Source organism: Camellia sinensis, chromosome 15 (genome assembly GCF_055761805.1).
Source record: "Camellia sinensis isolate YWXY chromosome 15, ASM5576180v1, whole genome shotgun sequence".
Classification (NCBI taxonomy): Eukaryota; Viridiplantae; Streptophyta; class Magnoliopsida; order Ericales; family Theaceae; genus Camellia; species Camellia sinensis.
In genome coordinates this window covers 30,957,936-31,030,024 of record NC_138975.1, presented here as the reverse complement: position 1 = coordinate 31,030,024, position 72,089 = coordinate 30,957,936, and the positions used below count along the sequence as shown (strand labels likewise).

At 38.5% G+C, this 72,089-nt stretch overlaps 4 protein-coding genes and 1 pseudogene across 5 annotated transcripts; 3 read left to right on the top strand and 2 right to left on the bottom strand.

Moving 5' to 3' along the window:
- Positions 1-35,801: 35,801 nt before the first annotated feature.
- Positions 35,802-36,578, bottom strand: LOC145812898 (protein FAR1-RELATED SEQUENCE 5-like). The gene is made up of 2 exons (XM_082908129.1): positions 36,432-36,578; positions 35,802-36,236 (listed from the first exon to the last, which is right to left on the bottom strand). Exons 1-2 carry the CDS (start codon positions 36,576-36,578, stop codon positions 35,802-35,804), a joined length of 582 nt encoding a protein of 193 aa, XP_082764255.1.
- Positions 36,579-37,280: 702 nt separating this feature from the next.
- On the top strand, positions 37,281-47,834 carry LOC114255768 (Phox (PX) domain-containing protein). The gene is made up of 10 exons (XM_028195291.2): positions 37,281-37,798; positions 41,519-41,629; positions 42,212-42,310; positions 42,540-42,626; positions 44,189-44,297; positions 44,466-45,136; positions 45,919-46,083; positions 46,164-46,406; positions 46,742-46,960; positions 47,464-47,834. Exons 1-10 carry the CDS (start codon positions 37,556-37,558, stop codon positions 47,725-47,727), a joined length of 2,211 nt encoding a protein of 736 aa, XP_028051092.2. The 5' UTR covers positions 37,281-37,555; the 3' UTR covers positions 47,728-47,834.
- A 543-nt stretch (positions 47,835-48,377) lies between these two features.
- LOC114255769 (signal recognition particle subunit SRP54 2-like) lies at positions 48,378-60,165 on the bottom strand (annotated as a pseudogene). Its single transcript, XR_014357038.1, has 9 exons — positions 59,798-60,165; positions 53,082-53,181; positions 52,610-52,763; positions 50,979-51,129; positions 50,751-50,898; positions 49,847-49,948; positions 49,553-49,710; positions 49,043-49,157; positions 48,378-48,848 (listed from the first exon to the last, which is right to left on the bottom strand). The product of XR_014357038.1 is annotated as a signal recognition particle subunit SRP54 2-like (transcript).
- A 1,997-nt stretch (positions 60,166-62,162) lies between these two features.
- On the top strand, positions 62,163-65,278 carry LOC145812897 (uncharacterized). Its single transcript, XM_082908128.1, has 3 exons — positions 62,163-62,203; positions 62,342-62,489; positions 65,000-65,278. The coding sequence occupies exons 1-3, from the start codon at positions 62,163-62,165 to the stop codon at positions 65,276-65,278; spliced, it is 468 nt and encodes a 155-aa protein (XP_082764254.1).
- Positions 65,279-65,517: 239 nt separating this feature from the next.
- Positions 65,518-67,614, top strand: LOC114255783 (uncharacterized). The gene is made up of 5 exons (XM_082908127.1): positions 65,518-65,526; positions 66,568-66,799; positions 66,892-67,113; positions 67,180-67,333; positions 67,515-67,614. Exons 1-5 carry the CDS (start codon positions 65,518-65,520, stop codon positions 67,612-67,614), a joined length of 717 nt encoding a protein of 238 aa, XP_082764253.1.
- Positions 67,615-72,089: the final 4,475 nt, after the last annotated feature.

Genomic DNA, 72,089 nt, shown 5'->3' with positions numbered 1-72,089 from the left:
CTTGTTTGTACGCCCGGAAAAGTATTCTTCTCTGATCTGCCCACTGTCTGAGCACCCGAAGGTAATGGAGCATGGGCCAGGATGCAGCCACCTCGATTCTCTACAACCAAGTTGCTCAGTAGGAAATTGAAGCCCTCAACTTGATGGCTGGCCTTGCCAACAACTTAAGCGGCCGGAGACGATGGCTGAAAACCAATACCTTCTCCCCACCTGACTCGGACAAGCCTAACAGATTAAGGAAGAAGTTTGCCTTCAGTCCTTCTCTAATATCCAACTTTTCTAAGATGTGGTCCATCCGGGCATCGTCAGTGCCCTCTGTTTTTGTGGTTGACGTGTCTGTAGGTGAACTCTTTAGGAGGGATCTCAACTGTGCGTGCACATACAGTGTGCTCCCATCCCAGGTGATGTTCAACTTCTTAACTACGTTGTTCAGTTCTTCAACTTCACGAACTGTCGTAAGGGTGAGGTGAAGAAATTCAGAAAAGTCAACAAGCCCAGGCAATTCACGAAGAAAATATCATTCATAGAAATGGACAACATTTCCTGCCATTGCACGCAACTTTTGAATGACGGTTACCTTTCTCTTGAAGTTATCATCTTGCATATATATACAGCAGTTACATTTGAAGAGGAAGGTAGCTGTCATTCATGAGTTGCGGGCTGTCTGGACTTGATTGAGTGTAGAAATGAAATGCGTACTCTCATTTGTCTTTTTTATGACCTTCGTGCAGAATGAGAATGGATGGGTACGTTAGTAATATTTGTTCGCAGACAGTGGCAAACTTCTTCCTTAATCTGTTAGGCTTGTCCGAGTCAGGTGGGGAGAAGGTATTGGTTTTCAGCCATCGTCTCCAGCTGCTTAAGTTGTTGAAAAGGCCAGCCATCAAGTTGAGTGCTTCAATTTCCTACTGAGCAACTTGGTTGCAGAGAATCGAGGTGGTTGCATCCTGGCCCATGCTCCATTACCTTCGGGTGCTCAGACAGTGGGCAGATCAGAGAAGAATACTTTTCCGGGCATACAAGCAAGTTTCATCAATTGTATGTGACAATGAAACAAGCAAGACTGCCACTGTCTGCCAACAAATATTACTAATGTACCCATCCATTCTCATTCTGCACAAAGGTCATAAAAAGGACAAATGAGAGTACGCATTTCATGAACTCGCTCAATAAAGTCCAGACAGCCCGCAACTCATGAATGACAGCTACCTTCCTCTTCAAATGTAACTGCTGTATATATATTCAAGATGATAACTTCAAGAGAAAGGTAACCGTCATTCAAAAGTTGCGTGCAATGGCAGGCAAGGTTGTCCATTTCTACGAATGAGATTTTCTTCGTGAATTGCCTGGGCTTGTTGACTTTTCTGAATTTCTTCACCTCACCCTTACGATAGTTCGTGAAGTTGAAGAACTGAACAACGTAGTTAAGAAGTTGAACACCACATAGGATGGGAGCACACTGTATATGCACGCACAGTTGAGATCCCTCCTAAAGAGTTCACCTACAGACACGTCAACCACAGAAATAGAGGGCATTGACGATGCCCAGATGGACCACATCTTAGAAAAGTTGGATATTAGAGAAGGACTGAAGGCAAACTTCTTCCTTAATCTGTTAGGCTTGTCCGAGTCAGGAGGGGAGAAGGTATTGGTTTTCAGCCATCGTCTCCGGCCACTTATGTTGTTGGAAAGGCCAGCCATCAAGTTGAGGGCTTCAATTTCCTTGCTTGTTTCATTGTGACATACAATTGATGAAACTTGCTTGTACGCCCGGAAAAGTATTCTTCTCTGATCTGCCCACTGTCTGACCACCCGAAGGTAATGGAGCATGGGCTAGGATGCAGCCACCTCGATTCTCTGCAACCAAGTTGCTCAGTAGGAAATTGAAGCCCTCAACTTGATGGATGGGGTTTCATCTGGTTTTTGTGCCTGGGATGAGCACCAATTTCTCTGACAGCAGAATCGTGTCCTGATTGTTTAACCCCGTCATGAAATAGTTTAGTTGCTTCTTTGTCCTTTGTAGCCGGGCCTTCCTAAAAGTATGTGCGTGTAGTCCTTCAGCCCTAAATGAAAAACATAATGTAGTCCTTCCTCTTCAATATTTGGGAAATTATGCATTTATCGCTTGTACACATAATTATTTTAATTGTAAGCTGTGTGAACGAAATGCAAAATTTTGATGTGTGTCCTTTCTTTTGTCTGTTTCAAAATCTGTATATGTGTTGGGAAATTCTGCATGTTGTTGTCTGTGTTTATGCAAAATTTTGAGGTTAACAGCCACATGTTGCAGCCGTTTGTTTGTGTTCTTGTAAATATTGATTGGAATACTTTGCAGGAGTTGTCGTCATTGCATCTGATGGATATTGGTCACCTCGCACCAACAACGTTAGTTTTCTCCTTAAAGACTTGCTACCAGTTGGTTTCGTACATATGTTTGTAAACAAACGAAATCCATCACCAAGGAATACGCTGATTTTTTTCCGGATCAATTCTTACAGTAGCCCGTGTACTTTTGTGTTTGTGTTATTTGTTTTGCACAAATTTTGAATAGCCTCGCTTTGCAGCATCAATTTTGAACTTTTGTTTCAATTACGTCCATTTGATTACAACTCTTCACTGTTTTGTATTAGAAAATATGCATATATGTGGCAACTGTACTTTTTGTTGTAGTCAACTTATAACTTTACTGAACTTACATAATCTCAATCAATTGACATTACAATCTTTGTTTTAAAAATCACAAACGGCATTAGCAATTTGACCGAAAATGTCCACGAAATTTGAAATGGACTGTCACAATTTAGGTAGTTTAAAGTGCATCGATCCAAATTAGACAACGGACAAAATGTGTACACCACCCCTGTAATTTTTCCTTCAATCTAATTTGTATGATTTGCTCTTTCATAAGGGGAAGGAAAAGATTGAAGACAATTGCCGAACAACATATCCAAATGTCTGACACTATCGCTGGCTCTTGTCGAAAGCGACCAGTTGCACCATTCATTTGTTACAGGTACTAGTTGTTTATTTTGACAATCTGGAATTACATTTTTCGTACTGAAATTACGCGCCTTGTCGAAGTTCAGTTTGTGATGTTTCAAATTGGTTTTGTTCCGTATGTCTGAAAATGTTTAAATTGGTGTCGATTCAGTCCCGGATGTACGAAAGCTGTCTTATTCCGATTTCGGAGCCAGCTTGACATAAAAACTTGCATATATATATATATATATATATGTATTCATATTTAACATTTAGTGATGATAAGCTTCACGATGCTTGCATGTAGCCAGCAACAATTCAAGGAAATGCAAGGGCCAGACAACACTCGACGAAAAATGGTGAGTGTCGAAATCTGTATTCTCTATAATACACTATGATGGAAACACATCGCTGGGTTGCTATCCACACGTTGTATTGAATGGTCGTAGTGGGCTTCTGATTGTTTCGCGTTTGTAGGATTGTAGCATGTAATAATGTCACCTTCCTATTGTTTTTGTAAATTTCAATTCGTTGTAAAAGTCCAGCTACGTTTTGTCGCTAACTTTTTGCTGCAACTGTTATTTGTATTTGCAATCTTATTTAATTACCAACAATGCACACGGATTGTGTTTGGCATAAAGTTGTAGTTATAGTAATTTTGGACTCATAGTTGTTACTTGTCTTGCACGTCTGTCATTTTCTTGGTTAAAGACTAGAAAAGAGATTAGGGAAAGGTGGAAGGCACTCCCCTCTGATGAGAAAAAGAGGTTTGCGGAAATGGCTAAGGCGAGCGCTGAGGAACATGCCAAAGTAGTACCATGTGCACCGAAGTCTGAAAAGGTCATTACGTACTTCATGTTTTTGTAAATGCATTTGGCTAGGTCCTGCTTTGCTGACATTGTTGGTTGTATTTTTGTATTAATTTAAGAGTAAAAAATGTGCAGGGTAAAAAGCAACTCCGCATATCATTAAAGTCAATTGTTGAGCTAGTTAACCGGTTCAACGAAGCACAAAAGCAGGCAGTCATTGACATTGGGTTTGCTGGCCTCTTGGGGATGAAGTGTACACGTATAGATCACGACTTGTACGCATGGTTGGTACAGAACTTCGATCCTGACAGTAGTTCATTGAATGCTCATGGTTGTCAAGTCAGGCTCACATGTAAGGCAGTTAATGTTTTATTGGGAATACGGTGTGAAGGCGATGACGTGCAGTTGGCTGGATCATTAGAAGCATATCCCAATATCTACGATGAGGTTGGAGTTGTTAACGGAGTCATTCCTTTGAACAAGTTGAGACTTTATCTGACCGAGACTGCTGGTGCGGAGGACGAGTTTCGGCGAAAATTTGCGTTGTACGTGTTGGGGGCCATGTTGTGTCCTACCACAATGACCGAGTTGAAGCCATCGGTCATTCATGCCGTGAAGGACGTGAATCGTATGCGAGCTTGTAATTGGGCAAAGTTGACACTGTAATTCCTTCACAACGGTGTTCGTAAGTATAAAGGTCATCGTGGTGTAACTGGATGTGTTTTCCTGCTAATGGTATGCCAATAACTTGATTTTTTTTTCCATTCCCCCTTCATATGTTTCATGCATTGTTCTGTCATGGTTCAACAAATTGGCCTTGATTGGGACATACAATGGTACCTGCTTTGTGAGTACGACAAACAATACTCTTCCTGACCAAGTATGGTACTTGCAGAAATATATTTTGTGTGACTACTGTCATGAATTTAAGAACAAAGAGTACAGGGCAAAAAGTATGCCGAACCTCAATGGAGGAACCAATTAAAACTACGTTGCGAAGAGGGGAACATGTACATAAATTTTTTTTCTTGGTTTCATCAATAAAGTCCTTGGTGTGTTGTACATTTTTTTCTCCAAAAAACATTGCATGATATGTGCCTATAAAGTTGACAGCATCCTCAACAAAATCGGTATGCTATGTACGTTCCACTGCAAAATTGAGAATAATGAATGTCAATGTTACTGAATATAGTTCATTTTTGTGGGAAGAACAACTTAATTATGGTGTGCCCCTTAATGTCCACAGCTGTTGTACCTTGATTGTGTTTGTCTGAGCTCGACTACGACGCGGTCCACACCTCGGCTTCATGATTGGGGTGATACCCAAATACGGGAGACGTTGCGACGTATCAGAAGGAAGCAAAATTTTCCAACAATTGCGGTAAGCACTCCTACCACTGTGCACATTTCACACCATCGACCCACTTGTCTTCAACATACAATGTCAGACTTCATTTATGCGTTTCTATGATTAGGTGGAGTTTGATTACAGTAACGCCGATGATGCTGACATGAATGCATGCCATGTCGAGAACCAACAAACAGGACAGTACAATGAAGTCCGTATGAGCAATTTGGAGTCCGACATTCACGAACTGAAGGAAATGATGAAGCAAGTTCTCCACAACCAAACAGATTTAATGGAGATGTTGCGACATTTCGAAGGCAAGCAAGTTGTTGGCAATGACAAGGTAATCCATCTAAGCATTACGCAATTTTCACACAGTTGAGCCACATCATTTGAAGATGATTTGTAAGACTAAGTTCACGAATGTGTATGTATGATTAGGTGGAAGGCAATGATGTGTGTATCATTAACCTCTCCTCCAATGTTGCTCAACTGAAGGAAATGCTGAAGCAACTGCTTCAACGTTTCAGTTTGGGCTGCAACGAACCGTTCACTGAACAAACCAATTTACGTGAACTGAAGCAAATGCTACACCACCTCATCGAAGGTATATTCTCTACACCGCAACCGACAGGCGTGGCCAAACAGGGTGTGGACCCTGCTGTTGGAGTCGAGGCGCATGACGATGGCGTGGTCAAACCATCTGACGAAGTTAACCCAATGGAGTGTAATATTTCAGATATACAAGGGGTGGATCACCAACAACAGATTTTGAAGGGAACCTTGGCAAGGGACAAAAGTCATTTGCATGATGGGCACAAGCTGAACATCGAAGAAGGTGGGGACAACAACAAGAAGGAAGGCCTTTAGTCAGGGGAAACATATGAAACTGAAGATAAATACAGTCCTGACCTTCAGTCAGTGGGCGTGAAGAACGTGGCGTGCGATGTGCATACTTCTCCTACTAAGCTTGGCAAACCATTGGGAGCAACTGGAATCATTAAAGGAAGTGCAAAGGGAAGACGAAAAGGAAAAGGAAAAGGAAAAATGCACAGAAGTGGAGTTCAAGCCACTGAGGTCGGGGATATGCAATTGTGCATCGATAACAAAACAAATAGTGGAGTTGACGACAGCAGTTCACCTGTGGATGTTGATGGTGTGGACAACGTGAACAAGGTACAAATACTGCCTTTAATGCCCCCACAAGTTCTGAATACCCAATTCATGCCCACATCAATAATGTGAATCAGTAATTTTACAATCATCTGTGTTGTATTGTACTAGTTGTCAAAAAATTGCATGTTTGCAGTTATGACTGCTGCCATATGTTAGTACACATTTCTAACAAACTCCGCACCAAACATCACAAGTTGGAAAAACTCTGAGGCTCACAGTTTTTACATAATTTCACGTTCTTTTTTATGACTACCGACCTTGTAATGTAAGCTTCAATATTTTTATGAAATGTGTACTGTTAGTTGGCTGTTTATTTTTGTAGGACTCGTTGACGATGTTGGACAGCGAAGGGTTGTTATCGGCGGAGGAACAAAAACTTCTTTACTATGTATTTGACGATAGCAAAAATGAAATGTATTGTTTCATTTACTACTTGCAAATTTTAAATGACAATCCATTGTGAAATAACTATCGTTCTAAGGATCATTTATTGCTTGTAGGGACATTGTTGTTTCCATGAATCTTCATGGATGGGCATGTGAAGTTGGCACCCGGCGTGACATGCGCACGCTCAAACCAGGGTCGTGGCTATCCGACACTATAAGTGTTGGCTGCACAAATATGAATCTGCGTTTTTCAGTACCCCTGAACTCAGAAACCTTTCTAATCAACTTGCCTTGTGTCTTGCATACAATGTTCCAGCCAATCAACTTGGTGGTGGTGCAATTGACTAATCGACAGAGGGATTTACACAATGACGGGAGGCACACTGATTGGTTCTTTCCCGTATATCTGTCGGTAAGTAAGTGTTTAAAGCTACGTTGTGTATTGTGTATGACATATTTTGACAAATGTTTCCGTCAATGACCTTTATGCATTACACGTGCAGACTTTGATTCTAAATAAAGATATGCAACCTCTGCACCATGAACATATCGTCACATCATTTTTCGAACATGACAGATACACTGGTGCGATTGATGCATGCCAGAGGGTAATATCAATGTTCGTCCCGTTATATTAAAACGAAAATATGAAAGCCATTACATGTTTGCATGGCCTCTAAACAAGGTCTGCCATTGTGTTTACGTGTAGATTTACATGCCTTTCAATTACAGAGAAGTGCATTGGTTGTGCGTTAAAATTGATATGGTGGACCGTGTAGCCTACCTATTCGACTCAGTCCCATCCAACCGACCGAACAAAAGGAAGCTAAATGCAGCTAAAATTTTGGTATGTCCTTCTGGTACATTTCTGAACGCTACAAAAAACTTGAACATCCTTTACGTAAACCAACTTCAACCTTGTGGAATAGGTTCAAACTATGCACGACTTGTTGCAATTACACTTTGGAAATGATTATGTTACAGACGTGCGTAGCTTCCACCGCTGCATGTTAGATGAGAGGCCAGTACAACAACTGGACGAGTAATCCAGAATCCCTCCCTCACATTAATGTCTATGCTGCATGACTGACTTAACGAACCTATTAAGTATTGATGACAACTTTAATGTGAAATTATTTTTGTAGCACGTTTGACTGTGGGATGTTCGTCATCAAATTCATGAAGCAACCTGATTTAAGCCCCGATCCACACAAGGTACATTCTACCGCTTAATTTCCATTTGTCAATCAAATCCTTCCTTGTATGTCCTGCAATTTTAACTGATTTGTCTTATGATCTTTCTGTACAAAGTTCGCTCCCTCTGTGCGTCATAAGTTGTTGGTTGACATCGTTATGGATGTCAATAATGCAAAGATCGCAGAGTACCGGGAGTGCCTTCATATGAGCAATGCCACAAGCTAGGCCAGTGATGGGAATGGGCTTCCAGTACGCCAGTAATTTGGGTGGCAATAGGACTTAACTAATTTTTTATTCTTTGATTTCAATATGGATGTTAATTATGGCTCCCCAGTATTGTTTTTGCTGGACGATGTAAATATGAACCAACTGCAAAGTGCAAGTCAAATGTAAACATGGATCAAACATGTCGATGTGGCTGCTGACTTAGTACTATTTTATTTACGCATGTTTCTTGTTCGGATGAATGCGACTGTAACTATATATAATTTACGACTGCTTTTGTTACCGAAGTTAATTTATAATTTAATTACAAAAAAGGGAAAATTAATTTTCAAAAATGAAAGAAACCACATTATGAATGAAAACTCGATACTCTTCGTAGGTAAGTTATATATTAGCCCATTAGCACATATGACTCCAGCCAAAACAAAACTTTCATAGCTTACGGGGAAGGTTAAAAAAAAAATAAATCAAATCTACATATCTGCTGCATCATCAGCAGCGTCTTCTGAAGAGTTGTCCGTACTGTCTGATTGACTGTCCTCATCCATTGTCTTATCAGATTTCGCTTCGTCCGCCTCCAATTTGTCATCGGTCAGCCAATCAACGTTCTGCTTGATAGCGCCGACTTGCCGCTCCAAACTTGACAACCGTGTGTCCACTTCATTTAGCCTTTCGTAGATAGCTTGCAACTACTGGAATACAGGAGCAACATGAGCTTCAACAATAGCTTCAATCTTGTTCGAATCGGACATTTTGTAGGAATATGTGTATGGTTTATTTTACTGACTACTTTTTTAAAGGAATGTACAGATTCATAATATTACACAACACTATGCTGTAAGTATTTGTAATATATGGTACATGACTTGTATGTTTGCAGAAGACCTCATGCATTGTGACATACATCGTATTAATTTCTCAAACTGGCCGAATTCATCTTGCAAAAATTCGTTCCTTCTTGCATGCACCAAGTCATCCGTTCAGTACCCCTGATCGTCCATTATTTGGCATTTCCAACACACGTGCATTGTACCTTCCATCAGTACTATCCCACTATCATTGATTTCCACACCCACAGTTCATCATACATTCACATTCGTCATTTGTATTTGTGCCCCAACCCAATTACATGTCTACTCATCCATAAAGGTTAGCAAAATTGCTCTTATCAGATACATATACCGTTCTAATTGCACCGAACCTATTAAATGAAATACCCGCAGTCATTAAGTTGCTTTTATGCAGTTTGGGTAGGTGTTGCCACCAAACAACAATAAGTGTGTTCACATCTTTAAACCTACCACCAACGTATTAATGACTACGGGTTTAAGGTAATTTAACATTTACAACCAACCACAAAAAAGTTTGCAACCAGTGTTGTTTCCTTTGCATTTGGGTTTGTTTTTGCGTCCATATATTCTTCGTGAACCTGCGAAAACAAAGTTGGACTCAATCAAAAACCTTTACACCTATGGATGCACATGACGGTAAACGTGGTCGTGGACAATCACTTGCAACGGCTGCCAGCTCCCGACCGAAGTCACCAGAATTTGATTATGCAAGTAGGTATATCGATTCCTTCGGTGATCGACGTTTCTTTGAAACAGGGTTCCCACTGTGGAGTTTTGAACCTCTACGGGATTACAACTGCACCCCAATACAAGATGCTTGCCTGGGGAAGTATTTTAGAATTCCAGTTTCACTGTTTGCCAAACGAGTTCAGTGTGAACACCACTGTCGATGTGCTTTTCTGAAGGTCACAAAAGCCCAATCGGTTGAAATGCAGCGGCAATTCCCTCATGTCAGCGACTCCCAACTTAGGCATCGTTTGCAAAGTGAGGTTGATCAAATGACTCGTCGACTCATTAGGAACTCACGGATAGAGGACGCAAAGGCAAAGTTGAAGATACATGGATCGAACCCGGCATCTACGATCAAGGCTATAATGGAGGATCCTGCACTGGTGTCGGACCTTGACCTTTCAGATTACTCAGACTCCGAGGTTGTTGATTTGAGCGAGGATTAGCAGACCTGGACATGTGTATGACATAGTAAGCGTAGTCTTGTAAGATGGCATCGTCGCGCGAAAATAAACAACTTAGAAACTAACAGACCGTCATACTCTGCTAACCATTGCAACGGTGCATGCGTTAATGTCTTCATCATGTCCACTTTGTTGAAGGTATTTTTTTGGGTCACCGTCCTCGACTAAAAGTTGTCTTATGATTTTTGTTGGTACGATGACAAGGTAATTTTTTTGTAATGTCAATGACCGATATCAGAAACTATCATTAACCTATGTTTTGTTGATTACTTCATGTTTGTGAATCGTTCAATATGGACAATAAGGTTTAAGTGTCGAAATCATTGACTGGAATCACAAGCTGTAATTGCAAACAAAAATTGTGCACAACCAGCCAACGGTCTCATACACTCTTAACATCAATATGGGCACAAAATGTTTTGTTTTTTCAAACACAACGGTTGTGTGGAAGCATACCCCATGGGGTCAACCTGTGCATTAGCAATTTTTCTCCCATTGTGCATTGTTATGAACTAATCAGCTCCCCTTCAAACAAAAAAATATACAATAGACCATGCAGAAACAGAGTATTGATATTCATTAATGAAGAAGTCAGCACGATGGTAAAGAAATGTACCACACATTCTATATCTGCTTTCAACTTGCTAACAGATAATAGTTGAGGCTACAGATAAGTGACAAACAGATACTAGTTGGCAGATAACAGATTTGCCAAATCTGTTAATTACAAACAAACCTGCAACACATAACAGAAGTTGTTCATTACAACCAAAATTCATGCACCCAGATAAGAGAACCTGCAACAGATAACAGGCCACAGATAAGTGACAATGCACCGACAAAATTCAGTCATCCACAAAGCATCCACAAAATTCATCCACATAGCATCCACAAAAATGAATCCACATACCATCCACAAAATTCGTCCACAGATCTGCCAAATAACATCCACAAAGCTCTTACAATGACACCAGCGTTTCCCAAAATTCATTACAGACTAACATTATAAGTTACATCATAATAACTTATAAAATTCATTCCGTACATTCATTCCATAATAAAATTCATTCCATAAAGCTATTAAGTAAGTTACATAAGTTACATCATAATAAAATTTATTCCATAAACATTACTTACATCATGAAGTACAATACAACAAAAACTGGTACAAACTTCCATTCAATTTCCCAAAATACAAAGAAGTACGAAAGTTACATGATCAAGTACAAAATGATAGAAGGGCTGTGCTACATCCCCCGAATTTGGGGGCCCCTAATCCCCCGAAAAATCAGAACAAGGCAAAAAAAAAAAAAACATGCCCAAAACGACGTCGTTTTGGGCATTAGGGGGATTAGGGGGACAAATCATTTCTCAATGATAGAAAATAGGAAAATGATTTGTCCCCCTAAAAATGCCCCCCTAATCCCCCTAATGCCCAAAACGACGTCGTTTTGGGCATTTTTTTTTTTTTTTTTTTTGCCTTGGTTTGAAATTTAGGGAGATTAGGGGGCCAAAAATTAGGGGGATGTAGCAAGGCCCTAGAAAATATAATGAAATACACCATCGCTTTGATAATATTTTCTATCCTTTCAAGCCTTCGACCATGGTCATTTCCCAAGTCATGAAGCCTCGTCCTTACATCGTTGAAGTGTTCTACTGTTAAAGCATCACCAGCTCTAGTGTTGGAAGGGATTGTGGACATAACGCCTTCATCATCTTTAGCCACGAACTTGAAGTAATTGCAATGGGGAGTGGGAGTGGTACTCTACAATGCATGACAATCAGTTAGTTGAATACGACAAATATTACTGTGACTACTAAATGATTAAAATTTCTAATACATACTTACATATTTTGATGGGCAAACAAAGCACAAACACCTTTCATTTCCATTCTTATTGTTCTGACAATACGTATGGCAGCGGTTCTTCCACAATTGCACAGCCTCGTTTGTAATCTTATGTTGCTAATGTTAGAAGAAGAAGTCATTTTTTAAATCTGCATACATGAGAAATTTGTAGTGCTCTGCTATGCTTCTGTTTGATGGGGTTAATAGCAGGTCTAGTTTAATTTGAGGGACAGAGTGTGTCTTTACTGAAAATATCTATTTACTCAAGCTGTCATGTTTAATAGTATTTGCACAGAGGTTACACAGACTAAACTGTTAATAGCATTTGAACAAACATCGCAGCTCAATGTACACACATAGCATTTTGAAACTGAACAAATACAGCAGTTTCAAACATAGCATTTGTGATTAATTATACACATGTTACACACATAGCATTTTCAATCTGAACAAACATGGCAGTTTTACAAACATATCAGTTCAATGTCAAGTAAATTATCAATCACACATGTTAAACAACTATTATCAACAAATCATGCTGAAGTGAAATGATTAGGGGCTGATTGTTGGAGACTGTGATTCACTAGTTATCAAACTGAAATAGTTATCAACAAATGACACATGTGATTTTCAACAAAGCACACTGAAATACTTATCAACAAATCAGTAATAGTTATGAACATTTAAGTTCAGTTTGATAATAATTATCAATGTTGATAATAGTTAATTCAAGTCACGCAGCTAACACATTAGTTGATAGCAGTTCATTACAACAATTCACGCGTGATTGACAACAAATTCAGCAAAATCACATTATCAATCACACATTGAAAATTACACAACTATATGCATTCGTTCAACTAATTATCAATCTGCATAATCATACTATGTTCTGCAAAGATGTGATCCTTTTATTTTATGTTGGATCAGTTTTTGCGTATTCATACTACGTTCTGCAAAATTTATACTTTAACTCTAAAAGGTAAATGCATAAATGTTCGTCACAATATGTGCCACATTTTTCAAGCATACCATTTATCTATCTGCATAACAGTAATTTTCAAATCTATTTTGTGAATCACAACCCTAACTTTTTTATTTCAGCGTTTGGAGGACGAACCTGGTTCATCTATGGCCTGAAAGCCCACATTATCGTCAACAAATTCCTTCTCTACAGCCGATGGTGGTCGCGGTCGAGCTATGGTTCGCGAAGCAGAGAAAATGAGGGCTACAGCGGTGGGTTGGGTTTACGAGTGGGTGGCCGTCGGGAGTGGTCGCCGGTGAGGCTGGATTCGGTGGAGGAGGAGTGAGTGTGACAGTGAAGGGGAGTGAGAATGAGATTGAGGTGTATACTCTGTATAACCTGTATAGCAGAGCGGGAAAACGAAAATTTATGTTTGGTTTGCATTTGGGAGACGAGTTTTAAAGAAAAAAATTTCTAAAAAATTGTTTGGTTTGAGTTTTTCTAAAAAAAATTTCAAAATCACTTTCTCTCTCTTACACATCAATCAATCACTTTTTCTCTCTCCTCTCTCCTTCCCAATCACTTTTTCTCTCACACACATCTACTCAAATTCTCCCAAAATATCAAATCATCCCAAACTCCCAAAAAAATAACTCTCCCAAAATACACAGCCAAACAAACCAAAAAAAATTTTAAACTCTCTCCCCAAAATTTTTTTCAAAAACAACTCTCCCAAAAACAAACCAAACAATCTTTATTTTAATTTTTAGTCCATAAGCCAAAAAATCACTAACAAAAGACAGTATGAATTAAGATTGGGACCCCCTTTCCCTGTACGAGGATCCTCTCCTTGTAAGCTCCTCCTTGCGCCCATCCTTGCAGAGCCTTCGGGCGTACTTTTAGGCCCAATTTTGATAATCCGAACCGTTCATATTTTATGATTTATTCAGTATATCATACCTGTAAAAAATCAAGTTGATTTATTCACTCTCTCTGCTTCCAACTCCCTCTGGAGCCTCCCTTTCTCCTCCCCTGCCTTGGCGCGCACGCCCTCCAGTTCCCTCTGGAGATCGCCCACTCTGCTATCCGCCTCGTCCTTTTGCCTGACCACCTCATTATTGCTCATAGCCTCTTCATGTCGCTCGACTGCGACTGCGCAGGCTCTTTGGGCCTCGTCCAACTACTTCTGCTCGCCAGCAAGTTGGAACTCGAGCGACACAACCTGGCGGCGTGTGTCCTCCAGCACTGCCTTAACCGTTTGCAGCTCAGTGTGGGCACTCTCCCAACTTGCACTCTTCTCCTTTAACTTTGCAAGCTGGGCCTTGGCCTCATCTGCCTTGAGTTTGGCAGCCCCTGCCTTCCTCAGCAGGGCCCCTGCTAAGGTGGTTACCTCCATTTGAGTGGAGTATAACCCCCTTAGCAGCTCAGCCTCGTTGAATCTGGAGGCCGAGCGCAGGGCTGCCTCTTCTACAATCCCTACAAGGCGATCTGCCCCTGTTCTGGCTGGACCTTCTTCTCCCTCCAGCCGCCCCGCCACCGCACGAGCATGGTAGATCGCCGTGGTCCCACCGACTCCTCCTTCTTGAGGTACAAGACCCCCCCGAGGCTGTCCCTCCCTCCTTGGCCCAGGGCCAACAGCCTCATCCTTCACTTGCCTTTCGGGGATGACCTTTGCGATCCCTGCGGCGATCGCCACCACCACTGGCACCACCTCCATGACCTCTGAGGCAACATCCACCACTTCTGGGCCACCTACTCTTCCTGGGACCCCCTCCACTTCCCCCCTTCAAACCCCACGACCGCACTGGTTTCTTTCACACTCATCTCCCTCCTCCTCTTCTGGGCAGGCACTTCCTCACTCTGACTCACTCTCTTCTTCTTCTTTCCCACGCCCAATGCCTCCATCTCCATTAACAACCTCTCCTTCAAAGGGTCTGCTGGGGGCGGCCGCGACACAAAATCGCCCAAGTTTTTCTCTCCCAAGGGTTTGGGGCGAGGTCGAATCCGCTCCCTGGCAACAGGTTTTGGTGGCCGGTCGGCCTGGGACTCTTTGAATTGCTGGGCTTTGGCAAGAATGGCCTGATCCTCTGCCTCCTGCACCCTTCTCCTCGCCTCCAACTCCGCTCGGTCGAGATCCCCACTACCTGGCTTTGGCCTCAACCCCACCTCAAACAATGCCGACGGCTGAACGAGCTCGTCCCATTTGGCCTTTTCTCTCTCCCTCCACTCCTTCACCCTCCTCACTCTCCCCTCCGCAGCTGTCCCCAGTTTTAGCTCCACAGACCTGATGGGCACTTTCCACACGGTGTGCGCACCAAGCCCCCCATTGGCAGACACATAGAACCATCGCGGCCGCCAACCCTTAATTGACGACGGCAGACCGCCACCAACCCCTTCTCCACTACAGCCTGCAGGGTGACCCACGTCTCCTGCTGCCCCGACGCCTTATAATACGCAAAGAATTCGTCTACTGTCATGGCCTCCCCTCCATTTGCCTTCGGCCACGCACTGGCACAGGTAAGCAGGATCTTCCATGCGTTAGACATTAGTTGCCCCGGTGCTACCTCCAGACGGTTAAACACATCCACCACCACTTGCGGTAGTGGTAACCTCAGTCCACCCTTCAGAGCTTCCTCATAAAGGGAAAACTCCCCTAGCCTGGCGTCAGACGGCCTTTCCGTTGCTGTCGGTAGTAACAACTCCACATCCCCAAGGATCTGGTATTTTTCGCGGATAGCCTCCAACTCTACCTCAGTAATCGTGGATCTGTCAGCCTTCGTGTGCCAATGATCTGGTTCCACCTAGCTGATTGGCTTTGGAGTTGCTATCATGGTGGAACTGTGGGATCGTACCACCGGCTCCCCCACCCTCTCTATCCTATACTACGCCGCTAGCTCCACAGCATCGTCATCTCCAAGCGGGTCCACCCTGACAATCGCACTCCCTTCTTCGGCCATTTCTGTGGTATGTCTGCGAATCGCCTCGGCGGCAGGAACAAGGAAATTGAAAAAGTGTTACAGAGGTGTATTGTGAGCAACAAAGGAATTCACACTTGGAATATTTTGATTTTTCGTACACAGGTAGGTGAATCGAATAATGCCAAAAGCCCACAGTTTACCCGTATTCCAAGGGTCCCAATTAATTTTCGCCAGTTTCAAAACTTTTCAAAATCATCCGCCAAAACCGTCTCTTCAACACCCACAATGACCTAACGTTTCTAGTCCAACGCGTAATCTTCCTCCCTTTTGCGGGATGTGGCCACGTGTACGGCCACGATGCACTGTCTATCCCCCTTACCCTGTCTTTTCTACTTCCAATCATCACTTTCCACGCCGCCCCTTGAGCCCCGCGCCAATCCGCCCGTCCTTCACACGATCAGCCCTCCCCACGGTCGGCCTGCCCTCAATGGTCGGCCTTCTCGCGCGGTCAACCTGTCCTCACGGTCGGCCCCTTGGGTCGGCCTGCCCTCACAGTCAGCCCATTGGGTCGGTCTGCCCTCACGGTCGGCCTTCTCGCGCGATCAGCCTGTCCTCACAGTCGGCCCCCTTGGGTCGGCTTGTTCTCAACGGTCAGCCTGTTCTCACAATCGGCCCCTTAGGTCGGCCTGCCCTCAACGGTCGGCCTTCTCGCACAATCGCCCCTCTTCACGGTCGACCCTTTAGCTCGGCCGGCAGGCCCTCCGCTCGACCTTCGTGTGATCAACCCTCCCCACGGTCGGACAATCCTACGCTCGCCTCACCAACTCGGCCGCCCATCCCGGTCGGACCCATCTTCCTCATACATATTCCCTTCACTGGTCTGAAGCTGCACTCGGGAATGGGGGACTACTGACATAGACAGGCCCACAAAGGCCATGAACCACTATAAATAACCAGAGCCCATCATTCGGGGCCCAATGCATTACCCTGCCGATGGAGTCTGGAATAGCTGGAATCCAATATGGCACCAAGAACCAACAGCATTCAAACACGCGACGGGTGGAGGACGAGCCACATCAACAGACAAAGATCTGCAAAGTTATTGCCACTACGCATCACCATTAATGTAGTCCATCACAGCATTTATTACGACAACACCTCTCTGTCGGAACAGGACCCCCTTACCCTGAGCAAGGTAAGCTACAGCATAGGCTTTCAGCAAGGAGAGCAGGTCGGAAGGGACAACGAAATGATGACAAAAGGATATAAGCAAATGTTGTAGACAAGAAAAAGGTTAAGTTCTCTATCTTGAATCCTCTCCCATATACTCTGCTTCTCTTCCTAACTTGCTCGTCGGAGAGTTCGCTGGGGGACTACTCCGTTCCCCGTTGAACTTGCCTGCAGGTTATCTGGTGGGCTTGATCATTTGGACACGGGCTGGAGGAGCTTAGACCTGTCTGATCCATTCACTGGGATGAACAGCATTAACACATATAATCAGTGCAAATTTCCTGTCACAAACATCATATCCAAGTACAACAAAATCTATTACTTTGAAAACACAAAAAATTAAATTTAAAAAATATAAAAATACTAAAATAACATAAAAATAACAACTTCCTAACCACTTTTTAGGGCTGGTTCGGCATGTTTACAAAAAGCCAAAAGTCAAAAAGTCACTATTTTGACTTGAATCACATTATTTTAAGTTACATCACCTCTCACACACATCATTTCAACCCCCAACCCAAACGAAACCCATATTTCACAAAAAGTGAAAAAGTACATTTTTTTATATTTAAAAAGTGAGGGAAAAAATTGGACTAAAAAAGTGCAATTTTTGTCTTTGTGGATGAAAAAAATGAGGAAAAAAATATGGAGTTTGGGTTAACTTTTTGACTTTTTTGAAAAAATGTGTGTTACAAAATTGTATAAATTAATGTGTAAGGAAAAATTAGAATTCGGAGTTGTGTAGGCATAATTTTTGACTTTTTGTGAATAGTAATAACTTTTTGACTTTTTGGTTTTTTTTCTCAACTTGCCAAACTTGGCCTTAATATGTAGTGTCACATACGTTTCCGTTTCCCTCCCAAATTTGGAACAAAAACCAAAGTCGCCAGACAACGCTTTTCAAATCCCACAGATGCAATACTTTTCATGATGACCCACATGCCGTAGCCTTTCTAATCTCACCAACTCATTTCCATTTCCCACATACAAATTTCGGCAACTTTGCTGTCCCTCCTTCTCTCTCCATTTTGGTTTTGCTGTCCACCTCCAGTAACACACTCTCTCTCTGTCTCTCCATTTCGACTGCGCCAGGTCGCCGACGGTAACAGTCACCATTTTCTCGGGCATGTGTGAGTCTGTCTATTTTTTATTTCGGAGCACATTATTATTATGACCTATTGTGTTCCACTCGCACGACATTACCATTTCTCAACTATTAAACTGTTCCTCCTTAGGTCATTGAAACCATACGTACGATTAGGTATACAAACTACACGGGTGACACACTGATATTGCCATTAAGGAGTTCCAAAGTGACAAACGGTCTTCGTTGAGCAGTGTAGTCGGGTTTTTATTTCTCTGCATGAAGGTAAGTTGCGTATGGGTGCTGTTGGGTTGAATGTCCGATGTGGCCCTGTTTCAAGTGTGCGCATTGGTTGTTGATTCGGGCTTGAAGTCATAAATACTATAAAACGAGTGCAACATATGGCCAATTAATTTTCGTAAAACAGTGGCATGCCATATCTACATAAATTAACGACAACATATCGTACTTGAAAATAAACGAAAAGTACCACTCGCACAATGCACGTACGACTCAATGGTCCGTTGATTGTAAGTTGTTAACAGTCAATTTCGTTTTGTTACAATTTGGGAGTAACGTTCTTTCTGCATCCTTATGAATATTGCATGAAATTCTTTGCAGAAATTATCGTAATTGGATATGGGCGACATGTCAGACAATGCGAAGCAACTGTGAGTTTATGTCATTCAGTATTTGATACAGTTAGGTTTGCAAGGTTATGTTTCCTGTACCTACTAAATACCACGGTCTGTTCGTGTATGGCATATTGTGCCGTTATGTACTGCCATCAGGAGGTTGTGCGATTTGAGTTTGACACATTTGCGATAGCCTCAAATTGCACCATGAATTTCGTGTAATGGATTAAAACTGTGTCGATTTCTTACCAGAATATGTGCACATACGACACATGTCGCGTATTCTGCGGAGAGAATTTGTGAAATCCATAATTCACTGAGTTATACTAAACCATTTCAATTCATAATTTTCGGTGACAACGGAAAACAACGTTACCAATTTCACGAAAATGGCACAACTTTTGAAATGAGAAGGCAAGATTGACTAACTTTAAAGTTAACCGACGAAGATGATAGAATGCACAAAATGTGCATACCACCAATGTAATTTGGCCTTGAACAAAATTTCATTTACGCTGATATTTGTTATAGGCAAAGGAAAACACTGAAGGCAAGTGGCAAAGGTTCACGAATGGAAAGGGTTGACATTACCGAGCCCTCTCGTCGAAAGCGGCCACTTGGGCCATTTATTTTTTACAGGTTCGATTCGTGTCCTTCAAAGCGGCTCACAGTACGAATCCCTCTCGTCAGAAACGTGTGACAGTATTTTTGCACAATTCTGCATTACATATTTTGAACTCATAGCTTGCGCCTGTGCAGATTTCAGTTTGTACTCACAAGAAATTAAGATTTTAGAGACCAAAAGTAAGGGCCAAAATAATTTGGACCATTTATAATTGTTGTTGCAGAAATGATGTGGTTATTATATTTTTAGCAACCAAAATTGGACATTACGGATGCATTATTATGTAGTTGGGACCAAATTTGTTTGTGTCACAAATTGTGTACATATATGTATATATATCCATCCATATCTAACATATACTTGCGCCGAAATTGACAATGGTTGCAGCCAGGAACAATTCAAGGAAAGACGAGAAGCAGACAACCCCGGACCGAATATGGTTAGTGTGCAGACATGTAGTAAGTAGAGTACCGTGATGGAAACACGTGACTGCTGTGATAGCAAAGTATGGACTTCTATTCCATGCGCACACCAGTCATGTGCTTCTATTGTGTCGCATTCAGCGATTTCCAGCAGTCATAGACGCCATATTGCATGTTCTTATAAACTCCGATTATTTGTAAAATTCCATGTCCATTTTTATTTCAACTGTGTGCGAAATAGTAATTTGTATGTGCAAACATATGTAAATACCAGAAAATGTGCACACATTGCGAGTGATACAACTTTTGGTGACAATTATTTTGAACTTACAGCTCCTATTTGTCCTGTATGTGCGTCACGTTGGTGTAACACTTACAGAACCGAAAGGATATTGGGGAAAGGTGGAAGGAACTCCCCTGTGATGAGAAGAAGAGGTTTCAGGACATGGCTAAGGCAAGTGCCAAGGAACTGGGCGAAGAAGTTGCAAAGAAATCTGCAAAGGTACTTACGTGCTTAGTGTTTTCGTAACTGCATTTGGGGAGGACCTGCTATCGACACAATGTTGGTTAATTTTTTGTATTAATGTTCACGTTAATAACATTACAGAGTAAAATGCAAGTCCGCATATCATTGAAGGCAATTGTTGATATCGTGAACCGGTGTAACGAAGCACAAAAGCAGGCAGTCATTGATATTGGGTTCGGTGGCCTCCTTGGGTTAAAGTGTACCCGTATAGATCACAACATGTGCCAATAGTTGGTACAGAACTTCGATCCCGACACGTGTTCGTTGACTATTCATGGCCGTCACCTGAGGCTCACCTGTGAGGAAGTGCATGTCTTATTGGGTATACGGTCAGAAGGCAATGACGTGCAGTTCACTGGTTCAATAGACGCATATCCCAATATCTACGAAGAGGTTGGAGCTGTTAAGGGAATCATTCCTTTGAACCAGTTGAGAGTTTATCTGACTGAGAGTGATGGTGCGGATGACAAGTTTCGGAGGAAGTTTGCGCTGTATGTGTTGGGGGCCATGTTGTGTCCTACCACAATGACCGCGTTGAGCCTGTCGTTCGTTCATGCCGTGAAGGACGTGACCGGTATGGGGGCATGTAATTGGGCAAAGGTGACACTACAATTCCTTGTCAAAGGTGTTCGGAAGTCTAAGATGAAAGTTCAGCGCGAGGCAACTGGATGTGTTTTCCTTCTAATGGTAACGTAATCGACCGTTGTTTGTTTGTACCATGCCGATTACATATTTCATCCATTGCTGTGCATATGGTTCAATAAAATGGCAGTCGTTGCGAAATACAAACTTACCTGTTATTGAACAGCATGACAAATATACCTGTACGGGCCACATTTTTTGTAACCACGAAAAGCTTATCTTTTTAACCGGAAAGCTGCATGGGGATTCTGCCATCGAGACACATAAACACATACATATGATTGTGTTGTAAGTTGTATGCATTGTTAGCGAATACGGATTATTTTGCTCGGAAGTGTATAGTAAATATCTTTTCCCCCTTATAATGCAGCTATTTTACTTGGATCGTTTTGCCCCTCCCTGTAAGAGTACGTCGGCTACTACACGCTTCATCCCTCGGCTAAATGATTGGGGTGATGCCGAAATACGGGAGACGAGGCGACGTATGGGAAGGAAGCAAATGTTGCAGCAACATGAGGTAATCAACCCATTCGTTCTGCACATTTGACAGCATTGCCCCACCTGTATTATGGATAACGGTGACAGACAGAATTTGTGTTCCTATGACTAGGTGACAAGCAGTGACCCATTCCTTGGCGTACGTCATATTTTCAGTTTGTCCCTCCCTATTTACTCTAAAATACTCGAACTTTTGGGGGGAAAACATGAAGTTTCCATGTGGACGATGTTGTAGCCTTACAAATTCAATTTTATGTACTACTTCCGTTACGAAATAAATTTTGGTTAAGCCCTGAAGTCAGATTTTTGGAAAAGCTTGAAGATTTTGGTTTTTTAACCTTGTAAAAAGGTCAAAACATTGTCGTGCAGTTATTGTTAGTTAGTTTGTAATTGAAAGTTTCTCTTTGTTTATGTAATTGGGAAAAGGTAAAGTGGTAAACATGGGATCGCCTGTGAAGTTTTTATCCACACCAGATGAGCATCATTTACAACAAATTTTTTTTTCATTTCAGACAAATGGAGTAATTAATTTTTATTAGATATATTTAATATGTAAACTGTGTACACATATGTTGTGTGCACCTTAAGAAAGCAGACCGAAACTTTACGATTCACAGTTGAGATCGATTAACGATTCAGTGCATTACCATTTTCATTTATGATTTGAATCCCAATTTGACAACTATGTTAGGTGGAGTTTCATCCAACAAAAGCAGAAAGCAACGACATTGATGACGCAATTGACACACACCATGTCAATAACAAACAGAAATCACAGATTGATGATGTTCGTTTGAGCAAGGTTGAGACCGACATTGGTGAACTAAAGGAAACCATGAAGCAAGTGCTTCACAGTAATGCGGAAATAAAGGACATGTTGCTCAATTTCCGAGGGAAGGAAGCTGTTGACAATGCAAAGGTAAGCAAAAGCAATCAATACACATGCTTCACACAGTTCACAGAGGTTATTTGAAGATGAAATATCGTAGCAGGTTAATGTATGTGTTTGTGTGATTAGGTGGAGTCGACTGAAAGAAATTGTGACATTAACATATCCTCCAGCATTGGTGAACTAAAAGGAATGCTGAACGAACTGGTTGCAGCTATATTGTCTGGGAAACAACCGTTTACTGAACAGACACATATTGCTGAAATGAAGCAAATGATGCAGCAAGTGCTGGCAGGTTTATCGAAAACAGCACAATTGCCTCGCTCAGAGGAAAAGGGTGTTGACCCTACCATGGGAGTCGAGTTGCATGATGGCGGCGTGGTTTTCCCAAATTATTATGGTAGCCCAAATGAGGGTAATGTTCAAGATTTACAGGGGGTGGATTGGGAGGACAATTATGTGAATGGAATGTTGTCCAATGAGATAATTGATATGCACGTTGGACAGTTGCGTACCATCCAAGAAGTTGGGGACATGCACAATAATCGTGGCCTTGCGTTGGAGGAAACATACGCAAGCGAAGAAAGCAAATCTCTTTCGGTTCAGTTTCTGGCCATGAAGAACGTTGCAAAACAGAGTTTATCTTCCTTTGATGATTTGCAAACCTTGCCACCAATGCAAGGAGAAGCAGACAATGTGCATCCTTCTACTAGTAAGGTTGCCCAAACATTGGGAGCAGGACAAATTGTAACAGGCACACGAAAGGGAAGAGGAAGAGGAAGAGGAAGAGGAAGAGGTGTTGAAACGACAGACGTAGGGGATATGCATTCGTGCAACGATAGCAAAATAAGTACTCGACTTACTGCCAAAAAATTCCCAAGTCGCCACATCACTTCACCTTTCGTATGTTTCATTACCAATTGATGCCGACAGCATTACTGATCATAATAGAACCATTATTTGTGTTGTATTTTAATATTTGTCATTCTAGTGCAAGTTTGCAGTAACAAATGTTGTACAATTGTCTTACAGATTTCGGACAAAGTCCTGTTCAAACTGCACAGGTTGGACAAGCGGTTCCGTTCAGAGGTTAGACATCGCTTCACCAATTTTAGATGCATAAGGATGTGTTATGTACTTTGCAAATTAAATTTCTGAACAGTGGTGAGTTAGTTAATTGTTTATATTAATAGGAGGAGTTGATATTACTTGATTGTTTATAATGACAGAAGGACTTGATAACACTGGAGAGCATAGAGGTTTTATCAGCGGCCGAACACGAAGTTGTTGACTCTGTACTTGACGACAGAAACAATGAAAGGTACGGATGAGTTTAGTACTCGCAATTAACCTGTTCCGTAGTATTTATGAAATAAGTTTGAATTCCACAATTTTCATGTGTCGTGCTATGTTTATTTAATTCTTGTAGGTATCAGTTCTTTAATTTTTCATTCTCTATGATTTTGATGGGTTCATGATGGGTTTATCCATGTCGTATGTAGGATTTTCTTTGAATTTAATGCAGTGGGCTACGGAAAGATCAGTGGCTAAATTTCCTGTCTGAAGTTTTCTTCTTTTGGTCTTATCCTGCACACATGTACCTATTGGGAAAATTGCAAACCACTGATATTTTCACAAAAATATTTACAAATTCATGGAAACCTTTATAATTTTAATTATGAAACTTAATAAAGTTTACCAATGATTTACAAATTTTTTTGAAAACTTATAATGAAGTGCAATTTTCCCTAGCTATTTTCTTCTACTCTGCTTACATTTTCCATTTTGATCATTTTGGGATATTGTTGGCTCCAGTTTGTAAAAAACGTGTTTCTTTTTTTTTAACTTGCTGACCTGTAAATGAGCATTTCAATTTTCACATATTATTTTAGCAAATACTATTGGACATGTCATAAGTTGTAATATCTAAAACTTTGTCTTTTCATTTTGTTTTTTAAAAACTTAAAACTAATCTTCATTGGATTGGAGCCTAGTAGAATCAGGAATATCTGCCATAGTTGTACAACAGAAAAAACTAATCTTATGTTGTAGAGTTAAACCAGATACGTTTAAGTTTTACTAGGCTGTAGGTTGCTTCTTACTGGTTGATGTATACGTTTTATGTAGGGACATTGTCGTGTCTATGAATCTGCATGAAATGTCTTGCGAATGTGCTACGCGACGTGACATGCGCACGCTGAAACCAGGGGCATGGCTATCCGACACTGTAAGTCGTGGCATCTGACAATGTTATTTCCACTATATTTGCATGATGGATATATCCATGTAGGGACATTGTTATTTCGTATTACATTTAAACAAATGGCAAACCTTATTTCGCAAGTTGCCTGGTCGGTTACAATGTTCCAGCCAATCAACTTGGTCGCGGTTCAATTGACTAACGGACAGCGGCAAGTACACAAAGACGGGAGGCATACTGCATGGTTCTTTCCAGTATATGTGTCGATAAGTAAGTGTTTTAGGTCGGTTGTGTATTGCAGAAGATATATTTTCAGAAAACTTTGGCTGACTGAACTTTACACACTAAACATGCAGACTTTGATACTAAATCAAAAAACTCAACCTCTGAACCATGAAAATATCGTCAAATCATATTTTGGACATGACAGATATACTGGGGTGCTTGATGCATGTCAGAAGGTAATATGAATGTCCATCCCATTGAAGCGAGTAGATTTAATATGAACGTCGGTAATATGAATGTCGATCCCATTTACATGAATGTCAATGTAAATATGAAAGTGCGTACATGTTCACATGCCCTCTAAACAATGTCTTCACTTGTGTTTATGTGTAGATTTACATGCCTTTCAATTATAGAGGAGTACATTGGGTGTGCCTAAAAATAGATATGGTAGACCGTGTGGCGTACCTATTTGACTCATTGGCATCCGCCACACTGGACACCAACAAGCTGAACGCGGCAAAAATGTTGGTATGTCGTGCTGAATTTCACAAATCTACTTCCACACTGTCACATCCTTCACATAAACTAACCGTCTCATTCTGCAACAGGTTCAAACAATGCATGCCTTACTGCAACTACAGTTTGGAAATGAATATGCTGTAGACGTGCGTACCTTTGAGGTCCGCATGTTAGAACAAAGGCCATTACAACAGCTGGACGAGTAATCCACAAGCCCTGCGTCACATTGACTTCACTCCTGAATCACTCATTTAACGAACCTGCTTATATTTTACGAGAAACTAAATGTTACATTTCATTTGTAGCACTTTCGACTGTGGGATGTTTGTGATCAAGTGCATGCAGCGGCCTGATATACCCAGCGGTCCACACAAGGTACATTATACCGCTTAATTTCCAATTGCGAAATAAATCTGTTTATTTCCTACCGCTGTAACTGTACCTGATTTGTGTTATTCGCTTTCTGTACATAGTTTCATCCTTCTGTGCGCCGGAAGTTGGTGCTTGACTTCGTTATGGATGTGAACAATACAAAGATGGCCGAGTATCGTTCGTTCATGTGATTGATTGCAATTACAACAAATAGGGCAGCGATTTTATCATGGCCTGCCAGTACGAGTGTAATTTCGATGCCTAACCACAACTGGATTACTGCATCAGCTTGTCGTGACAACTTTTTAGGTTGCAGCTGTGATAATACTAATTTCCCACGCGTATTGATTGTACACATAATTCCAATGTTTGGGACTGGAACAAACGAGGGAAAGTAGTAATGTTTGTTTGCTTTTATCGTGGCCTGTACGTAATGTGATACACATAATTCCAATGTTATGGGTACAGAACAAACAATGCAATGTCATATTTGCCCAAATGACTATAGTAATGTTTGTCCAGTGCAATGTAATATTTGTCCAACAAACAATGCAAGTTGAAAGTAGTAATGTTTGTTCGCTTTTACCACATAAATTATGTTTGTTCGATTTTTTTGAATGCCATGATTTTGTCCAAAACAAAGCAAAAAAAAGCCCACAGAACAAACAAATAGCGGTGACTATAATGCACTTTGAAGGGGAATTGATTACTTCATAACAATGCACAAACGGTGAAAAATTGCACAAAAAATAAAAACAACCATACAACAGACCATTAAAAACACAGAGTATTGATATTCAATTTTTTTTTTTGTTCAGCAAAACAAAAAACTGTATTGATGAAAAAGCACATACAAGGTGTCAATGATACATCAACAAAGAGGAGGTTGGAGCTAAAAAGGCTCCAACCTCCTAGTTGGTGAGAGACCAACGAAGAGAAACAAAAACAGAAGGAAAACAATAAGAATGTAACTCCAAGCCCATCCTCACAAAACCACATAACAGGGCAACCAGATGAAACTCCAAGGCAGCATGAACAAACTTCAGACCATACAGCCACCATTGAGACTTGAGCCTGAACCTTCAACCTCCATTGAGACATGAGCCTGATCCTTCAACCTCCCAAAAAAAAAAAAAAAAAACTACAGCAGCAGACCAACAATTACAACAAGGCCAGCAGCAGACCTCCAATAACTTTCCCCAATCCAGCAGCAGACTTCCAATATAGCACACCAAAACATCATTCAAACAATTGCAAAAAGGCCAATATGCAGCAGCAGACTTAAGCCTATTCGTTGATCCCATATAGCAGCAGCAGAGTACATATATAGTAGAGCAGAGTTGAAGCACAGCAGAGCAGCAACCAGAAATGAGCATGCTTGACCCCATAAACTAAGCCAGAGCAACAAGCCAAAAATAAGGCAAACCATAGCAACATTGAAGCACAGCAGAGCAAAAGTAGCCACCAAGAAGATATGGTAATACCACAGACTGACCAAAATCCTGCATACCCCAGATTGACCAAACTCCTGCACCCTTGCAGCAAAAAACACCAAACACCACCCCCTCAATCAGACTTTGATACTATCCAGAATACAATATATGTCGTCCACTGAATACTGTAGGCCTCTATAACTTTGCTTACAGCAAAGTGCAACCCTCACTTTCACCATCTCAGCCAATTCAGGCCCATCAACAATCTTATCATTAAAAAGGCAATCATTCCTACCTTTCCAAATCATTCCTAGGTGTGCAATACAAAAGAATACATATATAAACTAGCCTAGGATTTGGGGAACAGAACGGCTAGAACACCCCACTCTGATTGAGCATCTACCAGCATGGCTTGGGCTTGGTCCAACTCAGCTTTAGTTGTCTAAATGGATGTAGAATGATGTCTAATTTGGGAGAGCATCATCCTTGCTTCTTGATTAAGCTGGTCATGGTGCTGCTGCAGATGAGCTTTTCTTTGCCGGACAGAGGCAAGTTCTGCCATGAGTTTGGCTTCCTCAAGTTCAAGTGCTGAGTGTTGCTGAAGAATGGCTGCAGAGGTTTGCTGGCTGAGTTTAAGTGAAGTAGATATGGTGTGGGCTTCGTTTAGGAAATCCTTATTGGTTTGAATATCCGTCGAGCAAGTCTGAACTATCTTTGAAAGGGTTGGCCATTCCGTGATGATCTTGGCCAATTGCTTTAGTTGAATGGGGTTGAAAGGATTAGGGGAGAGGTTTACAACAGCAGAAAGACAGGCCAAGGTTTCATCAGGTTTGTGGAGAATGATTTCTTCAACTAGGGTGTTAATGAGGTTGATGAAGGTGGTTAAGGTTTGTTGAGTTTCAGCATCAAACAGATGTAGCCTTTGAGGCAATGGGGATATTTCGTCTAGATCTTGTTGAAGAATAGAAAGTTCGGCCCAAATATCCTGGCATGGACCGACGGCCTGTGAACATTAATAGTTTGGTGAGAATATATGCTTGCAAGTAATAAAGAGTAAATAGGATGAGGTTGGAAATGGTAGTACCTGTCCTGATAACGTGCGCGCAGACAGTTGGCCTTGTTCAGCTGTGGTTGTGGCATCAGGACGAGTTGTTTCTAGTACTGATGAAATGGCAGCATCAGCGCCTTGAGGCTCTTTCTCTGGTTCTGCTAACAGGGGAAAGTCATGAGGACATTCAAGTTCTGTCTCGCCCATTGGTCGTGAAGATGAGTCTTGTATTATGTCCATCCCTGTAAATTGGAGAACAATACCAGTTACTTAAAGAGAAGTTTTTTTTCCCAAACGAACAGTAACATTTGTATTTCTATTTACCTTGGTTGTGGTGAACTTCTGGTTGAGGGGATTTTGTGTTGTCATCTGTTGGAGAGGATTGGCTGTTGATTGAAATGTCAAATTCAATCCTCTGTGATTCTTTGTTTGAAGTTTGGGAATTTGAGGGGTTGAATGGTGATGGTTGAGGGCTAGAGACAGAAGGGACAATGTGTTGAGGAGAAGTGGAAGGATGTTGTGATGCAGACTGTGTAAATTGCTGTAGCGAAGACTGTGAAGCAGGTTGTAAGGAAGTTTGTTGCGATGCTTCAGGTGGTGGTGGAGTTGGTTGTACAGTGGGTTCTGTGGGTACATTGCTGATTGGACTGGGAATTTGATGAATGTGTTGAAGAGAAGTGGAAGCATCGCCATCATCAGCAGTAGCAAGGAGTAATCTCCTTCTTTTTCTCTGCACAAAAGTAAGTGATCAGTCGGGCGTGAATGGAAATTGAGATGCTGTAAATATGTAAAATGAAGGCTTACTTGGTAGAGCTGCCATGAAGGATTTGATGTTGTTGGCCAACCATTTGGCTGAGAGGGATATCCCACTCACTTAGGTCTGTGCTTAGAGTAGGAGCAGTGGAAGGCTCTTCTCTCTTCTTCGCCGTGACCTCTGTCTCGGCAGGGGTACGGGTGGTAGCTCCTCTCTGTGCTTGTGTCTGCGCGGCTGCGAAAGAGTCTGCCATTAATTTTGGAACTAAGGGGGTGTTTGTCTGAGTAGTTGCATCCATTGGATCCTTGCCTTTACGTTGGTCCCTAACCAATGGTTCAGCAGCAGGCCCAATTTTGGCTGTCAAAGGTTAAACAAGTTAGTGTTGTAGAGAAAAAAACAAAACAAATTGCATGACACGGTCAGGGATATGAAGTATATGAAGGAAGGATACCTGTAGCCTTAAGCTTGGTAGGCGAGGATATGCGGCCCTGAATATGAATACAAGTATCGTTAAGGCAGCTTTCAAGTGGCTTGCAGAAAATAATGGCAGACATAAGTCCCCACCAATGGTCAAAAGCAGCCGAGCAGTCCGAAGCAGGTTTGAAGAAGAAGGGGCCAAAATCTTGGAAAAGTTTGGTGTTCTCTGTCAGAATGGATTCAGCTTGTGTAGGATCTTTGAAGTGGATTCTGGACCCAATCTCCTCATGGATGGTTGGGTGGAAATAAGGATAAGGGATAGCCTGGGAAAGACCAAATTGCCTGAACCATTGATTGGAACAGTATGTCTCAAAACTGCAGCTGGATAGCTTGGCGGAGGATATGGAACAGCCAACCAAGACATGTCTAGAGGTGAGAATGTGTCTCCAACTCTCATTTTGTTCTTGGACTTGCTCATTGTGTAAATTAGAAGGGTCTGTGAAGAGGAAGCGAAGTCTACTGGAGAAGAATTCAAAGTTTTGAAATGGCACGTACAGGTTGGAAGGTCTCTGCGAAGGAAGGTTGTAAAACATGGTAAGATGATTTCTGAAAGTGAGGATGGGTTGGCTGTTATAAGTGAGCAATTGCTCAGCATAGGAGTAGCAAACAGGTTTCAAGGTGTTAGGTGGTGGGGGTCGTGCCTCAGGGAAATAGGCATACAACCAGGCCTGGAAGAGCCAGAAGGGGCCACCACAGTTGCCAGAAATCTTCTTGTCGACAAAGGAAAATAGGGCCTTGTAAAGGGTGGCAAGAAGATAAGGGGCTAAAGCCATAAGTTGGCCATCTTGCATACACAAGGCAAGGGGGAGGTATTCTTTCGTGATCTTGTACCCAGGGACACAAAAAAGAAACTCACAAAGCCAAAGTAAGTAAAAAGCAGTTCTTTCTTTGTCATCGACAGGGGAACCAGGCTTGTCTTGGTATTTTTTGGCAAAATCTGTATAGCACATGTTAGTGTTTAAAGTAAATGTCACTTTTGGAGGCTCAAGGAGAGCATGAATTGGATTGCCCAAGATTGGGAGACCAGTCAAGTAAGCTACATCTAAGATGGTAGGGGAAATCATACCAAAATTGAAGAGTAGGAAGTTACTAGACTGCGACCAAAAGCATGCTGCAGCAGCAATCAGTCCTTTGTCCACGTCATAAATTTTAGTCGACAGTCGAATTGCTTCACCAATGCCCTAGTGCTTCCATACTTCAGCGTCGTGACCTTCAATTCTCCTGGCCCAGCTTCGCCAATCAGAGTCTGGTGACCTCCACCCTCTGAGTGGGTTTTTGCTGACATTCCAGTTAGTCCACTTGAGTCCAGCTTGGCTGAGAAGAAGGTTCTCACCATTACCAAGGGGATGGTATGGAGCTAGCTCGTCTGGGAAGTAAGACGCGAAGGTAGGGCCTAGAGTAGCCTTAGCGACAGAGCTTGTGCTGGGCAATAGGGTTGCAGCAAATTTTAGAGGAGCGATACGTGCTCTGATAGGGTCTGGGAAGCGGAGTAGGTCTTCATTGTTCTCCTCAGATGGAGATGGTTGAGATTTTTTTGGCGCCATGGCTTAGGGTTTTGTGGTGCTCTGGTTTTGAACGGCAATGGTTGAGAAGAAGGAGTACAGTTTGGGGAGTTCGAATCAGAGGTAAATGAAGTGGTTTGAAGTTGAAAGAGTGGGTCTTTTATAGCTTATGATGGGGCCAGTATATTTAAAAGCTCTTATATTGGGCTGTAGTTTATGTTTGTTTTGGGCCCGTATTAAGAAATTTGCTATTGGGCCCAAACAATGGCCCCCCGTTGAAGTTAAATATCATATGACTTGGACCCCTACAAGGGGGGACCCCCATGACCCCCTCTCTCTGATTGGCCACTTTTTTTTTTTTTTTTTCAATTTCTTTTTTTTTTTTCTTTCTCCAATCAGCAGCCCCCACGTGTGTGTGGGGGGGTGGGGGTGGGGGTGGTGCAGGTGGTGATTGGAGGGGGTCTCAATCACTTCCGCAATATTTAACTTGAACATGGGGGCCATTGTTTGCACCAAGTTTTGCCAGTCTCTGTCGACAGATGGTCCACTTAATCGAGGGCATGTGGCCAAGTCTAAAGGAATGTCCACGACCTGAAAGTGGGCTCTCTGCATGTGGGTCACCTAGAAGTGATAGGGGAAGTTTTTACCACCAGTCATGGAGTTAGTGGGCACACTTTCAGGAGGAAGCATGAGACAAAGCAGGAGCCTTGCTCTGTCGACAGAAGTTTAAAACAGTTGGTGGCCATGAAATAAACACAAGAAAAGGGAGCTCGACAGATAGAAGTGGAGGTTTAGTATTGATATCCGTATACTGTTTTTGTGGCCCATCATTGCATGATCCCACACGTCTATACCATAACTGCCACTGTAACTGCCCCCTAACTTTGAATCTTCAAGTCCCCTAAAAACCAATATTGACTCTTCCCCGTCGACCTTCCTTTTCACCATTGTGAGGCATGTCCCTCATCATTATGAGTTAGTGGGCATACTTTCAGGAGGAAGCATAAGACAAAGCAGGAGCCTTGCTCTGTCGACAGAAGTTTCAAACAGTTGGTGGCCATGAAATAAACACAAGAAAAGGGAGATCGACAGATAGAAGTGGAGGTTTAGTATACTTGGAATGCCTAGAACGGAGATCGTTGGTTTCGATATCCGTATACTGTTTTTGTGGCCCATCATTGCATGATCTCACACGTCTACACCATAACTGCGACTGTAACTGCCCCCTGACTTCGAATCTTCAAGTCCACTCTGCCAAATATTGACTCTTCCCTGTCGACCTTCCTTTTCACCATTGTGGGGCATGTCCCTCATCATTATGAGACAAAAATCGACAGAATATTGTCCACTAAACACAACCACAATCCTTGCAAACTGGGCCAATGAACCGCAACACTTGGCCACTCACTGTTACTGCCCCTGACTATAAATCATCAAACTCTGCCAAATATTGAATTTTCCCTGTAATTTAATCAAAATATATTCAATGTCGGTAAACTTGAAAATATGTTTGAAATAACCTTTTTCTGTATTGTAATGACTTAAACACAATTGTTGTCCTACATTTTACGTAACGAAAATACACAACTTATTTATATCAAAAACAAAATATACATCTCGGGTTTATAATCAAAAAAATGGGAACTACTTTTTTTTAAAAAAAAGTTCACTCATATTTTCAGCTACATTCTGATTGGATATTATATTAAAAATTCCTCTTTGCACCTATTTTTCCCACATCCTCCCAACAGCTGCTCCATTCAACTAACATTGAATCTTGCATGCCACCTGACTTACACGCTGGAGCAGTTACTGGCAGTGCTCATGGATTTAGTGGCCACCCTCCAAGAGGAAACATGAACGAATTGGGAGTTTGTATCTGTCGAGGAAAGGCTAAAAGGACCTGGGCACAGGTAGCAACTTCAATTATATGCACTTCGACAGGTACAAGTGAAGCTTTTATGTGGTTTCAATACACGGAAATGACCGTGCAGTTACAGAAGTTGCACAGAAGCAGTTGCAGAATTGGCAGATCATGGGGTCGTGGGAATTTTATAACTATAAAGGGTAGAATGTTTGCAGAGAGAGAGGACATGAACAACAACATAACTTACTTTCTACATTGTAACTTCTGTGTAGTTTTTTCCCTTCTACTTTCTACTTTGTTGCAAACAACACAACAACACAACAACTTACTTTCTACTTTCTACTTTGTTACCATCAGTTCATCGAAAGAAGTCTTCATCCATTTCAGGCATTTGAACCAATACCACAATTGCTTGATTTTCTTCTTGAACTTGTCAACTTTAAATTACTACTTCGTTGCTGTCGATATAGGCCCACCATAATTTTACTAACAATAAACCCATACTTCCATAGTAAACATTAAATAATTTCACAACTCCTGTTCGTAACTCGTAATTCATATACCAATCGGCATGGAGATAAAGTAACGAGTTTGTTGGGTTACTTTCTCCAAGTAACACCCAAAATTAACTGCCACTTGGATTATATACAAAATGCATGTGCTGGTATGTAATTTTGCAAACCCACTTGGACAAAATTCGTATTTTACTCGAAATATAATACTAATTTACCGACACAAGTCATAACAAATCAATACGAAGCGAAACACATCGTTAATTGATAAACCACACCGCAAAAAACCCTTCAGTTAGATCCAACCAAATATGGAACAGAAACAAGCAACCCGCAATAGGAATCTTGGAATACAGACATAAGCTAATTTCCCACCCAAAACAATACACAGACAATCCATATATATCTCACCTCACCTTCAATTAGTTTTGAAAATGACAAGTCACTGCAAACACAACTGACAACATCACTCTAAACAATATGGGAAATTTACAACTCGTGGCCTTGTACATAAGTAACGTTGTGCCATTTCCTGGCATTGTACATAACCAATTATTTACACGTTACGTACAGCAATCTGTGCAAAATGAAAACTACATACATTATTTCCATGTGTTTTCAATAGCTAGTACTGTCTACCTAATAAATTAAGGGAATAAGTAAATCATACAAATTATACAATTACCTGATTCACCTCATCAATTGTGTTCGAATCATTTTTCCACACTGCTGCTTCAACACTACCGTATTGGCCCACAGGCTGCTTGGAATCAGGAGAAACATCGAAAAATAGTCGTCGTTGCTTAATGTGCGGTGTACTTGGATCCACCAACCCAGTTTTGCAACGAACGGGCAATGACTCCGCATTGTACTCACGGTCAGTTATGTGGGGTGTATCTGCATCTGAGTTAGTACCCACTGTTCGGCTAAACCGAACCTTAGGACACGTTCGCTTTGTGTGCCCAATGCATTTGCAATTCTCACATTTTCTTGGTCTTCGACAGTTGGACGAGGCCCGTCCTGGGTTCCCTTTTGTCTTCACAACATCAGGATCTTCTACTCCAAATTGTCGACGGAATGAATGTTTCCCTTTGTCTCCATTCCCACTGTTTAAATTCCTCTCATATAACTCCTTCATCCGGCTCGTCATCGGAAGACATGCATCCCTAGCCTCTTTGAAACCTTCCGATGATTGCGAGGCATAGAAACACATTTCGTTGTAGGAAGAACACAATATCCCATACCGAGCCGTCTGTGTTGTAGTGCTATCAATTGAGGGTTGAGGCCATTGTTGGCCATCCTTGCTTGCAGCCCTTCTCCATCTATGCAGCACACAAGTTGGGGGAATTTACGTTAAATTTTCAGCTTTCATAACATATATCATGTGGCAGCAAGGTAGCCCCAACGACTCAAACTTCATGCAAGAACATCTCATTGCAGCATCCACTGGACTGTGTGTTACTATCCATGATCTATCCTTCACTTTATACTTATGAATATAGTAGCATTTCTGACCATCCGGCAAAGGGAACATGTCCTTGACATTCAACTTCCCCTCTTCTAAGATTTCATCACGGAACATTCTAAATATATTTCGAGTGAATAGCTCAGCTCCATGTCTCTCTATATCTCGCAATGGAGTAATCAATACCGGAAAAATGTTATTTGTTTCAGCATCATCTCCAGCCTCGTTATACCTTATCCTTGCAAGAGCCCGATCATAGTGCTTAACAAATTCATATAGCTTCAATTTGTATTGGAGGAAGGGATTGAAATAAGCATTCATACACTCCGAGCGCTGAGTGCTCTTCATCCCAGCAAAGAAATGTCCACGCATATATGCCTCAGCCCACATATGACGCTTCTCATATGTCTCCAACACCCAACTGTTGGTTTGAAGTCCAAATTTTTCGACCATTGTCGTCCAGCCATGCTCAAACTTTGTCTCATCCATTTCCATGTCCATGCACTGCTTGAAAGCATGTGCAAAGCCACTTATGTGAACATTTGAAACAGCATTTTTCCCAAGATGCCAATTACATAATCGATGTCTTGCGTCTGGAAATACTCTTCTGATTACCTCTCGCATCGCCTTATCCCCATCTGTCAGTACGGACACAGGTGCTTTATTGCCCATCGCCTCCATAAATGTTTCCAAAACCCATATGTATGTCTCAGTTGTCTCATTAGCTAGCAAAACACATGCAAATATCGTGGTCCTAAAGTGGCTAGTCACACCAGCCAACATGACAAAAGGTTTTTTGTATGCATTGGTTCTGTAAGTTGAGTCAAATATCAACACATCACCAAACTTTGCGTAGTCAGCCCGCGATTTCGAATCTGCTCAGAACAGATTTTGTAACTTGTTATCGTTACACACATCATACTTGTAAAAAAAACGTGCATCAACATCAAGTTTTGCGCATAGGTAAACCAACGCACCCTACGCATCACTATCCTCAACTTCTGCTCTACGTTCGGCTTGAATATGGTTGTGCAGATCCGTACGGATGAAACTAACATTCTCATAAGACCCGGACTGATTTACCATATAGTCCATGATTTGGCTAGTCTTCACACCGACATTGCGCATAGCCATTGCCTGAGCTTTGTCAGCGCTGTTTAAACTGCGATGTGACCTCAGATACATCACACAGTGTTGTTCCGCCAATTCATGGTTGTGGTCTGCGACGAAGTGAGTCACAACATACTTTCCCCCTTCACCAGCATCCGCATCGTACCGTATGCGAAATTGGGCTTTGCAACCTACTCTTGTTAGTGCCTTGGGAGCTCTACTCTTCTCAGCAACACGGTCCAAGTATTTTGGTAATCTCTGACCTTCCCTTGAACACAACCACAGCCTACTAACGACCTTTCCCTCTTTATTTGTGTTAAATCTGGATTTTCGTATACTAAATCCCTTGGCTTTAGTATACGCATTGTAGAAATCTTCTCCATCTTCGACCGAATCAAATTTCTGTTCCAGAATAGCACGTTCAACATCACCAACCATGTCATTGCGATGAGCATCGTCAACCATTTCTTTTTTCACATCGGCTCCACCATCTTCAACGTTCATGTTGGTTGCTTCTTCATTGCTCGGACCAGCTTCGCAACCATGATCAGGTTCTGCCCGACTTTCATTCATCAAACGAATGTCATCTGCGTCATTTGGAATGTCATAATCATCACCTTCCCTTTTAACTTCCGCTGGGGCCATACTGCACATGACATTACTACAAACAATTACTTGATGACCGAAAATTGTTAACACAAACACAAACATGACATTTTCACACGGTTTACCTATTTGTACAAACACAAGCACTCGCTTGAGAAAGAGAAAGAGAAAGGTTAGCTGCCAATGGAGGGGTTTCCGTTGGAGCGAAGCGTGGAGCGGTTGAAGTTAGGATGGGGGTTTAGTTGAGGGAAAATAGCTGAAGTGAACGGGCCAGAGAGACAGAGAGGGAGACAGCTCCATACCTCATATCTAGTTCGAGAGAAGGGCTTCACTTCAGCAATGGAACCATCACAGCCTTGTAGTTACGTTGTTGTTGGAAATCGCCCGTTATACTGTTCCCTATAGAGCTTCGTCAATGGAACGAACCCAACAGGAGCTTCTCCCTGTTAATGGAAATCAACAGTTACACTGACTCAACCTTACACAGAGAGGAGAATAGAGAGAGATAGAGACGAAATACAGAGAGTGAGTGGGATGCAATCATGCAAATACAAGCATTAACCGGTTGCCCCAGTTTCAACTTTTTCACGATTAAACAATTCAATGGTCTTGATCAATTATTATAATCTAACAGTTAACAATTGGGTTGCATATGTGTAACCTTAAGGGGGTTGCACACTTAAGCAGGACCCTTAAAAATATGTATATAGATAAAATTGATCATAAAACATTTTAAATATTATATTAAAATAGAATAAAATAAATTTCAAATAAATTTCTCTAGAACTTTTGTTTAGCCACACCACAGATGACACATGTTCCACGAGGCGACGCATGTTTTGCAAGAAGATGACTTCGTCTTAAAAATTCACTTCAGTTTCGTGCGAATCTTTTTACCAATTCATGTTCTGGATCAAAACTTCTTCACTGTATGATTCACAACTGCTAAATCATTCATAGAAATTATCGAATTGTCGTCTTCAAATCCAACGTAAGCAACCAAATTCGAATCGAAGATGAATATGTATGGACTCGATCATGGTATTTACGATTTCGGCTTGTCCGATCCGACGATCATCGGATCTCTATCTCGCTCTTCGCCTTATTTATCGGCACATTTTGCAACGTTTGTCGACGATTACGACGATGATGGAACGCCGGTGAAGCCTAAGAAGCCTTCGACTCCTCCCAGGCACCGCCACGATGGAACTTCCCCTCTTCCCTTCGGCATGGACTGGAGCCCTCCTCCTCGCAAATGGGTATTGCTTTGATTTCATTTTTATTGTTTCAATTTTGATGTTTGTATGATGTTTTCATTTGTGGTATAGATATTGTTTGTAGGGTTTCTTGATTTTCAGTTCATGTTGCTTTGTCCTACTTGCTTTCATCCTAGATTATGTGTGTGTTTTTTGAAATTTACACATCTTAATTGTGACAACAATAGGATTATAGGATTTTGTCTATACCCAATTTAAGTTTAAAAGAAAAAAAATGTGATTGAGGACTTTTTAATGCCCAACCTTCATTTCTTACTAGCCCATAAGCGGCCGTTTGACAGTGACATTAGATTTTGCCCTGCTAATACTTTTCTTGAAGGTTCAAGACTGCAGGCCGATAGGGTTTGATCTTGCCTTCCGGTTATGTTTCGTAGAGCTTCTTAGCCTATAAAGCTTCATTTGTTTCCTATTTCTTTCGTGTGTGTGTGTATATATATATATAACAACACTCAATTTAGTCCCCATTAGATGGAGATTGTTAGATTGGATACAACCCTAATATTTGGCTATAATTGCACAAAGTGGTTATTCTCAGGTTCGAACTCACAAGCTCAAGGTTAATAAGGTAGAAATGAATTAATAAAAACTTGACTTTAGAACTGACACAGAAATTGGTCCAAAATTTTCACGAGTTTGAGGGGGAAATGTAGACAAATATGAATGGAGATGAGTGGTCACACATTAAAAGATGTATAGTAAATATACATGACTGCATATTGAATAATAATGGACACCACATACAACATTATTGAAAGATAGACAAAACTAAGGGGCTATTTCATTAGGATTTTTAGGGGCATGATTAATGGAACAATTATTGATCGTATAGTATTTTTTTATTTTTGAATTTTATATTCAAGTATGCTCGAACCTCCTCAGCTCGGCCCTAGTGGATTTTCCAATCTAGCATACTTCCTTTTTGTCTAGCACTTGATTTCCTAAAGTCACCTTAATCCTCCTAAACTAGCCTAGGTGAGTTGGGGCCTAGGAACTTCCCTAGGGTTGGTTTTGCAATAACAAGATGCTTGAGTGACCTCATTATTCTCGCGGGTGGCTAGAGATAAAGGATTTGTCAAGATGGCTTTCCCCATTCTCTTCTCACTGAAGGGACTTTCACTTTGATTAGTCTTAAACCCTTAGAGAAAGAAACCTCTGCACGAAAACAACTCTAAATCATGACAAAGACACGTGGAATGCTATGCACACTTGTATACTTGAGGAGCATGCCTAACACTATTTCAATCCTCTAATGCATTTGAGGATTTCGCCTCCACTACCAATCAGTGGAGGAGCCACTTTAGACCTAGAGGAGTGCGGAGTGTAGGTGCCCCCCGCTCAAATCCTAGAACCCTCTCTTTTACATTATCCTTTTCACTTTAGCTCCCATTTTTTCTGCAAAGCTCTTGCCTCTCTATCCCCTCACACATTACAACCCAACTTGGAAAGAGCCAAGTATCTAGCCTTGGAATGTGGGAACTCTCAATCCAATCTTCAAGTTACACAATTCCAAAGGATAAGAAAACGCATTATGACTATATAAGATATTTACACATCCACACGAATATAGAGAGAGATGGAGGGATCTATAAAGTGAATAGAAAGAAAATAAAAGTTCCTTTAATTGGATATCTTTTGGAGGCTAAAATACATACTTCCAAGTTTAGCCCTATATCAATGGGACTAAACATCAAGCAACCCAGAAAAAAAAGAGAAAATTGAGCTTTGACTTCATGCATATATGGGCACTCATAGATTGGGTTATATATTTTGGGTTTTCTTATTTATTTATTTATTTATATTGTGGAGCATATTGATGCTTGCATGAGCACCTTCACAAGTCTTTATATTTGGCCCTCGTTAATTCCTTTCTTTGTTTAGTCTAAGTAAGAAAAAAAAATCACTAAGAAGTAGGCATGAAGCAGTGAATCAAGATACCTTTGCATTAGAGCAAGATATATGGTTTACCTATCTCTGGAGGGTTTAAAGCCTCTATTGTCAAACAACATCCTTCAATTTTGGCCAATTTAAATGTGTATCTCTTATTTTGTACTCTTCTTTTTCATAAAAAGTAAGCTAAGTTAACCTACTTAAAGAGTACTGTCATTGTCGAGGGCCCAAGACTAAAACAGGTTGTTTCAAGACTAATAAATAAAATCAATAGTGCAAACATGTACAATTGTTTTAGCCATCGTCAATTGAGAATTTATTGCAATTTTATTTATCAATTTTTTTTTTGAATAATCAGATTTCCCCCCCTCCCAACTTATATAAGCTATTTTTGCCTCGAGAAATGCTATGATGACTATCTTCCTTTTCCATATTATATATCTACCATCTGATGCGGTGTACACACATTAGTTAGATGTTAATTACTATAATGGGCCCCACATGAATGTCATTGTGAGTGTAGCTCATCAAATGGTAGATAAAATGTGGTAAGAGAAGATGATCATTCTACTATTATTGTTTTGCCTCGTAAGTTATAAGCAAAAGTTACGCAAACCACACTTCCGCCTTCATCTCCTTAATTTTCAGTCGTAAAGACTTTGGTCCTCCATTATAGACTTCTATTTCCAAAGAGGCATGGATACGGACAGGAACACTATTTAGCTTGTTTGGTTTTGTTTTTCTGAAAACAGTTTTCAGAAAATTCTACTTTCTTGTTTTCTATATTTTTTTTGTTTTTACTGAATTTTTTTAATTTTTAGACACACTTAACATAAATACACATAAAAGTATAATTTTTGCGAAAAAAATCTTTTAAAAATTCAATAAATACCAAAAATACAAAAAAATATGAAAATTTAGTATATTTTTCGTATTTTTATGTATTTGTTAATTTTTAAAAATATTTTTTCATAAATTTTTTACTTTTTTGATACACCTAAGTAAGGTATATCTAAAAAAGTAAAAAAAAATGCTTAAAATTTTAAAAATATTCACTAAAAACAAAAAATCACGAAAAACAAAAAACTCAATTTTTAAAAAACTCAACTTTTAAAAAACTTAATCCAGAAAACTCAAACCAAACACACTGATTGGTTCTCCTTAATTTTCAGTTACACTTTTGGTGACCCACTGCCTTTTCGATGATTACCATACTTTTCAATAAGCTCACTCACCAGCCCATATAGCCTCTTTTGGCCACAATAATCTATATTGCCATGTAGTACACTTCTTCCTATTGGTCATTGGTATGCCTCATGTATAGAAGAGTTGCGCAAATAACAATATTATATAAATTATACTAAATATATTCTCTGAACTATCCCAGATTAGGGTGCGAGTCTTACTATGTGTAAATGGAGAGAGAACAATGGAGCTGTACAAAAGAGGATGGAATTTCTTTATATGCATGCAATTTCTGTTTTTCTTCTCCTTTTGATCATAAAACACTTGGGCAACGGTTTTACCCGTCCTTTTGTTGCTAATTGCGTTATCACATGCCTAAGAATCTTACATGAGCATAGTGGAGCTTTTATATATATATACATATATCGTTTGTTTTGGCATGACTAGAAGTTCTTGTGATGTTTGTATTGGTTCAATAAATTTTCCTCTTTTTGTTAAGCCTAGTTTAGGTTTGCAGCTATATGGTAGTTGTGAAGTGTGTCGCTTGATTTGATTGGTAGGTCCGATATTTGTACTTGCTGCACTATTCATTTCATTGTCTTTATAATAGTTCCGTTTTTTACATTGTAGGATGGTCGGGACTCGATATGGCCGCATGATCCTCGCTCTGGATGGAGTTACTGTGTCACAATTCCTTCTTGGATTATCCGGCCAAAATCAAAAGGATCAGATCCTGCAGTGGTATACATTTTGTTTATTTTCTCAATTGAGGATTTATGTGATTATTATTTGTTTGTCAGTCAGTATGAATGAGATAGATACAAATATCATGAGAACTTACATCAAATTGGACATTTAACTATGAAAGAAAGTCCAATACAGCCACAACCATACAACAAATATAAGAATATTGCCAACAAGGATATATCTTTTTATTAGATCTGAATAATACAAATGTGTCAAGGTTATAAAAGTATTATATTGTAAATTACAACCAATTTATCAAATATATATATATATATATATATATGTATATTGTAAATTACAACCAATGTTTGAATTGTCTGATCTCTATGAGAGATTATTTCACCTTTATGAGATTTATTTTTTAGTGGTGGGTGTGGGTAGTGGCAGTAGTAGGCATCAGTGATTAGTTTTTGCAAGTCTCTGATGATAACATACCTGCTGTACTTAGTTTTTATTGATGGTAAGCTCTTGGTGTACCCAATTGTGAGAAGTTAGGCTCATGCTTAAGTTTATGTACTGGGCTTATACATATTTGATTAATTTGTTATTTCCTTTGTTAACATTCACAAGAAACAGTTTTACAGGGTTCAAATTGGTATACAATCACCAGTAGGGAACACTACGACTCAAGGAATACTACGTAGATTTAGTGATTTCTTGAAGCTATTTTCTGAAGTAAGTTTTTAAATTTCTTTCTAAAATCTTCTAGGAGGATTATCCAGAGACTTATTGTTGATAATTTCCATTCCTTTAATTTTAAATGTAACTAAACTAAAATTTGTAATTTATTATTGTAACATTTTGGTGGTTTGTCAAATTTAATGCTTTGACAGTCGCTTTTCATCTCATTTGATCAAAGTGGTGTAAGGAAATCCTTATTTTTATTGACTGCCTTTCTTTTCAGCTGAAAACAGCATTTCCCAAGAAAAATTTGCCCCCAGCTCCTCCAAAGAGGCTTTTGAAAAGCAAAAGTAGGACACTTTTGGAAGAGGTAGATAACTTTCGAATTTCTTTGTTTTTCTGACGAGTATTTTTATAATTTGCTTGATTGCTGTTATCATTTAAGAATTATTCTGGAATTTACCATATCCTTTCTACCCTTTAGATTTCATTGTGATGGCATTGAATGATGTTGATTACTTTGAATTGCTTAAGTGTTTCTGTTCCTCTTTAAATACATGTATGCTTCTGTATAATGCAAAATCACTGGCAATGGAAGTTGATTTCTTGTCAGTGTATGTTTTCGTGAATATGTTTACTTTGGGACCACATAAAGCTTATATTTTACCTATAGCCAAGTCAAAAAGATGATTATCCTTGAATTTAGGAATGAATCCCTAGGCTTCCTATATTTCTACAAACCTTAAAATATTTCTTGCGACTCTTTAAATCTGGAGCTTTCAAATCCCTATTTAGTTAGATTAAATCTCAATGCAAGTCAGGATCACACTTATAAAGAGCTGGAAGAGATCTCTATATGAAAATAAACAGAAAATGAAACGATTTCTTTATTGTTAGCAGTTCATAGATTGACAATTTGCTGATGCTGATGTGAACATACTGGAAAGCAATTTCTCTCTTTAAATGTTGTACAGTGCTCCATAGTTTCACTCAAAGGTGGTATGTCATGCACTCTGTTTGTGTGGGGCCACCAGAATATGGCCTGGCAAATTATTCATTTTATTGAGCCGAATGATATTGGGAGATTCCACATGTTGGGAAGCATATGCAAAGGAATTGTTTGTTTGGTACTGATGTTTGCAAATGGACACACATTAATGCACCTTGGTTGACATGGGATCCACTAGGATGTGGCATTCCAATGCAATTAACTGATCTTCGGTGGCTGAGGGATATGTTGTTGATGCACCCTTTCTACTATCTCTAATTTCTAAGTTTGTTGTAGACTGGCATATAATACTTGTGCATGTCTGGTAATGCCTGCAGGTCTCTGTAATCATTTGGAAACTGTTTATATAAACTTGGGCTTGTCTGATTCTTTTTTCTTTTTTCTTTTTTTTTACTTCTTTTTTGTAATTTTTATTTTAATGTGATGTTTGGCCATTGTATGTAAAAATCATCTGATTTATTTATCCAAAAAAAATAAAATCATCTGATTACAAATAGCTGATTGATTCAAGTTGGTGACTTTAAACTTTGTTCCAAGTCCTTAAACCTGTGTCACTGTACATAAATGTATAGTCAATGCAATACACACCGTCATGGTTATCCTTGGAATATTAGAGGAAATCTTGTGTGAGGGGCTGAGTATGAGACATAGAGATTGACAATTTAAGGTATATCCTGCCTTATTTAGAGCTGTACAGAAGGAAAAAATAAAAAAAATAAAAATAAAGAGGATATGCGCAGTAAGTTGCTAGGTACCAAGGCATAAGTGGGTTGGTTCAATTGAGTATTTGTTGGCAATCAGTGTTTATTATTAAATTACTGTTGCCAAAATTGCAAATTCTTTCTTAATAACACCTCTTCCAAATTTGTAATTCATAAAAATAGGCATAATAATCTGTCTTGAAATGGTTACTTTCATTACAGCGAAGGTGTTCCTTAGAGGATTGGATAGAGAAACTACTATCAGACATTGATTTGTCAAGAAGTGCTCCAGTGGCCATCTTTCTTGAGCTAGAAGCTGCTGCAAGGTCATGTACGTGTCTCCCACTTCTTCACAATGTTTTGTGTTGAACTTCCACAGAATATATCAAGAGATGTTCTGAAGCAATTTGCAACGACTTTGAAAAAATAAAATATATATAATCTGTTATAAATGCCATCAAACTAAGATGTTCTTTTTGGGTATTGTGATACTTTTCAGCCTTCTATGATTCAAATCAGCAATGTGTAGATGCAAATTCTTCTGCTGCTGGTGTGGTTCTAACATATCAATTGCAATCCAACTCAGATGTTTCTTTGGTTGCTGGTAATTCGTCAATTGCTTCAGATTATGGTAATGATTCAGCTTGCGAAATATCTGAGCTTGGAACACCAAGGCATGGAACAGATAACTACTCTGAACTTGGCGTGGAAAATAAAACATCTGACCAAGAAAAGCTTTCTTGGCGCCCAAAGCATTCAGAATATGAAAACAGTATTATGGACAAGGATGAAATGGAGCCTTTCTGTAAAACAGAGAATCGGAAACTAGGTAGCCATCTTCGGAGATTGTCGACAGATAGTGTTGGAAGTGATGTAAGTTCTGTAAGAGCTAGTGAAAATTCAAATTTGGGGGTGGCAAGTTCACTTGGTGACAACTCCCTTAACCTTCCTGAAGGTGCTGAAATTTCAAGAACCATGGACACTCTTGCCAATTCTGATTTACAATTTGCTAGGGACTTATTAGTTGCTCTTCCATCAGAAGAACGCAATAAAATGAACAGGGTTCTTACAACCATGCAGCGAAGACTAGCTACAGCAAAAACAGACATGGAAGATCTTATAGCAAGATTAAATCAAGAGCTTGCTGTAAGACAATACCTTACAACAAAGGTATTTCCTAAAACTAGTCTATGTTTCATGACGAGTGTACATGTTCAATATTGAAACTGTCTTTGTTTTTCAGTTATTTAATCCTCTATAGTTCATATGAATCAGAATGGATTCTTAACCAGTGGCAACAAACGGAAAAGTGCCAAAGTATAATATCTGTGCTTAAATTAGCTTCTAAAAGCTATTAAACTAAAAATGTTAATGTATCTATAAAGTAGCCATACAAACAAATGCAAAGACACTGGTTCTCAGGTTAAAGTCGTAAATTGTCATTGTCTTGGTTTAGCTATGTCAAACGCTTTTCATGCTTGTCGGGGGCATCTAGATGATTTATTCACTGAACGAACGGACTTTGAGGAGTTGACCTTCAGCATTTTAATTTTTTTCAACCTGATTTTACAAGCAATGGCATTGTTTGGCATGGCTTTCACTTCTAGGAAGGGCATCTTGAAGAAGTACATCATAACAAGACCTTTCCAGTGCCTCATTTAAATGAAATCATGCTTGTCAAAAAAAAAAGAAAAAAGAGAGCTTCCTGGAAAGACCTTTCAAAACGTGATGAATGTTTGGTGAATGATTCTTCAGACACTGTGAATTAATTTTAGATTTAAGCATTGCTTGATACGCTTGTATTCAGACACTGGCTGAGTTCTTCTTGACAAAAGTACAATTCTTTTCCTACAGCTATATAAATGATATTGTTGGCTTCTACAGAAGCCACTTTTGCATGATGATAAGATTATCATACTGTAGCACCAACTTATTAGCATTGTCTCTTGCAGGTCAAAGACTTGGAAGTTGACCTTGAAACTACTAAGCATAGTAGTAAAGAAAACCTGCAACAAGCTATTCTAATTGAAAGGGAAAGATCTACTCAAACGCAATGGGATGTGGAGGAATTGCGGAGAAAGTGTATAGAGACTGAGTTGAAGTTGAAGTCTGAACAGGTATATATATTTGTGGTTGTCATGTCAACATTTGTTAAATCTCCATGTGGGATATTGAATGATATGTATGTACATTTTAGGATGAAAAGTTGAATGTGGAGTCAGCAAAGGCATCCATCATTCAGGAGAATAAAAAGTTGCAGCAAGAGTTGGATAATGCCAGGGAGCAGATTGAGAACTTGCAAAAACATAACGAAGACCTAGAGTTGAAATCAAAAGCAGATGTTAAACTACTTGTGAAAGAGGTGAAATCTCTTCGAAGTTCTCAGTCAGAATTGAAGCAGGAGCTTAGCAGATTGATGAAAGAAAAATTAGAAGTCGAGGTAGCTTTTTACTTAGCCAAGGCTTGCTTATTTTCACTCTTTATTGTTTTTTAATGATGACAGTTCTTTCTTGGAAAATTAGCTGATCCATTAGGAAGTTGAAAATGAGGAAATTTTCTGATCTTGACCCAATCTTTGATTTTTATTTCACTTTTCATTATATTTTCAGATCTCAGAGCTCTCAATTTCTTCTTTGTATATACTTTATCTAGAAGAAAAGATTTATGATTTTTCCTCGTTTAATTGTTTGTTTATATCTGTGTATTTGTTTCTTGAAGAGCTAGCTTAATCTTTTTCACTTAATAGATTCTGCTGTAAATGCATGTTTATTTCAGAGGGTTCTACACAAGGAGAAGAAAAGATGGGAACATTCAAATGCCGCTAATGCAAAATTGCTGCATGAATGTGAAATCCTTCGCTGTCGGCTTGAAGAATGCAGTGTTAATTTCCTGATTGAGGAAGAAGATAAATTGATTGTGGATTCTTCCTCAACATCTGATGCTATAGATCTGTTGACGACCTCTGATAATCGGATTGGTCTTCTTGTTGCTGAGGTATCTTTCATTCCTGATTTATTTATTTTTTTCCTTCTAAATTTCTCAATTATAATCATTTCTCAGATTTCCAATTTTGTCTTTGGTGTTGAATTTTTTATTTATTTATTTATTTTTTTAACAAAAACATCATAATATTACAAGATAAGGGAGGGGGACTTGAATCACCAACCTCTATTAGGAGAGGTGTTATATGGTTTATTTAAAATGAGAAACTTGTGCTTTTGTGCTCCTCTATGTCCCTATTGTCCATCATAAGAGTTCTACAATTTTTCCATGAATTACTTTCTTCTTATTGGTGTTACAAGTACATGATAAAATGCAGTATCACTTGTTTTTTTGATGTATTCTTTTGGAATTCGATTGGTCGGTTGTTGGGTTTGGAGGGGACACATTCAAATTCCAAAGGTTCTCTCTTGATACATATATATGCACCCCAATAGCTCTGACTACTGATATAGGTGTTAAACATATTTAATATTTTTCCTGTTAACATCAAACAGGCACAGCTACTTGCACAAGACGTTGAAAATGCTGTTGCAGCTGCGACTCACAATAGCAATGGCGGAAACACGAGTGCAACAGATGATGAATTAAGGAAGATGCTGACAGATGTTTTCATTGACAATGCCAGTTTGAGGAAACAGGTTAATTCTGTTATGCGCTGCGCTCTGAATACACCTGACAAATCTGAGAAAGATGATGATGAGGATGAAGAAGAAGCCCCTTCACGAAAAACTGTTCTTAGCAAGTTCTTGGAAAGATGATGATGTGGTTAATAATGTTGTATAGGATCTTTGAGATCATTACCCTTCAAATAATAGATGTATTTTGTATTTCCAATTCTAATAAAACATATAAATTATTTTAAGAACCACTTCAACTTACCCACATGACGGCCAAACAAAAGAAGTTGGATATATGAAATAGATTTACTGAGCAGAATATAATGAGAGGAAATCCGGACCGGACAATTACAACACTCGATTATGGTTAATCACCTAGAAAAAATATATAAATGGTGGCTTTGTTTGGCAACTTTTTTAGGACCTTTAAACTTTTCAATTTTTTAGAAATGGAAAATATATGTATATATATATATTCATTTGTTTTCAAAACAAAACTTCAGTCTCCTCCCTCCCTTGTGGACATTCACCTTCATTTTCATTTATTTTAAAATTGTGTACACGAAACAGGCTGTTAATTTGACTTTTTACCAGAAAGGAAAAAAACATTTGTTCCATATTTTTTGTAAACAGAAAAAGGTTAACCTAAAAGTCCGTGTGTAAATTATGACCTGAAACTCATCCCAGTTCTTTGGTTAATGAACTTTGCTGAATACGTATAAAAACCGAAAAAAATTGATTGCTTATATCAAATTTTACAAATGTTATCCTATCAGGTGAAAAATAACAATGAAATGAACCCTTCAACAAATAAAAATCACTGGCAAAACAAAGGGCTCTTTATTTGGGCTGCTCTTTTTGTTCCTGCCAACCAATGCCTAAAACTGTACTTGACAATTGGTTGGGATTGCTATTGGCATTAGTTGTATAGCACTACTTATCTCCACCTCCAAACATCCCCATCATGTCTTTACTAGAACCCATTTGCTTCATCAAGGTTTGTAACCCACCCATCCCACCAATCTGTTGCAGCATCTGTGAGGGAAGTACTTTCCTCATATGTTGCGCGTTCATGTTTCGCGATAGAGCACTCATTTCTGCCTTTTTAGGAATCTTAAGACCCTTCATTTTGCTCAAACCCTTGGCGAGTCACTTGTACTCTTCCAACATTTCCATCACTTCTCTAATGTGCCGTCCAGATCCCCTTGCAATCCGCACGATCCTTGATTCATTCATCAACTTTGGGTTTGAACTATCAAACTCTGCAACATAAGTGAGTCAGAATAATGGTTTAATACACTATTCCCCAAGACAAACATAGGTTTGTTGGACCATGTTAAAGTTGAATTCAAGTAAATCCCCAAGGCACTACTTTAATCACCCCCCCCCCCCCCCCCCCCCAAAAAAAAAAAAAAAAAAAACACAATATTGGACCACATCAAAAAGCGTCACTTGCCTTCATTAGTCATTGAATCCATCATGGTCATGTAACATTTGGTCTTTGCCTGACTTTCCTTTTCTTGACCTTTTGCCATTAACTCTGCACTAAATCAAGGAAGCATTGAAAAGACCTACACAGAACAACACCAAACCAAACCAAGCCTAGCCTTAAGTCCCATCAAATAGGATCGACTACATGAATCCTTCTTCTACCTACACAGAATAACAGTGAATTGATAATGAATTATGCCTCTGCAACAAGAAAACATGGAATGGGAGATTCAAATATAAACATGAAAACAAAAATCAGGTGAATAAATCCGTCAAAATGACAAGCAATTGAGCCATTTAAAGAATTTGAATTAAAGCCCAAATGATATTTTAAACACGTCACTCTTCAACTACAATCATTTGATGCTCTGAATGTGATAATTCATCAAAAGCAGCATCGTCATGTCACTTTGAACATGACAGTGGAGGGCATTTTTTACCAAGCTTCAATGAAACAAATAGTTAACTAACAAACCTGGCTAATAGGACCCATTTTTAGTATGCTTTGAAATTGCTCATACATAATCCTCAAGGTGAATTTTCCTTCTGAGAGGTTTTGCAGAAGCTCAGGCTGTTGATCCATAGGTACAACTTCGTGGATTTTGTCCATGAATCCAGACCAGTCACCCATGCCTGGTTGACATTCAAGTAAAAAACAGAGTCAAAATACTCATAAGCATTTCAGATAAGAGTAGTAACCTGAAATGGCCAATAAAGAACAATGTAAAAAAAAAAAAAGGCATCGTGATGGAAAGGAGGCAATGCTAACCTAAAAGGCAGCTGACAAATGGTTTAACATCAAAAACTTCAAACTCATCCATATGCTCTCTGGTTCCAATAAATATTACAGGACTTTTTGTTGCAGCAACTGTATATAAAAAGTACCAAATAATCAAAATGTCAGTAAACAAACAAACCTGTGATGTTTTATTTCAATGCATTTTTGTTAAAATATCAAAAATGATGTAACTTGTAAGGACGACATAAAAGTTTTCAAAATTCATAATTTCCATCACACAATCCATTTTTAAAAAAGTTTGTCATTATCTCAGAACAATTACCAAGGCACTTTGCTGAGGGCCAATGTCCTGGAGGACTTGCACAAAAAGAGAAGGGTGAAAAAATAAAAAATAAAAAATAAAAAAGAAGAAAAAATTTCCTAAAGAACAAATTAAACTTGAATGAAATAATCAAAGAATTATAAATCAACTTACAAGGTTACGTGGCTTTATGCTTAAATGAGTGTATTGCTAGATTTTCAGAGATATATCTTGTTCCTTAAAATTTTGCCTTTATTAACTAGGTTTCACAAAATCTGCCTCTCTCAAATTACATGAGGCCATAGCTGAAACTACAAGGTTTGGTGTTCACGGTGCCTATGTTTGAAATTTGCATATATCTAACTGAATATTCAACCACGGATGTCTTGTTTGAACTTCAGGATATTCAATGTATATGTGTTCAACGATAGTTTAGGTTATAAAAATGTCTAACATGGTTGGGTTGCATGATTTATTTCAAAATGCAAATATAATAGTCTCTCTCAACCATCTCTTCAACCAAATCAAACCCCCAAACCACCCAGAAATATATAAATAGAGAGGATGATGTAAAAAAGCTTTTTAGCCTAATATAGAGAGAATGCCAGAAGCATATAGCATTAAGAACTTACGCACTCAAAGAACCGCCACCCTTTGCATGACCATCCATCTTAGTAACAATCACAGCTCCAACTGCAACACTTTGCTTGAATGCTGGGGCTTGATCAAATAAAGCTTGACCAATACTGCTATCCATAACAAATATAAGAAGATCTGGTTTCTGGAAGATTCAAAGAGAAGATATTAGCAACCCTAATCAACAGCAACAACATAGTGCAGCACAGAGTAACAAAACGATACTGTTGCTTCAGAAACTTGACGCATTTCTTCAAAGAGAGCAGCTTCTTGTTTGTGACGTCCACTGGTATCAACAATTATAAGATCACAATTTTCCTTCTTGAATCTTTCTACGCCTTCAACTGCAATTTTAACAGGATCCGACTCCATATAGCTGTCAACGAAAAGCACATGTTACAATGAGCTTTGAGTGGTAAATTTATTACCCAATAATGAAGACAATTTGGCTTCTGAAGTTTAGAAGCACTGAATTTCATAACCTACAAGCATCACAGAAGATTCACAAAGGAACATGTCTACAAGTTTTGCACAAATATCTAAGGGTTCATCTAGACAAATGAAAACCCAAAAAAAGAACACTTTTGTTTCAATGAAAAATATGACAGATTAATTGGCAATGTTTACATACATGAGTACATATATCTATATATCTATATATACAAATATATGTATCCAAAGCAAAGGCTAAAGCTGTTCCACACCTTGCTTTTGTTGAATAGATTAATATACATTGTTGGGCCTATTTCCTAATCTCTGATACTATGTTAAGTCTTGTTGAATAGATTGATATACATTGTTGGGCTCATTTCTTAATGGCTTAAGCTTTTGAAGCAATTGGTGACTCAACAGCTTTAACCCACTTAAGAGAAAAAACTCATAAAACCTCAATTGCCCTATTATTTACGAATGATAAGCCAACTTCATCCTTCAGCAACAACATAACCCTTCGAAGAGGGACCTCCCCTGAAAAAATCTGGAAGTCAAATACTAAATCCATATTTCTGCCTATGCTTGCTAACTTTGTTACAGTTAACCTAGTCAAACTCAGGACTCTTTAAATTTTTTTTCATTTGAAAAGTACTCGCAGACTCATGGACAAACTAGGTTTTCCATCGTCCAAATGACAAATGACAAATGAATATGAACATCCATCGCCAATTACATGAAAACATTGTCAAATTGGGCAAAACCACTATGATCGTCGAATTGACAGGTAACAAGTTTATGGAATTTACTATAAGCATGAACCTGCCTCATTATGTACAAAACATCAGATTCTTCAAACAAATCCCGTCCCTTTAGATTGATGAGGTTAATGTAGCTCATTGCATGTCCATTAGAATAACATTAACCTCATGGAAGTAGCCAATCACATGGTTGCTTTCTTAGAGATTAATATAGTTCGCGATGGTATAACATATATGGACACATAAGTAACATGTATGGACACATAAGTGAAGGCATAACATTAATTGTCACTAATTGGCTGTTTCATGAAAACTGTGCATATCATTACTTAAATAAAAATTCATGCAAACCAGACATGATTGGCATATCCACCAAGAGTAAGTCATTGTTAGCGGCATTTCTGCAGTTCCTCATTTTTTAGATTCATGTAGCCACAGAAATTATCTGAGGTTAACCTTCTCTTACACAACCACCATCCTTTTCCTTTTCTTCCTCTCAATTTATCTTCTTACCATATTTTTGCTAACCTGTTTTTCTTTTTTAAAACAAAACTAAGTTCTGCACTATCCGACACATTTTGCATCATTCTGACATTAAAACTTTATCAACCTTCTCAAAACACATACAATGGCATTGGCAACCAATAAATTACAACAAAAAAGTACCTTCCATAAAAAGGAATTGTAGCTTTAGTGGCATTCTGCTTCAACTGATCAAAAGCACCAGCTCTGAATGTATCTGCGCACACCAGAGCTGGTTTCCACCCCTTCTTCTGGTGGTAATATGCATATTTTGTACACGTGGTGGTTTTCCCAGACCATGAAATTATTCAAAAACAGTTAAACCTGCATTAATTGACTGAATAGAATAAAAGGCAAAGCCAACCAAGGGATTAACCAAAAGTGAACTTAGAGTACATTGCTGATAAATGACAAATATTTTTAATAGATCCAAATATAAGGATATCTTTGACAGGAGGTACATAAAATCTCTTCTTTTTTGGGGGTTAAATAATAAGAAGTAAAAATAATCAAGGTCGTAGACATACCATCTTGCTCAAAATAAGATACTAAGGAGGTCAAACACAACACAAAATAAAGTAATAAAATCCAGCATCATCTGAGAAAATCAAGATACCTTGCAAACCAACAAACATGACTACACTTCCTTTCCCCTTCTTTGGTGTGAAAAATGGCTTCCCAGGATCCAACATTTTGCAAAGCTTGTTAAAAATAGCCTAGAAGAAAAGAAACCCACTTACAATAGTACAACAACATAATAAGAGAGAAAACAAAACCTAGATAGTGATCTAACAATGACTCCAAAACTATGTTACATGGACTCTTCTAAATTTGTTAATTACCCCTGTTGGACATTATATGGTTGGGCAAGGGTATAGAATATGTGTCCAACATGTCACGAAGGTTAAAGTATGGTATATGTGTCCAACACATCTAGTTGGATATGCACAAAAGAAACATATTTAACTAGTAGAATTTATTATGAAACTACGCATAAGACACTGTTTTTATTTTTTTGTTGATAAATATAAGACTCTAATTTTGTGCATAAAAAACTCTATGTTAGTTCGTATACAACATTTATCATAAATAAATAAAAGAAACATGAAATTTAGCCTTGTCCATTTAATGAATCCAGCACTTAGACATATACTCACACTCAACACCTATAAAGTCCATGTTAACTTAAACCCCAAACTAAAAATTAAAAATGAAGATTAAAAGCAAAATCTTAGATTAAAAGAAAGTTCCTGTTTCAGAGTTTTTCATGTCGGGACTCACCCCGATCACCATTTTCCACCAAAAAAAAAAAAAAAAAAAAAAACACAACAAAAACAAAACCAAACCAACACAAATCGGCACAGTGGGATTTTTCTTCTCTACTCTGCCGCCGGTCTCTTCTTCTTGCCTCCGTCCTGGGCGGCCCTTGCCGGTGTTGCCTCCGTGTTTCCCACTCCACTGGGCATGATCACTACTCCCTGCTCCTCCACTGCAGCATATGGCGGCCCCCCAAATCGGAACATCACGGTGGCCTTCCGCTTCAGCTCCTTGTTTTCCGCCTTCAGCACACTTATCTCTGCTCGCGCATCCTTATACATGCACTGGAGCAGAGCCAGTTGGCCGTTTAAATGCTGCACCTCATTTGTCCTACTCTGCAGCCGGTGCGACAAGTTTGTGACTGCCGTCATCGTCTCCACACAGGACTTCAAAGTATACTGATTGGCTTCAATGTCAGTTTGCACTGTCATTTTTTGCTCCACAGACCGCATAGGAAAGTTCAACGGAGCAAACCCTGGGGCGCATGGTTGAGGTTCACTGGCCCCCGCACCAGTTATCTCTCTTGTTGACTCGTTAAGGTCTGGAAAGAGAGTGAGCAGACCACGGGAAGACGAAGCCATTTTCTGGAAAACAGAGTGTTACAGAGTATCTCTCTCAGAAATCTCTCTCAGAAAAACGAAGAGTGTTTCAGAGTTTTTCTAGCAGGTTTTTGTCTCTGCTTCCAAGCCTCAGCCTCCGCTTCGGTTTATAAAGACCATGACAAAGAGGCCGACACGCGTTCTGTCGATCACGTGCATCGCCGCATGTCTGGCGCACCTTTTGATGGCACGCCTTTTTATGGATTGGGCACGCCTTTTGATGGCACGCCTTTTGAAAACATGGGCACGCCTTTTGATGGCACGCCTTTTTATGGATTGGGCACGCCTTTTGATAGCACGCCTTTTGAAAGATTGGGCACACCTTTTGAGGGTGCGACTTTTTAAGGGTCCGACAAGACTCTGTAAACTGTCCCGACATTGATTCCGGTTAGCTCCTTCATGGGTCCGACAAAACTCTGTAAACTGTCCCGACATTGAATCCGGTTAGTTTCTACAAGGGTCCGACAAGACTCTGTAAACTGTCCCGACATTGATTCCGGTTAGTTTCTACAAGAGTCCAGCAAGACTCCGTAAACTGTCACAACAACTGTCACAACAGTGTCTGCTACAACGGTCCGACATGACCCCATAAACTGTCTTCTACATCGGTATGACACCCCCATACAGTGTCCTCTACAACGTTCTGACACCCCCATACCGTGTCCTCTACAACGTTATGACACCACCATCCAGTGTCTTCACCAATGGTCTGACACGACCATACAGTGTCACCTATCCTCTTTTATTTTTATGTATTTTCTTGTTTTGTTACTCTCTCCAAACTCAAGTTGGTTAGTTCCTATCCCCCTTGAGTTTGCGGGGGGCTGTTAAAATTTACCATCACCTACCACACACTTACCTACTACACTCACCTACTCCTCACCTACCACCACCTACTCCACTACACCTACATCTATATAAGGAACCATTTGTAATAGACAGGAATATAAACATATCAATCAATAATACAATTCTCTATTTCTCTTTATACATTAAATTTTCTACATGGTATCAGAGCAAGGTTAAGAAGCTAGTAATTTTGCTTCACCGGCGGGCGGCAGTCTCGCCTTGGCCGCCCGCCGGACCTCAACACATCTCTCCTCTCTCTCATTTTGGGGTTCATCAGCAATGGCCGCTCTGCAATACCTGAATTCCCTTCACAGTACCCACCCAGAGCTCGGCAGTACCCAGGGAAAGAAGCTTCCATTGGTTATCTTGAAGGTGTGATTGAAAAGCTTCTTGCTACTAGAGAAATGCACATTGAGGAACCAATCCTTTACATTAAGATGCAAATAGCTACCTTGCAGCTTGAGAAAGGCAGCCAAAAGGAGTGCAAGAAACTTCTAGAAGACGGGAAGAGTACGCTTGACAGCATGACTGACATTGATCCATCTGTGTATGCCAACTATTATTGGGTTTCATCTCAATACCATAAATCTCGAAGCATTTGCTGTGCCCTCTCATAGGCCTTGAGGTGGGAGTCCACACCTCTTGGGCCATCCATGGCTGCTGGTTTTACTCTCCGAAGAGTCTCCTTCGCTTCGGCAATTCTCCCTTGCTTCATCAAGCAAATACCCAAATTGCACATCTTGTTATTGTCTGGTGCAATCAATAATGCTCTGTGATAAGCATCTTCCTTTTGGCAGACTTGAAGACCCACTCACTCATATTTTATTCCACTATCACCTACCACACACTCACCTACTCCTCACCTACCACCACCTACTCCACTACACCTACATCTATATAAGGAACCATTTGTAATAGACAGGAATATAAACATATCAATCAATAATACAATTCTCTATTTCTCTTTATACATTAAATTTTCTACAGTTCCTAAATTAATCATCACACTCAAAATAACATCGCTCTCAGAACCACGTTTAACACTTCTTAGTTATGATATGAAGCACCGACACTCAAATACAAGTGTTGTAGCGGTGTTGGACAAGTATGGGACACGTCACGTCACGTGTCCCATTTAATTAATTTGTTTTTAGGGACACGTTGGGGACACACGTTGGGTAGTAAATAATTCCATCATCTTTTGGGGTGACTTTATCTCTCTCTCTCTCTCTCTCTCTCTCACACACACACACACACACACACACTTTTTCCACGAAGAATTGTCAAGGTCCCTTCTGATCCCTCTCTCTTCCATTTCTCTCTCTATATGTATGTATGTGCGTACATGTATAATATATACATACATACACTCATGTCATTCACTTTCTAATTTTGATTCGGCTTACGTGTCTTTGCAATTGAACAACAACTTATCTCTCCTCTTCCATTTCTCCCACTATATACGTATGTATGTATGTATATATATTTGAATATCAATCTTCGAGGTGATTTCTCACCTTGTTCTAGATGGCAAGCTAACACGACTAAAATTTGGATAAATATGGTATGCCTAAAAAGGACTAGAATAGTCTAAAAATCAAACTGAACGAAATTGGCTCCTATACCATTTTTCTTCACCAGCCAAAATGGGATTGATAACATTGCTTCATGGTTACTTCTTAGAGACTTCCTATATGTTACCAAGAGCGATGTTGGGCATTTTCTAGAATGCAACTGACACCATCAATGTGTTCTAAAATAATTTCAAAGGACCACATCATACACATGAGCATATGACCAAGACAAAGTGAAGTATGCAATGGACACATTTAAAATAGAAAAAAACATAAAAATAACAAGAAGAACGATAATAATGATAATAAAGATACAGATAAAAACACTATAACAAGAAAGTAACTATAGTTGCATGCAACATTTCAAGAGCTACACATTTTACAATTCTAAATTCTACTATTTAGATAATTAATTCCATTGTAGCTATTTTCTTATACAATATAATATAAATATTAAAACAAGCCTCCCTACTTTTTTTAAATTCACAATGTCAAGCAATAATACTATTTTCCAAAACACCAAGTTGTTGTCCAAGTAGTGTCATACGCATGTCTTGTGTTATGGCAATGGCAATGATGCTACATAGACAATTAATGTCCCATACAAGTATGGTTAGGTGCTAGAGGAGATTGTTATGCCTTATAGCTTGGTTTTGTGGAAGGGCCTTTGTAGCTGTTGAGATATTTCCGTTTAGGCGTATTCAACTTGTGGTGCGAAAGGGGGAGCATGTGATATTGCTTACGTTGCCATCAATAAAGACACAACTATTAGTCAATATCTTAAGGCAAATGGCAATAATAATTTTGGAGATATTGGTCTCACAAAATATTTGAATGATTCAAAGATGGCAGAGCTACTTGAGCTTTTGGGGCATCTTTATGCTATCCCTTGTATTGGGGATGCTATTACATGGATGAAGTCAAAGATCAGTTGTTTTGAGACGAAGTCTTACTATGAGGTTTTGTCAGGTAAGAGGGATAATAATTTTCCTTGGAAGGGCTGTGGGGGAGAAAAGCTCCTTCTACTTTTGCATTTTTTTTGTGGACTGTAGTGCGCATAGGAAGATTTTGACTACTGACAATTTGATTAGACAAATAAAAATTTATGTTAATTGATGTTGTATGTGTAAGGACGGGAAGTCAATGAGTTATCTCTTATTCATTGGGAAGTGATGCAAACTGCAATTCATCCTTATTTTGTTTGATATGATGTGGGTTTTCCCTTGTAAGCTGGGGGAACTTCTCCACCCTTGTAGGTGTAGTGCTTGGTTACTTTGGCATCAATGTGAATTGTGTGTCATGAGAGCAATAGTAGAACTTTTGAAGAAAGTAAAGAGCTTAACTTTAGATTAAAGAGTAGATTACTATCCTATTTGTATAGTTGGTTCTCGGGTGTGGCCAAGGTTTTAAAAAGCGGCCGCAACCGTTACGTAACGCTGTTACGTAACGGTTGTGGTGGTTGCTGCCACCCGTTACAGCCGCTTTTGCAGTGTGATTGAGATTCACAGGTGTGTCGGTCGTAGCGGGCGCTATAGCGGTCGTAACGGTGCCGTAACAGCCTGTTACGCATCGTTACGTAACGGTTCTGAATTGCTTCTTTCAAAAAAACACGCAAAAAAAAAAAAAAAAAAATTGAAAATGAGGGAAGAGAGATAAAGAGAGAAGAGGGAAGATGGAGGAGCAAGAGATAGAGAGAGAGAAGAGGGAAGATGAAGAATAGGTTATTGATTTGTTGAAGATATAAGACCTATGCTACTGTATTCAGCTGCTATCACTCAACCATTTTGTTTGTGTGTGTCTATTTATATATTGTTTGAAAATAATAATAATAAGTGTGGTCATGATCTACTTTACTTGATTAAAATATATATATATATATATTTAAACTTTTATTTATTCTTTTACTTTTGTCATTGTTTATCTTATATATAATAGTTAGTGATTGATTTTTTGTATAATATAAAATTATTAATTATTAAAATAAAATGTAAAAAACTTAGTTTATAGTGATTTAAAAATACAAAATATATTGGATCAAACTTAAAAATTTACAAAAACTGATCAATATTTATTTTAAAACCCAATAAATATGATTATGGAAAAAAAATGTGCATATCGGTAAATTTTTTTCAAATTGTGCGAAAAATAAAAAAAATCACGGCTCCAGTTACCACAACCGTTACGTTATGGCCTTTACACCCCGCAACCGCAACCGCGTCACCGCCACCGTTACGGTGACCGCAACCGTTTTTCAGAACCTTGGGTGTGGCTGATCCAACATTGAACCGCTTTACGTATTTTGTAGAGACCTGTGAGCATTTTTTATGTATAGATGATATAGGTCTGCCTTTTCAATTAGGGTGCACCCACTTGGTGATTGGAAAAAATTAGCACAAGCAGCAATTAAATTTCCAAGAAATCCAGGGCTTACTTTCAAATAAAGAATTTTTAAAACTCATCAAGTGACATAAAGTAAAAAACCAACTGTTAATCAAACTCTATACTCGGTGGTCATGTTTTGGTGCCTACTACTGGCTAATCGTAACAGAACTTTTTTTGCTTGGCGAGTGAAGTGGCCATTACAGATGTAGACCGTCATAAAAGGGATAACAATTGAAGTAAAAAAAAGCATTAATTTTCATAAGGAACTGTCCTGGTTCTACAGTTCGAACTAACCTAATCTCCAGTTCAATTTGCCACCAATTCCCTACCACAAAACACACTCTAAAGGCAGCTAGAATACTAGTTCACCAATTCATATACATCCGCGGCGCATAAAACCTGCAAAAATAATTCAAAACTGGTTCAATAAAACCCTACATCCTCAAGAGTACAATATCCTCCACTTGGCTGATCCTAATTCAAATCGTTCAGCCAATTTCAATTTAATTTTATCTAGAAACCAAATAACATGAACCATGAATTCAAAACTTCATTGCCAATTTTCTTTCAAAAATTTCATAGCAAGCAAAAAGAACATTAAAAGCAAATACCTGTTGAATGATCTTACGCTTGTTGTGTCCAGCAGCGAGATCGTCGAGATTGACGATCTTCTTAATATTGGTCTGCATATCGCGGACGAGCTTGAACTGAACATCGGCTTGAAGGAGAGCCCGAGTGATTTCGTCGAGGCATTCGTTGAGTACCTTCTCGTCGATGATCGTCGCATTGCTCATCTGCTGGAGAGCACGCGATATACTATCCCCTAACTGTGCCAACACCATTTTGATCTATTGTCTCAACAACAATCTCTGCAGAGAATTCTAAATGGAATCTGCGGAATATTGATCGATCGATCGATCGAATTTCTTTGATTTGGGATTGTCCGAATTTTTTTGAAGGACGTATTTTTAAATTCAGGATGAGTTTTGGCAAAAATTTAAAAACTTGAATTAAATTTGGACGGGTTAAACAAAGGCGTCAAATAGTTCAAGCAATTTGAAATCTGAATTATACATATATAGATATATAATATATATATAAATTATTAACTATTACATAATATTAAAATAATTTAGATTATTAAATCATATTGAATATATATTATATATACAAATAATATAAAATCTTTTTTTTTTTTACTCATAAATTGTAAAGGTTATTATAGCGACATCTCTCTTACATTATATAAATTATTTGTTTTGATGGTATTAAATTTTAATAATGTAACTGTAAAAAAAATATAAATAAATAAATAAAATTCATTTACAATTCGGACAACTCAGACAATTCGGGTTTAACTCGAGTCGGACTTGGACAAGCAATCTCAGGTTACAATTTGAACCTGAGCGGGCCTAGATAGGTCTCAACACCACTTGGATTAGGTTTGAACAACTTTCTAATCTGACTGAACCCGCTCGAGTTGCACTCTAAGATTGCTAGGATTAGGGTTAGGGGGTGGAGACCAAATTGTGGGCTTAGTATGGGCCTACGTTAGTTTATACTCTTCACAAGCCGAAAAGTATGTGCACAAGAGGTAATCCGATGATCTCAAAGATAATAACAACTTTAAGAGAATAACTCACACGTCAAAATTTAGGCTTTATTTGGTTGTGTTTTCAACTTACATTTCTACCCTATCACTCCCGCTTCACGTTTGGATACGACTTTGAAAATAGAATTCCACCATATCATTCAAAATACTATTCGACTTCCCGTTTGGCAGCTTTCTTTTTCATTTCTCCACTTTCAACGTCTTCAATCTTCTTCCTTTTCTGAAAAGCTTCCATGTTCATCATCTTTGAAAAGGTTCACGTGCAAAAAGAAATATACAGGTGAACTGATCTACTCGTTTTCCTCTGTTTCAAAGATCAGGGCTGACGATTCGTCACGAGTAGTGTTCATTGTGAACTCAGACCATTTTATAAATTATGTCTGTGAACCTGCTCCCTACCCATATCATCTCCCACAAATCAAGTGAGTTACAATTTGTGCGTTGTGGAAGATTCATTCTACGGGCAACCAAACAACGACGACATCGAAGTCAAATAAATCACAAATTTGTTTCAAATATTTTCTTACAGGTCACTGATTTTCTGAATCATCCCTAATTTTATTCCTAATTTTTTTTGTCACAGGTCAAATTTGTCAAACCTATTCTCGAATCAGACGACTACCAAAGAGTTGCACATTCAGTCACTGTACCCACTTCATCACCGGTGATAATTATTCAACTCTCACTAATCTGGTATGTATATCCTTCAATCTTTTGGCATGTACAAATGAGTTCTGAAATGGTTTCTGAGAAGTCCAAACGAGTATAGAGATAGTTTTTTATCTGTCTGAACTCTTTGAACGGTTGAAGCTGAGCCGGTCGTCCCTTAGGTCATCTGGCCGGTCAACCTTCGTGCTCCTCCATTCTTCTCTTCTTCTGCTTATTTCTTCTTGTGGTCTTATTCTTCTGCTTATTTCTGGTTATTTTTTTACTGTGTAAACTTGTTTCACAAACTTTTTATAGACAATGTTATGTGATTTTTATTTTGTCTCTATTTTGGCCTTCAAATCATCTACATTTCCTACAGTTCAAATAAACATTGATGTTATGTGGTTTTTATTTTGTATCTGTGTTGCCCTTCAAATCATCTGCTTCTCCTAACATTATTTAACAAGTTCAAATAAACATTAATGTTATGTGGTTTTTATTTTGTCTCTGTGTTGCCCTTCAAACCATCTGCTTTTCCTAACATTATTTAACAAGTTCAAATAAATATTAATTTTGGTTCGTACGTAAATAATTGTAATTGATTTTTGCTCTGTTATTTTTTTATATCCACTCCAGAGTAGTTTGCTCTATTTTTTTTTTTTTTTAATATATATATCCACTCCAGAGTAGTTTAAATATAAACTGTGTGTTTATAGATGGATGGAAACAATTTAGATGACAATCAGGATACAAAAATGTGGACTCCCAGAATTGAAATGAAATTAATAAACATGTTGAGAGAAGAGGTTAAAAAAAATCAAATAACAGGGCGTACTACTATGTAAACAATTAGGCATTGGAATCATTTTGCAAATCAGTTACATAATCTGTATAGATTTCGGTATACAGCAAAGCAGGAGCAACAAAAATATCAGCAATTAAAAGCTGATTACCAGACGTTTAAGCAACTGCAGGCACAAACTGGTCTGGAATGGGATTCCATTGTAAGAACTGTTGTTGCACCCGATGAGTTTTGGGATAAGGTTTTTCATTAACTGTCACGACCCAAATCCGCCCCTATGGGTTTAGTACCGTAACCGGCTAGTAATCCGTGATTACCGAAGGCATGCTTAACAGTAAAGACAGTAATACAGAGTACAAGGGCTGGCGGAAGCCAAAACAGTAAATGAAAGATGTCCAATGAGCTGTGACAGTCTGTATGCGAAAAGACTTTTTCGAACATATTCACATTCATAAGCAAAACATATATACATACATATACAATCATGCAGGACAGGGACCTAATCCCTATTAGAACAGTACAGTACAGTACAGTACAGGTACAATCAGTCTATACAAAAACAGAGACAGAAATGATGAATCTAAAGCACCCCAAAAGGCTCTAGCTTGAAGGACTTGGAACCTCTCAGTGAGGCACAGTGGTTGCCTTGACAAAAAAGGCGTTAAACCCAACGCTCCTAGCTCCAATCCGGTGCTTGGACACCTGCATATATATATATATATATATAAACAGTGAGCTAAAACCCAGTGAATAACATATGCGTAAAGAGGTTAAGAATGAATGTCCTTTCAGTATTTAAAACAGTCAGTTATAACAGTATTTCAGTCATTCAGAAACCATAACAGTTATATGTGGTACATCCAATAGCGAACAGTATAGTAGGTCTTAACAGACCGAACAGTCAGTTGATGGCCATCATAACAGTAAACAGTAGTGGTTCCAACATGGGAACCGTTAGAGATCTCTGTGACAGTAGCAGTAACAGTACAGTAACAGTAAATTGCTATGGATGCCACGAATATAGTTCACAAATAGGAAAAACATTCATTCAGTAAGAAATATCATTTCAGAAAGCAGTACAGTTGATCATTCAGAAAATATTCATGTTTGAACATATCTTTACAACATTGTTACTCACAGAGTTCTGGGCTATAGATAGGCTAGTGAACGTCCTCGGATGCCAACCTTACACAGTTACAGGATGAACACACACTAAGTTACACACTTGGGAATCAATGACTTAGTCCCTATCTTGACTCGGTGTGGTTCTATAGCATTATCCTCATTAAGATGCCTTAAACTAGGCCTAGGAATGCCTAGGATGGAATGAGAACGCAAAGATGTACTTTAAAACACTTTTCAGAATTTTCAGAAAACAGGGGTCTCGCTCAAGCGTGGATTTCTATGCTCGAGCGGACATGCAGACAAAAGAGCTCCGCTCGAGCGTGACTTCCTTCGCTCGAGCGGACTGCAAAAGTACTGGATGCACGAAATTCACGCTCGACAGGCGCTCGACCCTCGCTCGAGCGTGAGACACAAGTCCTCGCTCGAACGTGCATTCCCTCGCTCGAGCGGACTGCATGAACTCAGAGCGTACGCTCGAGCGTGAAGTTCCTCGCTCGAGCGTGGATCCAAAATCTAAAATTTTTAAATTTGTCTCCAAGCACAAAACTCAATCTTTAAAGCATAAAATTCGATCCTTTTGGGCTAATTTTCTGAAAAACACTTTAAAACTCATAGTATGACATGTTTCAAAGATCAATTTGCAAAATCAAAGCCCAAAGGTAGTTCAATTGAACCCATTTTCAAACAAAACTTCAAGAACATGATGTACATGCAACATGCATGAATTTAATTGAAATCAAAGCTTCAAATACTTGATCAAATGAGTCAATTCACTAAAAAACATGATGAATTCATGAACTATAACCCAAATATGGACATGCATGTGAGGATTCTATGAAAACAACCTCAAAATTCAAGAATGTAAACATGCATGCATTGACTACTACTCAAATCAACATTTTAAACCAAATCTAGACTCTAATCACCAAAATTCCATGAAACATGCAAGATACAACTTAAATACAAGTTCAAGAAGATGATTCTCCTACCTTAGGTCCTCAATTTCAAGAATGGAAGCTCAATTATGCAATCTACTCTTCAATTCTTCAAGTTCTCCAAGTAATTCTCTAGATGAAACCAAACTTCTCCTCTCTCACTCTCTCCTGCGGTTTTTGGTCTCAAAAGAGTGATGAAGAGTGATGCCAATACATGAAAATCAAGACTAAACAATTGGTCTAGAAAAGACTACTTAATGGCATTTTGGTAAATAAGCCAACTAATGTAATCAAACTTTATTTAATCCAATTTAATCATACCAAATCAAATTTCAATTAAACATACTATAAAATCACATAAATTCTAATTAGCATAAAACACTAATCAGTTTCGGATTCGGCCGCCGATAAGGCCTTCAATTTGCAGTTTAAACTTAAAACATAAACAAATCAATTAACAGTCAAATAGATAGAAATGCGTTTAAATTAATACACTCAATCAATCAGTTCAGAATGTCAGTCAAATTAGTTACTTAATCATGTTCAGTCACAGTTTAGCAGTAATCAGTGGTATTATCAGTAAACAATGGTGAGGGTTGCTACATTAACCTATACCATTTTTAATTTTTTTTTTTTGTAACATTTCATCACACGTACAGTATGCTTAATTCAATATTTTTAATTGTTGCAGGCTGCCAGAAATGTAAAGAAGTTTAGGACAAAAGGATTTGAGTATTTCCAAGAAATTGCGAAAATTGTTGAAAATTGTTATGCCATAGGGGCCTTATCTCATGCATACACACAAGGAACCCTTGACTCAGATGAAGAAGATGAAATGGTAAATAAATTTTGGAACCCTGAAGTTGGTGGGAGTGATGCTGCTGAAGCCATTCCTATTGACTTATTTAGCGATGAATACATGGATCCAATGAAGGGCAAAAATCACAAGAGGGGTCCTACAAGCAGCTAGACTGATAGTGGTCGTTCCAAAAAGTCACAGTCAAGTGGGTTCGATGATGTGTGCGCAGCTTTCACATCCTATGTACAGGCAAAAACAGAACATTCACGTGCATGATCAACTGACACAGAAGCTGTAAGTGCAGGTGGTAATGAGTATTCCCTTCATGCATGTCAAGATGCATTGCTAGAGCTTGTGGACATACCACCGGTCCAATACGTTAGCACACTGACACTGTTTAAAGACAAGGAATGACGAAGGTTTTTTATGTGTACTCCTACCCATATGCGCCTAGCTATGATCCTAGCTTTGCGGTGAAGTGAGAAGTTGTGTTTTGATTGAGTTAGCGATTCTCCTTGTTGTTCTGCAAGATGATTTGATGATTCCTGATTTGTTTTTTATCATTTTTTTTTATCCCATGAGATGCTTCTTTTTTTTTTCCATCTTCGTATGTTTATTTTTATTGAACTTTTAAGTAGTTTCTATTTTACATCAATATGTTGTGTTATTACAAGATGACTACATATTAAACAAATTTTATTCTCGTATATATTTTTGTGGATGCTGCTGTCAAACATTAATGGTAAGTGTTAGCATGTTGTCAAACATTATTTTATAATTATTCTTTTACTGTGATGTAGACGAAACAATATGTCATCCGACACAGAAAACAATGCAATGTAGATCTCATCAGAGGAGGATGAGGTTATTGAAGATTTTATGGATTTTTTGATGATTGCTTTCATGCATGACCATATCAACGCATCAAGTAGTAGGCGACCGCAGCGAACTTGTCCATTCAAAGGTGATGATTACATCTTCAACTTATTAAATGGCTATCCAGAAACAATGATGGACATTATGCGAATGAATGCACAAGCATTCATTTTATTGAAAGACGCCTTACTTCAAAATGACTTTATCGATACTGAACATATGCACACCAGTGTCGAGAAATCAGTTGGAATTTTTTTATACACTTTCGCACAAAATGATCGCCATCGACTACTAGCAGATAGATTTCAACACTCCACGGAAACAATTTGCCAATACATCAAAATTGTTATACGGGCACTGTGCAAGCTTGAATCAACGGTTATCAAATCACGTAACCAAGACGAGATACCGACAAAAAATTCAAATGATAGGAGGTTTTTTCCCTAGTTCAAGGTATAAATTTAATGATTGTCCTATAAGTTTTCAATAACAACAAGGGACGATATATATTTTTTTTCTCCTATTATAAAAGTAATATCCAAGTTTGTTTTACTTTTAATGTCAAATAAATATCTTTCAAATAGGATTGTGTCGGTGCTATCGATGGCACATTGGTGGATGCATGGGTTTCTGCTTTAAGACAAAATATATTCCGCGGTCGCAAATCTACGGTATCGCAAAATGTACTTGCAGTTTGCGACTTCGACATGTTGTTCACATTTATTAATTCTAGATGGGACGGTAGCGCTCACAACAACGTTGTTTTAGTTGATTCTATTACAAGAGCTGATCTACAGTTCCCACACCCACCCAATGGTGTGTGTCACGAAATAACGTGCGTACATTTTTTGAAATTATTTTTTTGTACATCTATTTGACAGAACAGTGCATTCATTATTTACATGTAGGCAAATATTATTTAGTGGATGCTGGTTTCACGAACATGCCTAGATTTTTTGTCCCATTTCGTTTCCAATGCTATCACTTGCAAGAGTTTCATGGCGGTCATTATTCAAGACCTAAGGAATTGTTTAACCATCGACATTCGTCGTTACGCAATGTCATAGAAAGAACATTTGGTGTTCTGAAGAAGCGATTCCTAATATTGCGGTCCATGCCAAATTACAAGTGTACAAGACAAGGCCCTCTCGTGATTGCATATTGTGTACTGCACAATTTGATCCTTTTGCATGCAGATATGGATCCATTCTTTATGGAAGTTGATAATGAAATGGTGGCAAAAGTGGAAGCAGACGGGTTTGTTGGAGACCAAGCTGACTATGCTGACATGTCACAACATGGGTTGACGTACCAATTGAACTTTAAGGATGCAATTGCTACTGCTATGTGGCAAAATCATGTTGGCCATGGATAGATTTGTGATGTGAACAAGGCAAGTGAATATCGTAGTGACTAATGGTTTAAAATGTATAATTATTTTACTAGTTTCAATCATTATGATACATTTATTACGTAACTTTGCTCACTTTATGTAACTGTGAATTTAATGATTTTTTTTCTCTTTTTGTAGGATAACTGACAATAAGGACAATGATTGGGCTAAATGGAAATTAAAGGAAAGGGAACACAAAGATCATCACATGGTCAATCAACAAAATGTAATTACGTGAATGAAGACACTTAAATATGTTGTTGATGCAGGGGCAAACACTCTGTTGAATTTGATGGTTGAATGATGCATGCAAAAATTGTAGTTTATGATGTTCATTAACTTTTTTTTTTATTTTATTAAAATAATGGTTTTGTTAGTAATTTTAATTTTTTTATTAATTTGTAGACGACATTTTTTTATTAATTTATTTTTTTCATTTTATTGAAATGAAGGCTTTGTTATTAATTTTAATTTCTTCTTATTAATTTTTGTGCGATTTTTTTTTATTAATTTGTTTTTTTCATTTTATTGAAACAAATGGTTTTGTTATCAACTTTAATTGTTCTATACAATTTTATATTACTTTCCATACGAATTTGATTTAATTAATTGTTTTTTTTTTCATTTTATTAACATAATGGTTTTGTCATTAATTTTTATACCAAATAAGTTTTTGTTAATTTTTTCCCCTTTTTGTTAAGAAAAACGTATAATTATTAATTTTTACTTTTTTTTAATTTCATTTTAGCGGAATTTTTTTTATTAGTTTTTTTTTTCATTTTATTAAAATAATGGTTTTGTTATTAATTTTAATTTTTTTATTAATTTGTAGATGACATTTTTTTATTAATTTATTTTTTCATTTTATTGAAATGAAGGCTTTGTTATTAATTTTAATTTCTTTTTATTAATCTTTGTATGATTTTTTTTTATTAATTTTTTTTTCATTTTATTGAAACAATGGTTTTGTTATCAACTTTAATTGTTCTATACAATTTTATATTAATTTCCATATGAATTCTTTTTTATTAATTGTTTTTTTGTTCATGTTATTAACTTAATGGTTTTGTTATTAATTTTTATACCAAAATAAGTTTTTATTAATTTTTTTTCCTTTTTATTAAAAAAATGTATAATTATTAATTTTTAACTTTTTTAATTTTATTTTAGCTGAATTTTTTTTATTAATTTGTTTTTTTCATTTTATTAAAATAATGGTTTTGTTATTAATTTTAATTTTTTTATTAATTTGTAGACGACATTTTTTTATTAATTTATTTTTTTCATTTTATTGAAATGAAGGCTTTGTTATTAATTTTAATTTCTTTTTATTAATTTTTGTACGGATTTTTTTTTAATTTCATAATATAACTCACAAATTGTTATAACATTGTCACTGGTTAATTTTACAGTGCAAAAAAATAAATTTACTATTCATAACATTAATACAAAATATTACAACAAAATAATCACAACAAAATGAGAAAACAAAATAACCACAACAAAATAAGAAAATAAAATGTAACCACTGCATGTGTGAACCATTTAAATGCTCATCGAAACAAGTTAAGCATCATTGTCAGGCGATGGTGGAGGTGGAGGGAAGTAGTGATGGTACACCTGAGTGACTTGATGGTCAATCTGATCAATGCGGTTCCTTGTCACTTCATCACGTCTCCCAGAGTCTACACGAAACTCACCAAATTGTTGAATTAGTGAGTTCTGAGCGGCGGCAAATTCATCGAACCAAGTACCCAATATATTGACCTGATTAGCCATTTGTTGTTCCCATTGTAGACGCTGATTGTACCGTTCTTGTTCCAACGCTAAATAATCAGTCCAGTATTGGGGTTGTTCATTTGGTGGCATGGCATTATCATTGGGTTCTTCCTCATCAGGTATTGGTTCATTTTCAAAATTAATAGAACCCAGTAAGTTTTGGTTGTGTACTCAGAAATTGGTGAAATGATTCTCACATCTACTTCACCTTCAAGGTTGACATGATGCACTTTGAAAATTTTGGTTAACAAAGCTCAAAAAGGTAGTGACCGGCCACTAAGAGTACCAAGATTTACAACCATCATTTCTTTCAGTAATATGTAGCATAAATCTAATGTTTGTCCAATTTCAAAACAATGTAACAAATAAACATTAAAACATGGAACAACATCAAAATGTCCTTTTTTGGGAGTGACATTTTCAACTATCCATCGATGAAGAATACGAAGGTGGGGTTTTAAATGTCTTGCTTGTAAATTAGTGCCGGTAAATAGGTTCTCACAAATTGTGGTATAAACATCAGTTAGATCACCAACAATGTTAGCTAACTGAGCCTCAGTTTGAAAATGGCATTGCAAACCTCTTGTTTGAACTCCAATAATTTGTGCGAAAGTGTGGGGGTTTAGTGTGATTACTTTCCCTTCACATAAGAAGTCAAACTGCACTGTTCCACTTGTCCCTCAGTAGATCTCAAGTGAAGGTAAAATAAATATACAAGACGGGGATATACCTTATGTGGTAAATTAGTTAAAGGTAATCATCCCATCGTACCCAGTCTGCCAAGCAACAATGGATCAATTGAGAAGGTAGATTTACCTTTCTCCCTGTAACAATTGGTCGATTAGCAAAATTTGAATAAGCTTGTTCGTGATTGTATGTGAGAAAATCAACAGTTGGATAGCGATGATATTGTTGTTGCTGTTGACGTTGTGTAGGGTTAGAGGTTTTGCCACGTTCAAACTGAGCCTCTGCTAAAAGACAACCAGCAGATAGCGAAACTGAACGCAAAAGGAAAATTGGTGGCTGAAACCGGATGACCGGCCGGATAACCAGCCGGTTGTCCCGTATGGTGGCTTTTTCGCCTTTCTGCAACTCAGCTCTGAAGCTATCAAGTGTGGTTCAAACTAACCTCTTATGAAAGCTCTTATCTCTTCTTTTACACAGATATCTACACTAAATGTAGTCAATATTGTAGGGTGAAGAAGTTGCTAAAGTTGTTGGAATGAGATGGTGAAGATGGTGTGGTTAAACAAATGCAGAGATACTGACTTATATAAAGGCTCAGGTCCATAAGGGGGTTTTTTTTTTCTTATTTATTTTTCATTTCTTTAGTATACTGTTCATTTTTTTTTTCTTATTTATTTTTCATTTCTTTCGTATACTGATCACTGATAATCTGTGCTCGTTTTTGGCTTCTTTTTTCTTTTCCTTTATCGAACAGTGATCAACTAACACCCAACAGAGGAGGGAGTGGATCTATTGAATGAGTAAAATTACACTATTACCCTTTTCATTTTATTGCTACATAATAACCGGTCATTCTATGAAAAAGGGGCGAATTGGTAATTTTATAAACAAATATCACTCAATGGCCCCCAATTATATAAGCTTCACGGGTGGGTGAGAGTTAGGTGTGAGGGACAATAATGAACCTACAAAAAGATACAATTTTTTTATTAAATTAATAAAACTTAATAAATGAAAAAATGCTGATAATGTTTGGTAATGTTTACGTTTTAGTTTGTATTTAAAAAAATTAAAGAAACTAATTTTTGTTAATTTTTATCAATATGTAATCTCCAAACTTGTTGACTTGAACAAAATTTTTGAAAAATATTAAAAACGTATTGCACAAAATGTTTGTACAGGCCTAAAAAATTAATTGACAAAAAAATTACTTGACATAGAAGTTATTTCAAAGAAAAAATTATTTGAAAAAAAATTATTCAAAAAAATTACTTAAAAACAATTAATTGGAAAAAAAATCATTTTTTTATTTGAGTATTTTAAAAATAGTTTGGTTATGACTATTGATAAAAAAATACAAATATCGAGTTATGAGTTGTGTGTTTGATTATCAATTATAGGTTGAATTAAGTTTTGAAAACTATTTTGAAAACTCATCACCAAACAAATTTTCTTATTTCACATGTCATATCAAACTTTCAAAACTCAATTCCACATACAATTTAAAATTCAATTCCACATACAATTCAAAACTCAATTCAACACTCTATTAAAAAATCATAACCAAACAAATTTTCTACACTCAAATCATAATTCCACAACTCACAAACTCAAAATATAACTCATACTCTCAAATCATATTTACAAAACTCTACTAAACGCAACCTTACTTTTGATTAAGGAGATGCCTCTCTTTATATGGAATTTGTTCTACAAATCAAACTTTACTAGGACACTTATTTTTCATAAAAATAACAAATGAGTGGTGTTATTACCACCACATGAATTATTTTGGACCCCTTATTTCTTTGGACCCTCCCATTTATAAATTTTGAAATTCTTAAAATTTCTTCTCCCAAAAAATATCAAAATTATCCTTATGAAAACATTCCACCCATTGAATATACAACCCCCATACCCTAAAAAAATCCTACTTCCAAAAAAACCCTAACAAAGCCCACGAAGAAGAAGAACAAGAGACAATATGATTACTGTCTTTGCTACTTCATCTACTATTGTCACAGTTTGTATGCTCTCTGTCTTTCTCTATATACATATTGTACGGGAAAGAAATATACTTCCTCGTATAATCCTGTTGACCAAGTCTGTGCTCCTCCGTACGATGTTGCCTTATCACCTGAAAACACAAACGTGAGCTAGCTGGCGGGTGTGTGCCGGAAACCTCTCCGATGCCTAAGTCAGCAAACTTGACAAATAGACAAAGCTCTGTGAATTCAGAAAGCAAAG

Coding starts and splice junctions, on each gene's coding strand:
- LOC145812897 (XM_082908128.1), top strand. CDS start 62,163: ATGGATGGAAACAATTTAGATGACAATCAGGATACAAAAAT. Junction 62,204..62,341: donor GACAATCAGGATACAAAAAT/GTGGACTCCCAG, acceptor TAATCTGTATAG/ATTTCGGTATACAGCAAAGC. Junction 62,490..64,999: donor CCGATGAGTTTTGGGATAAG/GTTTTTCATTAA, acceptor TAATTGTTGCAG/GCTGCCAGAAATGTAAAGAA.
- LOC114255768 (XM_028195291.2), top strand. CDS start 37,556: ATGAATATGTATGGACTCGATCATGGTATTTACGATTTCGGCTTGTCC. Junction 37,799..41,518: donor GCCCTCCTCCTCGCAAATGG/GTATTGCTTTGA, acceptor TTTACATTGTAG/GATGGTCGGGACTCGATATG. Junction 42,627..44,188: donor GTAGGACACTTTTGGAAGAG/GTAGATAACTTT, acceptor CTTTCATTACAG/CGAAGGTGTTCCTTAGAGGA.
- LOC145812898 (XM_082908129.1), bottom strand. CDS start 36,578: ATGGCCCCAGCGGAAGTTAAAAGGGAAGGTGATGATTATGACATTCCA. Junction 36,237..36,431: donor AAGAAGCAACCAACATGAAC/GTTGAAGATGGT, acceptor ACAAATAAAGAG/GGAAAGGTCGTTAGTAGGCT.
- LOC114255783 (XM_082908127.1), top strand. Junction 66,800..66,891: donor GTTCCCACACCCACCCAATG/GTGTGTGTCACG, acceptor ATTTACATGTAG/GCAAATATTATTTAGTGGAT. Junction 67,334..67,514: donor GCAATTGCTACTGCTATGTG/GCAAAATCATGT, acceptor CTCTTTTTGTAG/GATAACTGACAATAAGGACA.